This window comes from Rattus norvegicus, chromosome 3 (genome assembly GCF_021556685.1).
Source record: "Rattus norvegicus strain SHRSP/BbbUtx chromosome 3, alternate assembly SHRSP_T2T, whole genome shotgun sequence".
NCBI lineage: Eukaryota > Metazoa > Chordata > Mammalia > Rodentia > Muridae > Rattus > Rattus norvegicus.
Window position 1 is genome coordinate 159,751,416 of NC_141536.1, and position 72,089 is coordinate 159,823,504.

At 42.9% G+C, this 72,089-nt stretch overlaps 2 long non-coding RNA genes across 15 annotated transcripts in view; one reads left to right on the plus strand and one right to left on the minus strand.

The window, feature by feature from the left end:
- LOC134486496 (uncharacterized) overlaps positions 1-4,116 on the minus strand; it is a 9,478-nt gene extending 5,362 nt beyond the window's left edge. Inside the window, exon 1 of the long non-coding RNA XR_015684025.1 lies at positions 4,019-4,116. This is a non-coding gene — a long non-coding RNA (uncharacterized LOC134486496). The remainder of the gene's footprint in view (positions 1-4,018) is intronic.
- Positions 4,117-21,433: 17,317 nt separating this feature from the next.
- Positions 21,434-46,826, plus strand: LOC102552372 (uncharacterized). Of its 14 annotated transcripts, XR_015684032.1 has the most exons (7): positions 21,465-21,552; positions 22,123-22,295; positions 22,375-22,464; positions 26,587-26,701; positions 31,166-31,235; positions 31,626-31,920; positions 44,446-44,608. It is a non-coding gene; the product is annotated as an uncharacterized LOC102552372 (long non-coding RNA). The 14 variants fall into 14 exon arrangements; XR_015684030.1 differs by lacking the exons at positions 22,123-22,295; positions 26,587-26,701 and adding an exon at positions 46,443-46,826 and having other exon boundaries at positions 21,434-21,552; positions 31,090-31,235; positions 44,446-44,589; XR_015684029.1 differs by lacking the exons at positions 22,375-22,464; positions 26,587-26,701 and adding an exon at positions 46,443-46,826 and having other exon boundaries at positions 21,437-21,552; positions 22,123-22,374; positions 31,090-31,235; positions 44,446-44,589.
- The last annotated feature ends 25,263 nt before the right edge of the window (positions 46,827-72,089 follow it).

The window sequence follows — 72,089 nt, forward strand, 5'->3', positions numbered from 1 at the left end:
AGAGTCACCTTTTGATTACCCAAATATTTATGTCTCTTTCTCCTCGGCAGGGCTGAGCTGTTGAAAATTAGTCTCAGGAGGAAAGAGAGACAGGAGGTGTGTATTTCTATAAGCCACACCAGGGAACTGCTCTAAAATGCAGAAAGATACCCATTCTTGTTGATACTTGGTAGTTTGTAAGCATAACTCATGTCTCTGGAGTTTCAAACAGCTCTAGGAGCAGGGGTAGCCATCATGAACATCCATGATTTATTGTATGGATGTCTCCTAGTAAGCTCTTTTTAGTATTTTCAGGAAAGAAAAAGTCTCATTGTTTTCTTAAAATACACTTTAATGAAAAGATATTAACTTTATTTTGTCCGTAAGGGGTGCAACATGCCACACAGCGGACATTCGGAAGTCAGAGAACAACTTACAGGAGTCCGTTCTCTACTTACAGCTCTGGAGTCCCAGGAATTGAACTTATGCCCTCGGGTTTACCGGCAAGCACCCTTACCTGCTGGGCCGTCTCACCATCCCAAGTCTCTCTGCATGGCTTTGCCAAACTGAATCAAGAATCTGACAATTTAGTCCCAGCATTCTTGGGCATAGAACCCCAAACTGACTCTTTGGATGGGAATCCTTGAGTAAGTTTGCCAATGCCTCTGGGCCTCAGTTGTCCGCCTGGTAACAGAGAAGGCTGTGAGGATTACAATTTCAGGCAGAGAGAACTGGGTCCATTCCCCAGCAAAGATCCAATCAACGTGGGTTTCTGTGGCTCTTTGTTTTTGGAAACCAAGCGCCGTGTTGAGTGTCATCAACAAACACCTTCAAAGGACTTGTCTTCCAGACCAGGATCCAATGGCAGAATTGAGATTTCCTAATGGAAGAGTAAGTATTATTCCAGGGAATGGTGACATGGCTCAGTGTATGACAGAGCTTGGCACAAAGCCTGACCACCTAGAACCTACTCAACTACAAAGATGAACATGATTCCTGCAAATGGTTCTCTGACCCCAACTCTCAATCCCTACACAAATGAATGAGCAAATGAAGGCATGTATAAACAAACACCAAATAATAGATAGATAGATAGATAGATAGATAGATAGATAGATAGATGATAGATGATAGATAGATGATAGAGTGGATAGATGAGAGAGATAGATGATAGATGATAGATAGATGATAGATGATAGATAGAGTGGATAGATAGATAGATAGATGATAAAGTGGATAGATAGATAGATATAGATGATGATAGAGTGGATAGATAGATAGATAGATAGATAGATAGATAGATAGATAGATGATAGATAAAGTGGATAGATAGATAGATGATAGATAAAGTGAATAGATAGATATAGATAGATAGATGATAGAGTGGATAGATAGATAAATGATAGAGTGAACAGATAGATAGATAGATAGATAGATGATAAAGTGGATAGATAGAGTGGATAGATAGATAGATAGATAGATAGATAGATAGATAGATAGATAGATGATAGTGTGGATAGAGTGGGTAGATAGATAGATAGGTAGATAGAGTGAATAGATAGAGTGGATAGATAGATAGATAGATAGATAGATAGATAGATAGATAGATAAATAGATAGATAGGATAGATAGATGATAGAGTGGATAGATAGAGTGGATAGATAGATGATAGATAGATAGATAGATAGATAGATAGATAGATAGAGTGGATAGGTAGACAGTAGATAGATAGATGATAGAGTGGATAGAGTGGATAGATAGATAGATAGATAGATAGATAGATAGATAGATAGGATAGATAGTAGATAGATAGTAGATAGATAGATAGATAGATAGATAAATAGATAAATGCAATTTTTATTTAGCACTTACCACTGTATACTTGGTGTCCATTTCAATACAGATTGATACACCTCTACCATTTTCTGTAATAGTGATTACAGATTATGGCAGTGTCTCAACTCCTCTTTCCCTTCTGCTTTTAAAAATACTGACCCCCAAATGTAATGATATTCTTTATGTTTCTGTTCCTAAATCATTTTCCTCTCTCTCCCCTCTTATATTGCCCTTTTTTTTTTCAGTAACGTATTTCTTGCCAGAATACTCGAGGGCATTTTCGTTTGACTGCCAGCCATACCTGTGCCAAACACAGATCCTGTTCCCGGCGTGGCTCCACTACTGCGTGCTATCGGTTCACAGTGAGCTTCTTTGGAGTAATTTAATATCTGGTTAACTTAAAAATCCCTTTAAGGAAAGTCGATCTGTCTGTAGTACAAGTTCTGGTCTTTGTTTGGGGAAACCCAATGCTATTTATTTTACTCTAGAACCACAGGGTCCCTAGTGACAGTCTCTGCTTTGGGTCTCTGGTCCTGGTGATAGCCTCTGTCCTCGGGTTTTGACTCCTGGTGACAGCCTCTGTCTTGGATCCCTGGCCCCTGGTGACAGCCTCTTTCTTGAATGTCTGGTCCTGGTGACAGCCTCTGTCCTGGGTCTCTGGTCTCTGGTGACAGCCTCTGTCCTGGGTCTCTGGTCTCTGGTGACAGCCTCTGTCCTGGGTCTCTGGTCTCTGGTGACAGCCTCTGTCCTGGGTCTCTGGTCTCTGGTGACAGCCTCTGTCCTGGGTCTCTGGTCTCTGGTGACAGCCTCTGTCCTGGGTCTCTGGTCTCTGGTGACAGCCTCTGCTGCCCTGGGTCTTTGAAGACTAGCCCTGCAGGGGATTCCTTGCAAGTCCTTCTTCCCTTGTTCATTGCCTTCCTGCAGTGGCTGCCACTCAGGTCCTCCTTGCATCTCTTGGCTACTCACTGTCCCCGGACATTTATTTCACTTTCTCTGACTTTCATTAATTCCACCCCAGAATCGTTAGGTCCCACCAGGGTTCTCCACGGGAACTTCCATCTCTGCTCTGACAGGACTCAGTGGCCCAGCATGAGACACTCCTCTCTCCTCTCTCCACCTCCTTTTCCTAACTGCCAGCGCTGGCCAGCATTTGGGATATCTCAGATGTCCCTACTGACTAATCACTATTTGTCCTCAAATGTCTTATCTGGTATTTAACTGTCCATGTATCTTTAAATTACAGCTATTTTAGAAATAATTGTATTTTCTCCCTTTATATTTCCTCACAGCTAGGTCTTCTCTTTGTGGAGTGTTTGTCTCTGTTCTTCTGTGCCGTTAGACCTCTTGGGCAAATAGTTATTTTTATTACATATTAGATAATTCTTTGATGACAAGTTCCTGGAACCCCACTCTGCTGTTTACTATGCGTCGTGGCATTTTCATTGTGACATTTTCTCTTGGGCTTTGCTCCCTTCTACGTTTCGTGATCTTTGATTCTAAACTCATACATATTTGATCTTAAACTGGAAACTTTGAGCTTAAATCAAAGGCAGGTTATAGGTTCCTTTTTCAACATAAGAGCTTACATTTGTTCTTAATTCCTAACTGTAGGCTTGAGCTGGTAAGATGGCCCAGCAGGCAAAGGCAGGGTGCTTAGAGCTTCAGACGAGCGGTCTGAGTTTCCTCCCCAGGATCTACACAGTGGCAGAACAACCAGTTCCCACATGTCATCCTCTGATGATCACACACACACACACCAAACACAGCATGTGTTGTGTACTCACAGCTGAAAGTGTTACTTACGTGGATCATTCAAACCCCAACAAACCAAAGAGAACCAACATAACGAAATCGGGAAACTCTGCTTGATTCTGGAATTTTGTGTAGATCCCAATTTTTCACTGTGGGTCAAAGGCCTTAAAATCCCAGTCCTGGGGCAGGTATATTCAGTTTTTTTCCCCCCCTCTGCCCTTTGTAACCGTTCTTTGTGATTTTCCCTATTCCCACCTATGGGGGGCGCCACAATCTTTTTTGGTCAGAATTTTACTCGTTTCATCTCCCCGTGTTCTATTTTCATTTTCATGACCTGAAAACCAAAGAGACCACCGTGGCAGAGCAGAAGTGGATGTACCCATTGTACAGACGAAGGGTGGTGACAAGCAGTATGCCCAAAGGAGTGTCTGGGAGCGGAAGTCGAACTTACAGTCATAGTGTCTAAGAAATAGGTGCTACGTTTGTAGCTAATGATCGCATCCGCGGTGCGGATGGGCATGGTGTAGAGAAGGGCGCCAGTTGCAGAGAACCGTTTGCATGTACGAGAATTCTGCAGACCAACGGCTGGGGCTATGCAGACCAACGGCTGGGGCTAACCCACCGCCAGCATTCAGGACTGATGAAGGCAAAGCTGCCATGTTTTCAGTGTCGGGGACCTAGCAACCCTGTATTCTTAATTCCAGAACAATCTGATCTACTCAAAGTTGCAGGGCAAATAAGACGAAGAGCTTGGGAAACTGGGTGGCTGTAGTTGCAGAAAACTCATACTCTTTTTTTCTTTTTTTCCGGAGCTGGGGACCGAACCCAGGGCCTTGCGCTTCCTAGGCAAGCGCTCTACCACTGAGCTAAATCCCCAACCCCGAAAACTCATACTCTTGTTGGAGCTGGGATTTCAGCGCGTCCAGTCTTCATTCATCCCGCTCACCCACCCACCCAGTGTCCGTGACCCAGGGGAAGACAAAACCCAACAGAGACAAAACAGGGACACAAAACAGGAAAACAAGGCTGAGGAGAAGACTAGAAGAAGAAATGTATACATAAGTAAGGCCCAGGTGTAGTTTTAACATTTTCAAAACCTATTTTTAATATGGGTTCTTACTCGCTTTAATCTACTTCTGGTCCACCTCCCGCCAGAGGTAGTGTAAAGGAAAGGTTCTTAGGGTGCAGGGGGAGTGCACCTGTTTAGAAATGGTTCTTTGGAGCAAATCCCATCTGCGTTGTCCGGAAGTCAGCAGTTCAGCTCATAGGAGTCCCCAGAGGGAGCCATCCCCTTGCAAATACTTCACGGTTACTTCACGGGTACAGCAGCAGTCCGGCTCAGTGTGCCAGGATAGCAAACAGGAATCAGCTGCAGGGCCACGACCTGTCAGAGACAGCCAGGCCTCCACCAAATCGTCGTGAATCAGCCAGGATCTCCAGGCGAAGTTCTTGGCTGTGCCTCTCTCAGCGAAGATGTGAAACCAACCAACTGTTGCAAAGCTAGCTATCCAAGCCCCCGCCACTGTCCACTGAGTCCTATTGATCCGCCCTCCAAACATCACGTGTCCTCCATGGGTCTTGCCTCACCACGTGTCTTGCCTCAGCCTTAGCAAAACTCCACATGACTCCCACAATGTAAGGCGAACCAGTGCATGCCTGTTGTTAGCGAACAATCCTTCATCACGTGTCCTTTCGCGTGTTGTACTTAGCAAAACATCCTTTCACCTGCGTCTGCTTCAGGAATACACTCCTTCATGGGTCTGCCCCCAGCTAAACAGCATCTGATACAACTGATTTTGCAAAGAAACCAAAACTTCCACCTCACCCAGGGTCTTGTTAATTTCTAAGGTTTTGTTTAGGGGGCTGGCTCATCAGATTCACCCAGCATATGCTTGTCGAACAGGTATAAAGCAGGCGGTGGCCCATCCCCCTGGGTATCCTTGATCTTACTCTACTGTTATAACTTGAAGAAACTGATATAGTTTACAGCGCTGTTAAGCGTCTGGGCTTTGGCTTTCAAACATACTTTGATGAAACTGGTTGGATGAATTAGTGCAAGCGAATTTGTCTATGCTTCAGCTCCAATCCTCTTTATTCGGTGTCGCAAGGACTAGCATCCTTTCCCAGGCTGCAGCATTGAAGGGAGATGGTTCCTTTGTAACGTCTCAGCGTTGCACCCCAAGCTCCGTGGTTACCCATGTGTACCATTCTATGGGAAGGCTGGCTTTCCTCTCCTCACAGATGTAAAGCCAGGGATGTGATGGTGACTGTGTCTTCTGTTTCATGGTCAAGTACTTATAAAAAAGGGAAAAGAAACCAGAATACACTTTATTTATGAGGAAAAGAGAGAATGAGACACGACTCTGAGCCTTCCTGACTTGGTTGGGGCCACCGGTCATTATGCGTGATGTGATTTCAGCCAACTACTGACCCTTGATCTTTATGAAGATGCAAAGAGCTGGGGTCACTATATGAATTTCCTCCCCCAGCCATGGTCGACGGAAAGGAAAAATCTGAACGTGCTGATAAGAAACAGATCTTCAAGAAACATCACATTTTAAAAGCTCTGTTTATTTTATGTATATGTCTGTGTATGTGTATGTGTGTATATTTGTGTGTACGTATGTGTGCATGTGTGGATGCATGTGTGTCCATGTATGCATCTGTATGGACCTGTGTATGTGTATATATGTGTGTGCATGTGTGCATGCATGTTTGAGTGCATGTGTGTGTGCATGTGTGTATGCACCACACATGTGTGGGTGCCCTTGGATGCTGGAAGTGGTGGTCAGATCCCCTAGAGCTAGAGTTACAGGTGATCCTGAATCTCTTCATATGGGTTCTGGGAGCAAGCATGGGTCCTCTCAAAGAGCAGGAAACAACTAACCACTGAGTCATCTCTCCATCTCCAGAAAGAAATATTTCTTTAAATGATTCATTTTTTTAAAGGATTCAATACTCTTCTTGTAGATTATTTTAGTCATTTTTCTGTCTTTTGTAAAATACTTGTTTCTGGCACCTTGTAGATTTTTGAACACTTTGATCCATTAATGCCTTTTTCTTTCCCGTGATATATAAATAAGAAGCAGAATCTGACAACATTTTCAAATCACAGCAATTTGGAAGGATATTAACATCGAGACTGTAGTGAACTTGAAAGGAAGTCACACCACTCAGTGTACAGAGAAACCCTTCACTTAACAGAAGTTAAGTTGTGAAGCCAAGACCTTAATAACGTAGTAAAATTTCCACGTTCAGCCCGAGACATCAGCAATAAATGTTTATTTGTATTATACTACCTCCAAAGCTCCAAAAGAGAAAACCATTTTTGAAACATTAAGTAGAATTTGTTATAATAATTATGACTATAATCAAACCCACCCCTTAGTAGATGCCAGGAAATGTTTCCTTTCACACAGAACATCCTGTTCTTTATTTAAGGTGATGGCTAGACTTATGCTATAGTAGGAACTGGAGCTGAGGCTCCCGGAAGGGAAGCCATTCTGGATGCAATGTAGAGCTGGGATGGAAGCCGGATCCCTCTTCTCTAACTGCCCTTAAACCCAGTGGTTAGTGTTTCTTCCTCTGGCCATTGAAAAACAGGAGGAAAGGATGGCTTTTTGAAAAGCAAACATGAGAGGGGGGTTTTAAGTGAATGTGTGTGGTAAAGGGGTCGTCATAAATGTTTGACGGGTTTATGGTGTGGCTTTGTGGAAATGGATATAATTTGAAATGCAATTATAAGAATCTGTGAGTAAAATCACGAAGAGATATGGAAATGCAGCCCTCCACAGAAACCCCAGTTGTGCATAACCATGTCATGGGTAAATGCCCATCTGATAAAGAGGTTTTAATTAAACTCTGTAATTTATTATCCATTATACTTCGAGGAATTGAGAAGGATATAATCTGAGATGCCGTCTTTCTGTGAAAGAGGATTGTGTGTCATAAATTCGAAGCACCGTGTGTTTTCAAGCGAGAAACTGTCCCCACTAATAAAGTGTAGGGGGAGACAATAATTAATTTTCATAATCTTTAAACACTTAGTACACTCGTCTAGATACTTCCTTCTGTGAAAAGTTTGGCCTCGTTTTGTGTTGAAAGAGAACCTCATGTAAAAATAACTTTTATTTGCCTGAATTAATTGTCATCTCTGAGGCTTATTGCCTCTGTCTGCTAACCTAGGCCTAGTCCTGGAAGCTTCAAGCCTCCACACAATCTAGGCCTAGAATGTTGTCAGCCTCTGAACCTGAAGAGAATAAATTTGAATGGAATGAACTTGGAGCTGAATACAACCATCCTTGCTAGCTCTTTCTGAACTCTGGCTGGCTGGTCAACTCAGCTGCTCTGCCTCAAAACTCCTCTCCACACTGATTCAATCTGTCTTCTCTCTGTCTTCTGAATTTCTCTGCTTGGCCTCAAACTAACTTTGGCGCTATGTTCTGATCTTCTGCCTCCTTCTCATTCTCTGGTTCATTCCGACTTCACCTGTGTCTAGCTTGGCCTTTCTTCACCCTGCCGCTGTAAAACTCTCCTGATAAAACTGCCTCCCCTCTCTCTGCACAGCCCCTCAAGTAACTTCGGAAACTCTCTTCTCATGAGCATTGGGCAGACCCTGTGTCTGATACATTCTGTCAAATCTTTCTCTGATTCATCACTTTGTCTGCCCCTCAATTAGACAGCCCTTTCAAACGTGGGCGCTTCCTTCTACAAACTAACTTTACCTTCATTGTTTGGTATTAAAGGTGTGTGCTAAGAGCCTATCTGTATTCCAGCCAGAATATTCCAGCCAGAGTGCTTGGGCTGAGCTACACCACAACTAGAAACTGGTTTTTCCAATGAACAGATCGAATATCCTGCAACAAACTCATGGCAACAATTTACTCAAAGGGAAAAGTTTTGAATTAAATATAAACTGGGGACAGATTCAATGATAGATGGTCATCCTGTATTTTAGACAGCCATACATTCTTCATGAGTAGTGGTGTGTTTATAAATGCTTTTCCTACAATGTATGGTTCACATACCTCACAGATAGAACTGTGTATTCATGGGGCTGAAGAGGTGAGTCAGCAGGTAAGAGCATTGTGCAGGTCTTGTAGAAAGTCTAGGTGTATGCTAGGTGTTCCTGGTACCCCAAACCTTGTGGCTTACAACTGCCTATAGCTCTGGCTTATGGGGATTCAGCACTCTCCTTTAGTCTTTCCAGGTGTCTGTCTTATGTGCACAAAGCACTGTATATGCCTACCTGTGTCCCTGTAATTAAAAATGTAGAAAAATTATTAGGAAATATATATTTATATACACTCATTAAAGCCTTATTGGTTGCCTCAGCTCCAACCACAGTTATATAGTTTTTAAGTTTTAACTGTCTTTAGTTATTAGATTAAACACCAGGCAGCTCAAAACAAAACAAAACAAAAAACCAAATAAACTATATAAAGCTTCTCTGGAAGAAGACAAATCTGGAAACCCATTCTTCTCATTGTTCCTTCTAACCCTCTCCATAAAGAAAAATTCTGGCAGTCATTTGTTGAGATTAACTTCATGATGAAAGTCTCAGAACTATGTGCCATTAGGTGTGGGCTTAGAGTGATCTGTTTCATTACTTTTTAATATGTGTAACTACGCCCCAATCACATATTATTTCTAACTTTGCTCTTTTCACTTACACAATTCACACATAAATGAGCTTGCTTCTTGAAATTCTGTTAAGGTGTTAGCAGAATAAACTCCATCTCACATATCTTTTGATAATGAACATTCTATTTTAAATAATTGTATTTGCTATCAAAACAATACCGTAATTAATAATTTCAAGCAGTGAATTGTTGAGTGATAAGAAATGGGCATTTGGAATTTTAATCACTGTGCCAACAGCTTGTCCTTCTGAAGAGGTGGACTTAGTACATCACCTTTCTAAGAATGTGTCCCCAAACCAAAACAAATGCAGGGAGGGCAACACTGGTTTAATGACTCAATTATTTCACCAAATTAAGTGCTTGTGTTACAAATCCTTTAAATATTCAGAGGAGCTCTTTCCCAAACAACTAGGTGTTTTTATTTTTTCTATTTATTCGTGCACCTGCACACACACACACACACACACACGCACACACACACACACACACACACACACACACGCACACACACACACACACACAGAGGGTTGTGCATCTTTGATTTCCACACTAGTTTTCTCTTTCTACCATGTCAGTCTCAGGGGTCGAACTCAGGTCCTCAGGCTTGTGGCAAGCACTTTTATCCAGTAAGCCAACTTGTCAACCCCCAAAAGGTAGTTTCAAGTATACAAATGAAATAAAATTATGAGGTGGTGTTTTTGATGCCTCTTTTGTCCCTTTTAGGGCTCATGAATAATGAACATAGATAATAAGCATGATTAATTAGCTTCCTATATTTTTTAAAAGTAGCTAATTAGAGAAAAGGTGTTTTTAAAACTATTTTAAACATGTTCTTAAGATAATAAAAACACATCAGCTCATTAAATGAGGAACATGCTAAAATCTATGTAAACTGTTCATACTCCTGTTTTTTTTTTCCAGCTTATATTTTTTAAGAAGGAATTGCTATTTCACAATTCCATATATATTTCTCTTTCAGGGGTCACACTCCCTACACAGCCAACCGGACACAGATTAGAAACATGTATACATGAATGACCGTACTAGCATACATGTGAACACACACTATAAACTTTCTGTTTACACATATTAAAGGTTCTATCAAAGGCACAATCTGGGTTCTGTTTTGCATAGTGATTTTGAAGTACATTTACTTATTCTTTTCCCTTTGGTTGATACAAACACCCAAATCCCTTCCAGAGCGTCTTAGGATTGTAAATCCAGTTCATGTGCAATGTGGAGGAAAACCGTATAGCTCCTGAGGGCTCTCTGTGGACTTGTATGTCTTCTTTGCAGCACTGCTTTGGGAAAATCCCTTTTTTTCTTCCCCTGTTGCTGTTGAAAGCTCATCAGAAGTCTTAGGGGGTTTCTACAGGGAAAGGATGTTTGTGAAGGCTGATTTCTGGAAGGTTTGACTTGTCAGTTACTGTGCTGTTGACTGCCCTCCAAAGCAACAGTAATCCTCATAGTAGGCGTCTCCTGACTCTCAGTTCTCATCCCTTCTCGCTGCTCGCATGAAGGTATACACCATAAAAGGAATTCCAAACCCTTTTATGTAGGGGTTGGTTCTGATGCTAAGGTCCTGTTCTCTAATTGGTTCTTGATTGATCAATGACGATGTCAGGGGCTAGTTACTGGGCAGAAGGACAGAGGTGGGACGGGCAGGCTAGAGATGCAGGAGGAGAAGAAGTGAGAGATTCACCATGCTCAGGAAGAAAAAGCCACCAGCCAAATGAGATCTAGGGTGGAGTGGCCATTGGCCCGTTCCCTGACTGGGCCTGGGTAGAAGGTGGGATATTAGAAACGTAATTAAGCCGAGGGCAGATTTAGGGGGCTGAACAAGGAGAAGGCAACCAGGCAACTAAATTTGAGGGCAGATTTAGGGTGTTGAGCTGGGAATGCAAAGAAGGGTGTGATATAGCTGAGGAAGGCTCAGAAGAGTCCAGCAGTTGCGCCAATAAGGCAGGTTGAAACTGAGCTATGTGTGTGTGTGTGTGTTTTTCATCCATGGATCTAGTATTCTCTGGATGGGGTTGGTAGCATGATCCTCCCAGAGCTTAAGTCAGGGTCATAGGAAATATACACCACATCTTTATGTTTATTTCTCCACTGTTCTGTACAGCTGGGAGTTTGCTGTAATAGCTTCACAATTGCATGCACCTTCCCATAATGAAACTATTTAGTTTCTGTGAAAGCCCTTTGTTTTCTTTCCTGTAGAACATTCTGTCAGGCAGAAACAGACTCCACAAACTCCTCTGTGCTTTCCATTGCAAGCTCCTGGTTGATCAACTGCATTTCTTAACGTCCGTGCTATTACATCATCCTCCAACGAGAGAAGGAAATGAACACCGATTATATTATTTTTAGTGCAAAGTTGCTATCTGAAATTTGTGATTCGAGACCATGCTTAGACCATGGTCAGGGCCTCGTGATTAATAGTAAAATGTTGTTGTGAGTGGAGAAGAATCTGTGTGCATATGAAGACTGGAAAGGGAATTTACATACTCAGGGAGATGGTATGGGGACTGTGGGACTTGGATAGAAGATATGGGTCAACTGCTATGCTACGCTCTGTAACCTCCAGAAGTTGTCAAAGAAAGAGACAGAAAAGAGAAACAAAGTAAATAATTCTCATGAAGTCTCCTCTCCCCTAGCAAACATTCACTGCTTTGTAACCTCAGGGGAGGTCCCTGTGAGTCTTATAACTTTCTTGTGTGCTTTTGTAATGTGAGTGATTTTTAAATTTTACCTTGTCATTCCAAGTCTCTCTGGTTCCCTGCAGGAAATGGCTGCACAGAAACAATAGAATGCTGTCACTGCTGTCTAGCAGGAAGTCCAGTCACAGCAGGTGGAGCAAAGGAGCCCCTCTGTGGTTCTTATCTAACCTACCATCACACTGGACAAAGCAAGCAGCCATCTTTTCCTGTGGTTGTCTCTCAGCAGTGCACCAATGCAGATGGATGAAGAAGGTTAATAATGGCCATCAAATAATATCTCCCTTTAATTGATTTATAATCTGATTGGAAATCCAAAAAAAAAAACAAAAAAAAAAACCTTCCAAAGGAATTTTTGGTACTCAGGAAAATTACTTTAGTTTTTCTAGATTTCTGTACCTGAAAGAAGAGAGAGATCTGAGAGCACCCGAGTGTGAGAAATGAGAGCCTGGGAGTGTTCCGCACAATTTGCACTCAGGTTACTTCCGGTTGCATTTACAAAGCTGAATTTTCACACAAAAGGCGAAGGGTTTGAGTACATAAAACATGAAAAGCTTCCAATTTCAAGATGCATCATTAATCATGGCCTACATTAAGTAGTTCGTTCAACATATATATTGAATGAATAACTCCAAGTGTGCTATAATGTTTTATTCTATTTATTTGCTGCAGACAGTTTTAATACAGTCTACTTTGCCAATGGGCATTTTTAAGGTTTACATCATGAAGTTTTGATGGAGGTTTATTGATATATACATTCAAACTAGTGTCCCACCACTGAGTATCAAACACACCATGACTTTGGAGTCTAATGAGAGAACTGAAGCTCAACTCTCTGAGCAAATTTGAACCATATAATATGGCATTGTGATATTAATTATTGTATTAATTATTACTATTCTTGTGTATTAATCCTACAGTATTTTTTATTCTTCAGATGGACGTTTTAACTTTTGATACCAACTCTTATTCCGTCTACCTCATGCCCGGTAGATGATAGTATATAATATTTGTCTTTCTGGGTTCAGCTATTTTCACTTAACATTTAGTTTCCTAGGGACAACTGTGTATTTTCAAATATACACGACACGTTTACTTACCCACTTATGAAAAGTCAAGCTTCCTACCACCTCATACATGTTAGAATGACTCTTCTCAAAAAGAAAAGGAAGGATGACAGATGTTATTAAGGACGCATGGAGAAAGGGAGAGTCTAGGATCATATTGATGGGAAGGTAAATGGGCGTGGCCCTGTAGACATTTAAGAAAAAGGCAATTCCTAAAAAAACTAAACTTGAGTTGCCATGTAACCCAGTAATCCCATTCTTTGAGTACAAAGGGCTCCTTGGTTGTGATGTTCAGCCTAGGGGTTTTTGACTTTGCAACAATGTGGAAGCGGGTGGTATTTAGTACAAATTATCTTGACCCTTGTCCTGGTTAAATGACACTGGGACTATGCACAATTTCTGCCATTGCCCCTGGCCAGACAGGCTACCACGAACACAGATAGCCAACATCCTGCTATCATGGTGCTGGGTCATTTAGGTTCTGATTTGCAATCTTTTAAAATTGTAACAGGTTTGCTAGATTATCTCACCACAAATCAAGGAGCACTTGTGTGTGTGCCAAGACTTCCAGTGGAAATGTAGCCAGTATCTCAAAGGGATGTTATCTCCTGCCTCAAGTAGAGTAACCTTCATAAGTGGAAATAACAAAAACATCATTTAGTGGATGAATGTGATATCTTGACCTCAGTCTTAAGGCACTGGATAGAGGTTCCCAATTTCCCCCTATTTCCTTTTGTTTTTTAAAATTATTTTGTAAGTTTTTAATTTATTTTACATCCCCCATCACAGCTTCCCCACCCTTCTCTTCTCACATTTCCTCCCTCTCACCTCCCTCGTCCCAATCCACTATGTCTGTCTCCTCTCCTCAGCAAAGGGAAGGCCTCTCATGGATAGAGAGCAGCCTTGGCATATCAAGTTGTAGTAAGACCAGGATCACCTTCTTCTCTTGAGGCTAGACAAGGCAACCCAGTTAGGAGAAAGGGATTCAAAGGTAGGGAACAGAGTCAGAGACAGCCCCTGCTCCTACTTGATGAGTCCCACATGAAGACCCAGTTGCACAACTGTTACGTGTGTGCAGAGGGCCTAGCTCTGTCTTATGCATACTCTCTAGCTGGCAGTTCAGTCTCTATGAGCCCCTATCGGCCCAAGTTAGTTGATTCTGTAGATTTTTATGTGGTGTCCTTGATTTCTTTGTCTTCTTCAATCCTTCCTCTGCTCTTCTCCAAGCTCCATTTAATGTTTAGCTTTGGGTCTCTGCCTCGTTTTCTATCAGTTGCTGGTGATGCCTCTCAGTTAAACTAGGTTCCTATCTTCAAGTACAGTGAAATATCATTACTAGTGTCAGGGCTCCCTCTCAGGGCATGAACCTCACCTGGGCCAGGCATTGGTTTTCCCTTCACTCAAATTCTGTTCCATCTCATCTTTTACCCCTGCACATCCTGTAGGCAGGATAAGTCATGGTTCGAAGGCTTTGTGACTGGGCTGGTGTCCCAATTCCTCCATTGGAAGTCTTCCCTGGTTCCTGGAGATAATGGTTTCAGTCTCCAAATCTCCCATTGCTAAGAGTCTTAGCTACTAGGGTCACTTTCCTAGAATCCTGGGAGTTTCCATTGTCCTAGCTTTCTAGCTTGTCCCAGGAATCACCCCCCCCCCGCCCCTGCCAATCCAGTTGTCTCTCCCAGTACTCTCTCCTTCTGTCCTCCCCCACCTCTTCCCTCCAGTTCCCATCTCCACCTCTTCCTCAACCAGTTCCCTTTGTGGGTCCACTCAGATGCCTAATCTATCTCCCCTTCTCAGTGAGATTCCAGTGTCTCCCTTTGGACTCTCTTTGTTGTTGCTTAGCTTTCTTCGGGTCTGTGCTTTGCAGCATGATCATCCCGCACTTGCTCAAGGATGTTCATAGCAGCTTCGTTGGTAATAGCCAGAAACTTAAAACAACCTAGATGTTCTTCATTTACACATACATGCATTCACACAAACATACACTCACATACAGACACACACACAGACACACACAAACACACACAGACACACAAACATACACTCCACATACAGACACACACAAACATACACTCACATACAGACACACACAAACACGCAGACATACACACAAACAAACACACAGACACACACACAAACATACACTCTCATACAGACACACACAGAGACACACACAGACACACACAAACACACACAGACACAGACACACAAACACACACAGACACACACAAACACACACAGACACAGACACACAAACACACATAGACACACACAAATACACACAAGCATACACTCACACATACATGCATATACATATGCACACATACATACACATATGCAGGCACATACATGTGGTACATTTACACAGCAGAGTATTACTCAGCCATTAGAAGCAATAATGTCATGAAATTTGCAGGCAAATGGATGGAACTAGAAAAGATCATTGTGAGTAGGTAACCCAGACCCAGAAACACACACATGGTATACACTCACAAGTGGATATTTGCCATAAAGTACAGTTCCCCTCCTTATAGAGAGCCCACTGAGACCACATTACACAAACATCTCTGACTGAGCTCTCACAATGGAGCCATTAGCTGGGGTGGGGATGGAGGGTCAGGGGTGGTGGGGTGGTGGTAGTTGCTGGAGGATAGGCCTAGACAGGAGGCAACAGTCTCTGTGCTCCTAACCATTTACATCACAAGGTGCTCACACCCCAGGGATCCTGCAAAGCCCAGCAAGTGCTCCCCATAAATAAGTTGCTCTTAGGGAGCTGTTGGGGTTGAGACTCCAGGCCCTGGCAGCCCTAAAGAGGTAAATCTGACTAACTGTCTTTTATCAGTCAATTAGAGAAACAAAGGATGGTGACAGTGGGGGATTGATCTCCTGTGGCCACATTGGGAACAGGCTCCAAGGACTCGAGGAATCAGCCTTTCTGTTTTCCAGGTCCTGAAATGAGGGTGGGTTTCAAGTAGAGGGCTAAGAGCATGCATAGCTAAGCAGGCACTCTTCCCTCCCGGTCACTGTCAGTCATGGAGTCTGCTTCTCATCCGTCCCTGTGTTCCACCAAAAGAGCCTTGAAATCTCATGAGGCTCCTCCCTAGAGATTGCTTACGTGATCCACAGATGGACCAAGCAAGGGGAAACCCCTTCCTTCTGCCTACAGCTTTACCCCTCATGGAGTTCAGGCTGGACCAGAACTAAGGATATTTAGGCCATTTCTTATGGAAAATATTTTTTGTCTTAATATAGACACAGATATAGATATAGATATGATATGTATATATGTATGTGTGTAGATATGTATATATCATATCTATATCTATATATATATACATATGAAAACTAACAAAAATTCCACAAATACTCTAAAAGATAACTGAAATCAGCAAAGAATGTTAGTGGACAGAGTAAAATATGAAAAATTAAAAATCACAGAAATGTGAAGATAATATTATAAATAGAAATGTTTACATTTAACTTTTTATTTCTTGAACTGCCCATGATAATAACACACACATATGCATAACTACACACACACAAACATACACACACATACATGCATACACACTTACATACATATACATGCACACCCATACACTCACATACACACACAGACACACACACTCATACACACAAACATATACTCATACACACACATTCACATACACAAACATACACTCACACATACATGCATATGTACATATAAACACATGCATATACATACACATGCATGCACACATACACATACTAATGGTATAACAGGGTTTATTGTTATTATTGTTCATTTAAAAAATATCAAAATTACAGAGGCAAATTTTATACCAACTGCCCTTCCTTCATTTTACTCAAAACAAACAGAATAAAAAATAATTTAAAAAAAATGTGGATTTCCAGTTCATAAAGTTAACACACACAGGACAGTGCTCTGCCTGTACTTTCCTGACATTTGAATGCATGTAGCCCTGAGCACTGTGGTACAGCATAAAACTCAACAGGAATTCATATTTACCAAGAGATATTGTTTTTCACTGCTCATTGCCCTGGTAATTACACTATTGACTGAAAGCTTAGTTTAATTTGTATCAATTATTCCCCCCACCAGTCCCCGGCCACAACCATTTCAATATACCTCTCTTAGCCTTCTGAATCAAAGCTCGTTTGAGAACACGTTAAGTGTGATTCTACCCTTGGGCTTTGTCTGCTAAGCCCGTTGAAGTTGTGAGCTGTGTGTGAAGTAAGTGTTGCTGATGGGTCCTGGCTCTGTGTACAAGGAATTCAGTTCCCAAGGCTCTCCTGATTTTCCCCCTTTGCTGAGAACAAAATTTAACAAATGTCGGGAATACAAATTAATATTAATTAATATTATGGTAGCTATGCTTAGAATTAGAAACTACTTTTTTTTCTAGTAGGAGCTGTGGATCTTTAAAACCGTCTCTTTAAGTTGTCTAAGTCTCCAGAAGCAAGGCTTAAGGCAGTAAAAACATTTGTCTTGGAATCATGGACAATTGAGTTGTTTGACAATCTCTTAAAGCCTTACATTGTGAAGGGATGCCTGACTGCCACTTTATAAATGCAGAAAGGAAGGATTCGATTAGTTGGCTAATATGCCTCTCATGCTGTATAAGTCAGTGATAGATGAAGAATTTTATCTGTCCGCAAACTCAAAAATCATCCGGTCTTCTCGTATTAGGCAAGATCTTTTCATTCATTGTACTTTAAAAATATTTATTTTCATTTTCATGTAGATGGATGTTTTGCTGCATATATGTAACGTGTGTGCATACAATGTCTGTGGAGGCCAAAAGAAGGTTTGGATGCTCTGGTAATGGTGCTACAAGCAGTTGTGAGCCACATAGGTGCAGGAATCGAACCCAGGTTTCCTGGAAGAGCAGCCACTGCTCTTGCCCACTGAACCATCTTGGCAGCCGTAGCTTGGAACATACTTTCAAGCATCTATTCACAAAGCAGGATAAAAATCGAGCGTTTCAGACGACGGAGCAGACCAGTAAGAATTTGTTTAACCTCGTTCACAATCTGGAGAGCTCTGCACTGCGGTCATGCAGTAAGAGGCAGCCCTGGAGGTCACATGTGTCTGAGACTTTAGTTACAACGGGATGCCTGTGCATTTCCCTTAGACAATATAGCCTTGGTTGAGCCTAGACTCGTGGTTGACTCTCATTTCATGGATAGAGCCGACCCCTCCTCCCCCCACCCCGCCTGTGGGAGGAGAGAAGATACACCAAGGAGAGAGATTATAGACTGGAGTCCGAGAAGGACATAATGACCACTCTGCAGTCAAGGCATGAGTTCCATGGTGAACGAGAATAATTCCAAGCAATCTCTCGCTCGTTTTACGCTCTTGCCTGTCAACCCTGTTCACTCACAGTGAAGATGTATCTCTTAAACCAGAACCTCCATGTCCCATCCAGAGGCCCCATGTGACACACATTTGTACTTAAACCTTTCATCCTTGCCTCAGGATCTGATCCACTCTCCTCAGTTTTCCAACCTAGAATTTCTTTCACCACCTAAATATGCCTTTAATTTTCTAAATCCATCCCTAACTCTGAACACCCATCCGTATCCCTCATAGAGATCGTTTAGTGCATTTTATTGTGTGTCTTACAAGTTCCTTGAAGACAGACTGGTATCAGTAACTGATTTCTTCTAGTTGAGCACTATGTGAAATTCATTAGTGCCCAGTGCTGCTCATTTGTGTGTAAATGAAAGAACGGCCATCCTGTGGAGGCCAGTCTCCTGGCTTTTGATGAATGTGTTTAAATCCCTCTTCCCCCCACAGTTGTATGAACTACCCTAGAGAGTCAGCAAGCATGACCGCTTCACTGGCATAGACAACACTGTCTCCCTGCAAGACTCGGGGCTGTAATCTTCAGCGCATGCGCTGAGCTTCCAGGAGGCGTGGCTGCGCTGCTCCCCTTTGGTAGTTTTGTCTCCAGTTCAGCACTGCCTGCCTTTACTCAAGGCTGCTACAAAGCCTTGCATTTCTGTGACTGTAAAAGACACCCAACTGTTATAGTTTTGGTTGTAAGCCCAACCTCTAATGGCTGAGAAAAGACAATTCATTATCGTACAGTCCACAGACCCAGAGAGGCTGAGTAATACTGAGGGCTTGGGTGAGGGGCAGTGCACAGGGATCTCCTTGGGAAGGGGAAATAAATTAGATTCTGCCGGTGGACTGGGGGCAGGTAGGGTTGAGAACAGGAAGTATCCGGTAATGAGGAGGGAGGGGGAAAATCCTGGGAGAATCCAGCAGAGTCATCATCAAGGAAACCAGAGAAACTTCATCCAGCAACCGGTGGGAGCTGATGTAGAGGTCCGCAGCCGAACGTTAGGCAGAGTTTGGGGAGTCCTGTGGAGGTTGGGGAGAAAGGATTGAAGGAAGCAGAGGGGTCAGGGAAGCACTAAGAGAACATGGCTCACAGAATCAACTCACGGGGTCTCCTGGGAATTTTCAGAGATCGGGGAGCCTGTAGAGGTCTGAGCTCATTCCTCTGTATACATAATGGCCCAACTTGGTGTTCTTATAGGAATCCTAATAGTGGGATCAGGGGCTGTCCCTGACCCTTTTGCCTACTTATGGGAGGGATCCTTTTCCTCCTGGTTGGCTTGCCCAGCCTTGATGTAATGGTACATGCTCGGTCTTACTTAGCTTGTCTTGCTGTGTTTGGTTGATGTCTCCAGGTCTGCTTTTTTCTGAGGGGAGGGAGAGATGGGTTAGATCTAGGATAGAGGAGTGGTGGAGGGGAGACTGGGGTGAGAGGAGGAAGGGGGAACTGTGATCAGGATGAGAGGAGGAGGAGGAGGATGATGATGATGGTAATACTTATAATAATGCACCCTCTTTGGGAGATGTCATAGGTGATTAGATGGTGTCTTTTCTTTCTTACTTCCGCTCTGATTGAGGTCACCAAATAAGAGATTCTTGGAAGAGTTCTCCAGATTTCTTTTTCCCCATTTTCTGCAGAGTTTAGACATTTGTCCACAGGGAGCTGGGCCAGAGAACAGATCTGAGAAGAGCTATCCCTTTCTCATAGTCGCCCCTCTTTTGGAAACTGTGTTCTCCTTGGAGCTCCCTGATTGTGCCTTGCCACTTCTGCCCGGGGGGTCGATTCTTTCCATGGGGGTCTGTATGTGTCCCACTCTTCCACCTCCCTCAATATAATGGACCCAGACTTAGGAAGGGTCTCTGACCTTTATTTCACTGGAATTATCCATTTAAGTAAAGTGCAGGGTGGAGCAGGGGTCCTGGGCAGGTTAAGGTCTGGCCAGAGGCATCAATCTGTACAGTTTCAGGCCCTGTCGGACCTTCTAGAACAGAAACTGGACTGCAGATTGGGTTCAACCTCGAGGCTATCTAAAGCTGAGCAGGTATTCACCTGATGGGCTTTAACTACGCTACAGTTCAGAGCAGTTTGCAACAAGGCTTCAGTCTTACTGACAAGCACCCGCCTTTCTACTTCGCTCCTGAGACTTGACCCTGATATTCAATCTTTCCCAATTGCCTCTCCTCCCATGTAAGACGATGACGGCAAAAGCTTCCGTTCAATGTGACACAGCATTCAGCACTGCGGTCAGCCCGTGCCAATTGTGCGTGATCTCCCGGGGCACTAGACGCCCCCCCCCCACACACGTGTCTGTGCCAGATGCTGGTGACAGAATGGATGTCCTCATTGCTGTCCATCAGGGACATACAGAGAGAAATCATTGTTCCTCCATAAGGAATAGAGCTGCCCCTTTCTTCTTCTCGGCTCTAATCATAGCGCCAAAGAGCACTGTAACTTTTTGGTAAGGTAAAGGATTATAAGAATGAGTAATTATTTGTCATAAAAGTGCAGGAAAGTTGATATTAAAGGCCTTGAAAGGAACATCTCTCAGCACGTCATACTTTTATATATGAAAGGGACGGACGGGTCCAGCGCTAGAAAGAGCAATGGTCCGTGAGGCTTGGACTTTGATTAGAGGAAGGGCTCCTGGAATCTAGTTAGGCAACCATCCCTTTTTTTCTTTCAATTTCACTCTTAAAAGTTGTCCAGATCAGGCCAGCCCTGTTCACCAGCTCTCAAGTACAAAGAGCTGGTGGTAGTACTTCAAGACAGCCCATCTTCTTCAATCGCTTTGAAGGAAACTTTGGTGTTCAAAGAGGAGCTCCGAGCAGGTGGATTTTAATTCATAGTTAACAAAAGCCAAATGCCAGGCCATTAAAAAAAATCCTGTCAGTGTGATGATAGGGGATGCTGAGTATGGCCGCATGCGTGAGAAAAGACCCGAATGGTTTTTTTAAAAAAAAAAAAGGCAAATTGAACATGAAAACACTAATGCTTTGCAAAAGTGGAACGGAAATGAGCAAAGAATGTAAAGTGCTGGAGATAATGGTTGCCATGGCGATTGTTTGTCCATAGCTCCAACTGGAGAAACTCGGGTGAGAGTAATTGACGAAGCCCTTTGTGGGGGCTATCCCATGATGCTCTGCCTGCCACAGGCTTCCTTAGCCTGCCTCAGTATCCATCTTGCTATCCTGGGGGCCTCATCACAGTTGCGGTTTGTTAAATAAGAGATATCCTGTTCTCCCAGCAGGAACTGAGGGCAGTTTCAGAACCCCTTACTGTTTGCTGTGGGGTTTGAATGAGAAATACCCACCCGGCCCCCACAGTCTTGGGTATTTAAACCCTCGGTCACCAGTTGGTAGTGCTGTTTAGAGATATTTAAGGTGCTCCTCTCTAGAGGAAGCTTGTCGCTGGAGGTGGGCTTTGAAATTTGACACTTTGTATTACTTCCGGGGTCATTCTCTCTGCCTTGTGCTTAAGGTCCAGGGTGCAAACTCTCTTGGCTTTCTCCTCAGCAGCTATGCTTGCCGCTATAACATCTAGTCCTGATGGATTCATGCCCCGGGCATCATAAACCCACAAGAAACCCTTCTTTCTCTAAGTTGTCTTGATCATGGTATTTTATCTCAAGACCAGAAAAGTAATTAAATAAAAACATTAGCTAAACAGCCTTTCAGTGTGGGCTGGTGGGATCTGACATAATGCATGGGTGCCCCACTCCACCATAACGAGTGGTTTTCTTCCACTAAAAGCACATGATAGTGAGATGTTTTTTTTAAAAAAGCCAGGACTACAAAATACTGGATCCGAATTGACAGCACACCGGCAGCCCAGCAGCTCCGTCTTCTTCCCCACGTGTGGCTGTCGATTGGCGGTTTTTTTCTCCCTAATTACCCATCTGCTAGAGAGGAAAGTAACACCACATCATTTAGAAGAAATGCACCTGTTTATCGAAAGGCAAGAATAACCTAGTTTGCAAGGATCCTTGGCTCTCCAACTTGCCTCCACAGACTCAATATCACTGCTGTTTTTCCAGGTGATCAAATGACTCTGACTCCAGACTTTCCAAATCCGTCGTTCAACCTTCATCTATCATTCCCTGCACGTGCTTTACAGCACGAGAGAGGTATTTGGGACAGGGACGCTAAAGAAAAATACAGGGATCGTGTGGGTAGGGAGAGATTTTTAGAGAAGAGAGGACTGGAATGTAAAGATGTCCACCATCCTAAAATCTTACAAGCCTCTTTTAAGGGCTTCTCATCTTGCCCAGTAGGTTGGCGAGAGGTATCAACATTTGCATTTCAAGGTTAAACAAAGGCCATTCTGCGATGGCCAGTAACCAGTACAATTTAATGAGAAGTTATAGGGGCTGGATACACAACTTGTTTTCTGTGGTAGCCAGGCAGCAGACGGCTCTGATACAAAGTGTTCTGCTTGTTAGGTGCGGCTTCTAATTAGATGGGACCAAAAAAAAAAAAAAAAAAAAAAACAACCCAAAAAACAAACAAAAAAGTGTGCTAATGATATTTTTCATGCCAGGAGAGTTTGAGAAGTTCCATAACCAGTTGGTTTATTTCTTTTTTTAATATAGCCAAAAGTTATGCACACGAATAGAATAGATAACAGGGGCCCAAACCCAAGAGCTGTATGTTTTGTGACATGCCTAGATTCTCAGCACAAAACTATGAAATGGTCCATTCATTATGCATGATTGCCCAATACATTACCACAAACTTTGGCTCAAGGCAACACTCATTTAGTCTCAGTGTCTGAAGTCCAGCACTACAGGGCTCTTGCTGGATTAGAATGTCAAAGCTGGGGGTTTGTCTTTCCTAACTGGGTGGGGTAGAATCAGGTGTGGTTCTATGCTTTCACGATGTTTACGGAATCTAGCACCTTCTGGTTATGGGACTGGACTGCAGGTCCCGTCCCGCCTCTCAGGGAGGATGGTTTCACTTCAGGAAGCATCTCTGGTGCCTTCAGAGCCCACACCCCACCACTGAGCTCCCGACAGTCAACACTTAACTTCTGCTCAGAATCTCTTCTCCACCTCCAGAGAGTTTTTGATTTTAAAGACCAGATTACTTCAGAGACCTTTACTTATTAGAGGCAGAATCTTACTACTCAGTCCAGTTTGGCATGAGACCCAGTATCTAGCTACACTGGCTTCAACTCATGAGCCATTCTGCATCTGCCTCCCTATTAGTGCTGGCAAAATGGCCACGCACCCCCACACCCATTAACCTCACTACTTTAACATGATTAGTGAGTTAAATGTATGATTTCTATGAAGCCCCGTTTTGATACTTGGAATAACACATTTGCAGTTTCCAGGAATTAGAAAGTAGACTTCTTTGAAGGGCTGTTATTCTTCCCACAAAAGGTAGGTAATATTTTCTTTTAGTTTTTCTCCATTTTGCAGAAGGCCATAGTGAGGGGTGCTTTATTAGCCCGTTAGACCCAGCACAGCTAATCAATGGTCAAGCCTAGATTGAAAAGATGTTTGATTTCAGAAGCCAAGTTTTCAAGTACTCTGCCGTACTGTATATCAGAGTACGTGACTGATGCTGTTGACCAGTGTGCTCTCTTGCCTGTCTGGTCTTTCTCTATGGGCAGTTCAGACTGTGATTTGCTGGATGCAATATTGTTAAAAGTATTCACTGAAGAATTGATGTTGTGTCAAGCACTAGAGATGCCACTTAGACCTTCGGCAGCTCTCAGTCTGGCTACATTGGTTGAATTGTTTTGGAAATGCATGGCTGTTTTCAACATATCTTTCTGGGCTTACATTGGCAGGTTTTACTGTTCTTCCCAATGTGATACTCTTGCTTTATAAACTTATATTTCCTTGCCATGACTTTTTGGTAATGGGCATCTTTTCATGCTATTTAACACTGGGTATAGCCAAGTAGCCTCCAGTGGTTGTGGTAGTAAAATTAGCAGTTCTGGTGATTTAAATATGCTTGCATAATTTGCATTTTTCTCCCATGTTATTATAATCTCTCATGAAAAGATCTTATAGCTACTAGACCTTAAATGATGAAGACATACAAATTAGTGTGACTGCAACCCACAGACAAGAGCTCAGCGAATGACAAGCCAGGCAAACGAGCCAATCCAGACAGACCTAAAAAATAAATGAGGGAGAAAACTATACTAATGTTGATTTTCGCAAACCAGTAAAACTTTAGATGTATATAGTCTGGAAAATTGCAGGAATCAAAACTCTCAAAATATCCCTTTCACTAATAATTTCAATGGTATAAAAAGTATTGTTACTTAAAAGAAACCATCACTATTGCTTTATTCACAATTTTACACTGTCTAAGAATCTTTCTATAATAATAATAATAATAATAATAATGATGATGATGATGATAATAGTCTGTAGGGTTGATTTAAATATTTTGGTGACTAAAAAGTTCGGTCAACTTCTGTGGAGGTCAGTGGTGGAAAGCAGGAAGCATTATTACAGAATAGAGCTCTAGCCAATTGTCACACAGTAGGCAGAGAAAGTAGAAAGGCAAGCCATTGCCATAGAGAAATATACTGCATTTGAGAAGCTATATAACAAAATGGAGGACTCTACCACAAAGTTTAACTTGCAAGGAAGCTATTTATATAGGAATGACTTAAATAGGTAGTTGACTGATGTTCCCTAGCCAGTGTGTGTGTTTTCTTAAAGTGGGTAGACCAGATGGATATAACCAACACTCACCCTTTACCCACTCAGGACATGATCTTCTATTCTGTAAGTTATAAGAACAAAGACCATTATTTCCTTAGGCTCTTCTAATTAGGCTGCTTGTGTACAATTTCTGATATTCCAAAATGGAGAAGATAGAGTGGATGACAACATGAAGGATTTTTAAAGGCCATGGTAATGGCAAAGGACATCTTAATACTTGTCTTCTATAGTAATATCAAGCTCAGATCAGAAATACACCTTTATCAATCTCTTATAAAACATGCATTTGAATTATCATCTGCTAGTTACATATTTAGGCAAGTTCTTACTATGAATTTCAAGCTGTGTGAGGACTTGTCATACTCCTGCCTCAGCCTACTAAGTGCTGGGATGTAAATGTGAGCTAATAAGGCTGGCTTAATTTTACTCCTTAACAAGTAAGTTAATCTCTCTAACCTGAAGAACGCTAAGACTCATCTAGTTTGACTATTATGAAGATTAAATTATAACATGCACCACAGTTCGTAGAACATAGTAAGAGCCTGAGAAATGTTGGTTGTTAGCCTTTGCCTTGGTGAACTCCTTCAGCTGCTCATTAACTCCTGACAAAGGTGCCATAGGGCATATTTGTTTAAAGAAAAGAATACTTGAAAAATTAAAATATTAAGGTGCTGTGGCCATGTCTTTAGTCTCAGCACTCTGGAGTTGGGAGCAGAGTCAGAGTTAGGCAGATCGCTGTGAGTCTGAGGCCAGCACAGTCTATGGAGTGAAGTTCCAGGACAGTCAGGACTAAATAACGTGACCTTGTCTCACAAAAACAAAATGGAAAATTAATTAAAATTAAATAATATATGAAACGACCTCAGTGAGAGGTATAGCTATTTCAACATCAAAATAGAAATGATTTTATGTAATAAAACTGTATCTGTATGTAAAAATCTCAAAAAATAATGAAAATATGAATAATTAGCAAAAACACCCAGAATATTTGACTTAAGGAATGACCATTAAGGATTGTTGGATACATCAATTAATAGAAACCTGAATATTATTAGATTTAGGAAGCAACAGCTTAGACTTCCTGGATAGCAGAATTGTTAAAATCTGGAACAACATTTTAGGATTTGCAGTAGTCCATCTAACTTGCTAAACCAATGAGGTGAGCTCAACATTTGCACCCACAAACGCATACCACTTAAGAGAAAAACTTACTGAGAAAGGAAAGATAGATCCATTAGCTAACACTGAATCACAAGTCGCTGTGAAACTGCACTTGAAATAAACATTTAGCCATGGAGAACCAGTGGTGGGTGGACTGGAAGAGGTCCATCCCACCCTCCCCCTGTAGGTTAGCTGCAGGGAGCTTCGCTCAGCTTTGCTGGGGTTAGGCTGCAGCTGTGGTTAGGAGGAATCATCAATCCTGTCTGTTTCCACTGGACTCTCATTCCCAGCAGGTCATGAGGCATTATGCCCACATGATAATCTCAGATATACAAACCACAGCTGGTATGTTCAAGATTCTTGGGAATCAAACTCACCCTGGCGTGCTTCCTCCCACAGGTTGTGCTGTCTAATCAAAGCTCTCCCCACTGACAGTAGTCACAGGACAGGGACAGAAGAGAGGAGGATTGGAGACATTTCTGAGAGAAAGCACTAAAGATGTTGCTACAATGCTGTAGGTGCCAATTGTTGACTGATTGAGGTGGCATAGTTCGTCCTTCTTCCTAAAGGACAGTTTTAGTTTTAGCTTTGGAAGATGCCCCATCGGTGAATACAAACACTTTCTTTAGATTAACTCACGTTCTTGTGGAGGTTTCCTATCTGTATGAGAAAAATGTGTCCAAAAGGGTGTAGAAAGTCTAGGTGGAGATGAACATCACAAGGCTTTGAGTATGGAGGCTGGGGGACACACCCGGATGTAGAACTCAGCATACAGGGGTGGAGGCACTGGGATGGGGGCTGAGGTGCAGGCAGTTGCAAGATGCCGTGGCTCGCATGTGGGCTCCACAGCAGAGGGACTCCAAGGTCAGTCATCTGAGGTGGGATGTGAGGGTTTGTTGGTTTAGGAGTGTGATTCTGGCCACAACTAATGGGGCATTTTTATATAAACATATGCTAGAAATCTTCCTTAACACCCAAAACACCTTAAAGGAAATTCACCAAAAGTTAAAACAGAATTTGAAACAGTTGATAATGCAGTGAGGGATGGTAATAGCGAGGAGATTGCTAGAAGCTGGATCTCCCTGCAAACCCTTTTCCGTCTTCCGCCTTTCTTCCCTCCATCTCTTATTTATTACTTTCTCCCTTTCTTTAACACCTTTGCATTGAGAATTTAAAATAATTGCGAAGCACAAAGATAAGCCATGACTATGTAAACCAAGGTGAGATCAAGGATCAGATAAGTTTAATACTTTAAATAGAGGAACAATGGGACAAAATCACATTTTTTTTTAACGTGTGAAAGTGAATATACATCTCCGCATGTAACTCTTGATGACCTTGAACTGGCTAAGTAGAGCAAGGTGGCCTTGAACTAGCAGAGATCTGTTTGCCTCTGCTTGGACTGGAGAGCTGGGATTAAAGATATGCATCCCCACACTCAGGCAAGATGCTACTTCTTATAACTCCATGATAGGCTGATGAACAATGAGAGACTGCAAGGAGGAGTTAATGTCAATGGCATATTCATGGGCAGTTCTTAATCACAACCCAAGAAATCAGGGAGTCTAATAAACTGGCCCCAGGCGTCCATTTTGTTTCTTATTTTTATTATTCATTTATTCATTATTTTTCCTCTCTTAAATGTATGTGGTATGTGTCCATGTGTGTGTTCCTGCCCATGTGCTTGTGTGTGTACATACGCATGAAGACAGTCTTCCTTGATCTTTCTCCACCTCATTAAGGCAGACTTTCTCACTTGAACCCGTAGTTGGCCCATAGAACTAGTCTGGCGAGTTGGCTTGATTTGAAGATCCCCTGCCTTTATCTCCTGAGCACTGGAATCATAGGTGGGCATTTCCATGGGTTCTGGAGATCTGAATTCAGGCCCTCAGGTGGATGCGGTCAGCATTTACCCACTGAGTCATCTTTTCATCCTTGTATTCAATCTTAAACAGATGTCCAAACACTGGGTAGCATATCTGTAAATCTTAGTATGTTTTCAGTCATCTCAATTGATATTCAACTTCAGCAGATGATGTTCTCGCTTTAGGAAAAATAATTAGAGGCCCACTACCGGCATCTTCACTGACAACCCGCTATGGGATACTCTATCAGCCACATGATCTTTCCATATCTTGGTCTGCACAACTCGGTAATGGGGTCGTAAGCATGAATAAATGATGAGATGGAAAACACAGAAAAAATAGATAAAATTTAAGCTACCGAGAAAAGTCTCCGGAGACTTCTACTTTTCCATAGCATGATCAGGCAGCCTAGGTTTAAGTGCACGTCAATCTCCATGTCTACCCCTTTAAGTGTTAATAAGGTTTCAACACAGAACATTCGCATCCCAGCAAGCCCGCGGTTCATGCTTCTGTAATGCTCAATGACCACTGTGTGATTTTATTCCTCCCTACTGGGTCTTTTAAAAACTAGAAAGGAAAACATCCTGGGCTAAAGTCTTTTTTTTTTTAATCGTAGCTTAAGCCTAATGGAGCAAGAGTCACCTGATTCTTGCATGGGATTGTTGACACAGAGATAATAAGTTTCCACCTGACGACTCAATTATTTTTAATGATTTGCACAAAATAATTACTGTTGACAACTGTCCAGCTTCTCAGAAGGAAACGACTTGTCCGTGTCCAGTTTTGTGTCTCCTATCCATCATAGCTTTGCAAATGGTTGGACATCAGTGACCGAGGACTGTGAGGAACGAGCTGCAAACACCAAGGAGATAAGGCCTCTCTCACAGAAGTGGGTCTTGGAGAGTGATGGCCAAGATGGTAGAAAGTCAAATAATCTGAGTGCAGAAAGCCTTAGGTAAGGAAGGATTGAGTCACTCACATGCACAAATGTCCAGTGTGGTCCATTTCAGGTAGGGATGGTTCTGAGGGCTTAGCCTTGCCTCTCTGTCTGTTGATCTCTTCCACACACTGATCTCTCCACATACTGATGCCCGGGCCACCACATATCTATATTATATTGTAGTTCAGAATGCAGATAAAGAGCTCTTTTGTTGGGGGGACGGGTGCTGCTGCTTTCTTTGAAGTCCTAAGCTTATCTCCCACTCCTGACCGATGCACTACATTCATAGAGGACTCTACCTGGGCCTAGCAGGATGGCTCAGCAGGTAAAGTTACCGGCAGTTAAGCTGGATAATCAGAATTTTATATCCAGGACCCACATAGTAGAGGGAAACAAAGGATTCTCCTGGGTTGTCTTTGACCTCCACACATGTAGTTTGGGCATATGTGCCTCTCTTCCACAACACATGAATAAGAAAAAAAATATTTTAAAAAGAACCCAACAAAGCTCTCATTCTTCATAAGAGGTGTACTGCCTGAGAGATAAGAAGCCATTTGTGTACCTATCACTGTGCAGGGTGGTGTCCAGTAGGACAGCAAAGGTGGAGGAAGAAACTGAGGGTGAGAAACTTCTAGAAGCATAGCTGTTATATCTTATTGCCAAGGGCTTTGCTCGTCCTGCCTTCCTTCCTTGCCCTGACCTGCGTGGGGTGGGGTTGGTTCAATGGAGACCTGAGGAGGGGGTGAAAGAATGGGGGACAAGAGGCGCAAAGAAGGAGAGCAAGTCATTGTCTGATCAAGCTCTCAAAACTTTATTTCAGGGCAGTGGCTTATAAAGGCAAGCAATCGGGAAGGTTACACAGGGCCCAAGGCCAACTCATTACTGTCACCATCCTCCCAGTGTTCTTTCAAGGAAGAACGTTTCGGAAACGTTCCTGAAACAGAGGGTGTATAAGTGGGCTTGGCTCCTGGCACTTCCTCCCTTCCTTCCTCCTTCCCTTCCTCCTTCCCTTCCTCCCTTCTTTTCTTCTTTCTTTCACTCATCTGCTTACTCCATTCAGCTTGCAGTCCCTAGAGAACTTCCTGAGGCAACTGTTCCATTGCTGTGAGGAGACCCCGGGACCAAGGCAGTTTATAAGAGGAAGCATTTAAGTGGATGCTTACAGTTTCAGAAGGTGACTCCATGGCCGTCTAGTGGTGATCAGGCAGGCTGACATGCTCCGAAGCAGGAGTTGAGAGCTCCCTTCTGATCTTCCAGCTGACTCTCTAACTCCTTCCTGCTTGTGGGTCAGAGGAAGCTCTCGGCTGTGCTCCAGTGCCATGGCTGCCTACCTGCTGCAATGCTCTCCGCTGTGCCGACCATGGACTCACCCTCTGAAACAACAGGCGGGCCCTCAGTTGAAGAGTTGCCTTGGTCGTGCTATTTCATGCCAGCAGTGGACCAATAACTGTGATGTACAGGCTGAGGAAGATGAGGGGGCCGCTGCTTTGGTTATGTGGTATTTTCTCTCTCCCTTCTTCCTTCTCGCTTCCTCCTCCTCGATTCCTCCACTCCCTTCTTTGCTTCTTTCCTTCCTCCTTGGGTCTCGCATAGCCCAGGCTTGCCTTGAATTAAGGATGGCCTTGAACTTTTGATCCTTCTGCTCCTAAGGTTGGGATGCTGGTTATCAAACACCCAAGCAAACATTCTTCATAATGTTTGCCCAACACTAGCCCTTTGCTTGCTAGAAAAACACTCTACCAGTGGAACTATACCCGGCCTGTGGTTGTATCATCTTCCCTAAATACTTCTGTGTCTGGCCGTGCACATGGCCCTAGATTCACCCATTTCTTTGGATTAATCGGCACGAATAGAGAATGTATTTAAATTTTAAAGAGACAAGAATAACAGAAATGAACTGTTGAAATCTATAGCAGCTCTCCGTATGCCAAAGTGGTCATTTGGGAACGCTCCACAATACTTAGTTTTTGGGGACTTCCACAAGGTAAAATGTTAAATAAGCCTCAATCTGCCTTCTTCATTCTAGTTGAAGGTCTTGTTTGATTTATATTTCAGTTGTATGCTGGTTTTTCTTCTTCCTTTTTTTTTTCTGACTAGGGTTATATCACTGAGCAGGCCAGTTCTTCCTTTGAAGTTCTGAGTGTGAACCAGAGCCATCTTTGTATTTACTTAGAGAACCGAGGGAGGCCGAAACCCACAGAAGCTGGAGAAACTTTTGATATGCGCTGTCATCAGGAAAGAAAGTAAGTTTTAAACAGGAACATGGTTCTTTCTGGAAACTTCTCTTGGGAAACAAATTTCTGGCCCACGGGTTCCAAGATTCTCCAATCATGTATCAAAATACATGGAGCTCATCAGCACTCGAGGCTGATTGGCAGACACTCACCGTCCTGTTTGGATGCTTTAAGGGGAAAATGAAAGCCATATCGATGCAAACACCTAGAACGCTCATCAGCTGAAAATTGCTCATCAGAAGCATTGTTCGTTAGGATGAAATTGTGGAGCCGGACCCGTAATCGGGAAGGGAGATCACCACTGAGATAGGAAAGCCCAGCCCTTGGCTGAGAAGTTTAAGGGGAGATTCAGGGGAGACCCTGACGTCTCACCCTATTCCTAATACCTGGCATTTTAAGCTCTTTCAGGTCTGGTTCCACCACATCCTGCAAAGTTCAAAACGACATCGTGCGAAGTTCAAAACGAATTCTACTTCAGTCTTATCTCTAGCCTAAGATACGTAATTGTAATTCATCAAAAAATATCAACGGAGTTCTTGATTGCCAGAAAGCCGTGACTCCTCTGCTGGGGAAGTGTAGGAATTTTTGCACTTTGCATCCTACTGAAATTCTAAGCAGCTTTTGCTGCCACCGTTAAGTGAGGGTCACTTCCTACCTGGAGAACCAGAAAGATTGGAAACGTCTTGAGGCAGCCGTAAGTTTCTTCGGTCAGCTATCGTAGCATGGGAAACAGAGTCCTCCAGCCTTCTCTTAATGGATATGTGCTTCCTTTAAGAATTATTTTTTGTCTTGATGTAGGTGTGTATGTCTGCATGGTAGGTGTGTTCAGGTGGCCACGGAAGTGAGAAGGCGGCACTGGTCCCCTGGAACTCTAACAGCTGTGAGCTGCTGTGTGACTACAGGAATAGAACCTAGTTCTTCCGCTAGGAAGCCAGCGCTCTTAACTACTGAGCCATCTCTGCAGCCACATGTGTATATGTTTTAATGACCATGTGTTCATGCTAAAACATGCTACTGATCATGTTGTAACATGCTATTTATACTACCACTGAGCCATCTCTGCAGCCACATATGTATATGTTTCAATGACCATGTGTTCATGCTAAAACATGGTACAGATCATGTTGTAACATGCTATTTATGCTACCACGCACTCTAAATTTTATTAACATTTTTGGCAAGTACTTTTGTCAATAATGGTATTTTTGTTTGGTTGATTACTGGCTGATGACTTAATTATCTAGTTAGAATTATGTATTATGAGGCTGGAGAGCTAGCTCATTAGTTAAGACAATTAGCTTCTCTCCTAGAGGATCCTAGCTCAGTTCCCGGCACCGAGACAACCTGTATGTCTAGCTCTAGGGCTTTAATGACCTCCTCTGGTCTCCTCTGACCTCTGTGGGCTCTGCATCCATGCAGTACACAGACACTCGAGAACATTTCTATACATACAATTTAAAATAGAATTCTTTTTAACTTTTAATGTTTTCTATTTTTCAACATGGGGTATAACATTGTAGAAGTAGGTACTATTTTTCCCCAGAGGAGGTACGTCCTTGCAGGGAATATTAGGTATATACTTAGAACCTTTGTGAATGAAAATCCAGTTGTTTGGCAAGACTATTGATAAGAAAGAAATAGTTACAAACAAGACACAAATGAGCTAAGAACACGATTCTGTTATTTCTGTTGGTTTGGTTAATCTTCAATTTAGTTATAGGTCAATGAATGCATTTTTTTCCTTAAGATTTTGTGTTTCCTCTTCTGACTGAAGTGAGTAGTTGGGCCTTCCGAGTAGGAGTCTCACTTTCTCCCTTCGTCTGTGACCCGTGTCATTGGTATTCAGGCTTATGTCTAGCAGGCTACCAGAGCCAACCTCCTGCCTGAGCAGTAGTGAGAGCAGACATGTTGCTGGTGGCAGGACAGTGTTCCAGGCTTTCTAATTAAGTGTAGCATTACAGATGTTTTAACTGCCTGTTAGCAAGTTGAGCATTTTCAATTTCCTCAGATTTCCTAACCGCTTTTATTAGAAATAACTGTTAAACATTACCAAATTCTTTTTGTGCTTGGCTATAGCCACATATACTCTTTTTCATAGTCTGCTTATCGTGAATTCCATCCATTAACTCTTTAACATTATGACACTTATGATGCACATATGTATCTATATGTATCTTATTTCGCAAATTGCCTAAGTGTTTGTATAGAATTTTATGTCTGAGCATATTGTTTATATACAATTTCATATCTGAACACCTTTTTCATCACATGGAAAAACAGAATTATTATGAATATTGATTTTTAAAAAAGCCATGAAGATAAAATGTCAAAAAAAAAACCAAGAAAGCTCCAGTGTGACTGCTCCTGTGGTGAGGCTCTCGGAGAGGCAGAGTCCTCCCAGCAGGACCATATTTTCTAAGACAGAAATTTGTGTTGTGGTAAAAATAAAATCATCAAGTAGTTAGGCATATGTGCTGTGGACATTCATGAATGATTAAATTAGAAAATATGACAGTCCCTGCTATTTAATGGGAACTGAATATAATTGGAAAGAAAACCACATTCTTTAGTCATTGTATCAACTGATATTTTGTTTACCAAATGGCTTTGGCGAGAATATGCTCTAATACTGACATTTGTTACCCTCCACGGCTCTTGCATAGGGAGAAATGCTTGTGGAATTTCTTTTTTTTTTACTGGCTGGGGGAAAGGCTACCTACTGCAGTCTTAAAAATGACCAAGTTCTTTCAGAAAAAAAGAATTTAGGTATAAATTGGCACTGAATTTTAAAATGTTCCTGGGATATAAAACATTTTCATAAAAATGAATAACTGTGTTAGGAACCTCAGGATTTAATTAAAATGTCCTGAATTACAACTGTCTTCACTGGCCATAAATATCTACAACCCTCACCACCCCCCTTCTGCAATATCTGGCTATCTCTCTGTCCTATTTCGTCTCCTGAATTTAAATGTTCATTGTACTTCTTGGAAATCAGAGTAACACATATTTATCAGATACGTGTTGGGCTTAGTTGTTGGGGCATTTGCGTACGTGATGGCATGGACGCCCAAGCACACGAGAATAAGCTCTGTAGCATAGTCTCATATGCCTGTCGCTGTCTATGCTACCGCCATATGCTGTTCCCCTCAGATTTGCTGAACATTCCTCTGCACACACAGGGCCATTTCAGGAAGCCTGCTGCAGACTGTTTTGAGCCATGTCCACTGACATTAGTGCTACTTTGAGAGCTGCCCCCGAGGTACTGCCTAGAAATTTCAGAGACCCTCCTTTCTGCCAGAACAATTTCATCGAGATGAAATCGAAATCTGGCTTGATACTGAGAAGGACATTTGCGCTTAATGCCCGTGGAAAATTCTGTGTTCGCGCACCTAACGGAGCATAAGAGTTTATTTTCCGATCAGCTGCAGAAGTGACATGGCACTGCCAGCCAAGATCAGCAGAGACGTGACATTTACGGGTGGACTGGGAGCATCTGACAAGGTGGCGCACACCTGCAATCTCAGAACCTTGGAGGAGGAAGCAACTACATCCCTGAGAGTCGGTGGACAGTCTGATCTCCGGGCCAAATTAGCTTCCCACATGCTTTTTGCTTGGGAACTGAAACCAGTTTTTCTAATTAATGATTAATTAATTTTGTGCTGTGAAGGATTAGATACAAGGTCTCAGACTACCACAAAAGCATTCTACTGCTGGTCTATATCCTCTGCCCTTGATTATTTTTTATTTTAAAACATTTATTTACTTTATTGTGTGTGTATGTGTTGGCCTGCATGTATGTATAGCATTGAACTTGTTTCTTCCTCAGCCATCCCAAGTACTGGGTATACAGACATGTACCGTCATGAACATGTTTTTTAATGTTATGAACCCTTCTGTGTACACTTGATAAAGGCTTGGCATAGGAGGGAGAAGAGGAGGAAAACCAGTAGTTTTAAGGACAGACATGTGGGCATGGGATGGTTCAGTTCACTCATGAGATGCCATCTTGTGGATATGGCATGGTCATGAACTCACAGTAGCTGTTATTTCTGCACAAGATATCAACAAGTCCAAGCTGTTCAGAATTTCAACATGGATGTGGTGGGGCATGATCCCTGCCCTTGTCAGAGAAGCTATTAGCATGGGTAGCCATGTGGGAAGGAAAATCAGTCTTCTCTGAAAGTATGGGCACTGGTACTTTGCCGGTGCTCCAGAGGATGGGCTCACACCCGTGTACACACGAGCATCACTAATTGAGTTTATGAGTTTTTAACAAAAAAAAAAAAAAAAGAAAAAAGAAAAAAGAGGACATGAAGTTGGAAAGGGGTCTGTTGGGAGAAATCTGGGGGAAGCTTGAGGGAAGAATGAGGGGGTGGATATGATTGTATTTATTTGCATATAGGCATGATATTCTTAATAAATTTTAAGAAATAAAGTAACCAAATGTCTAACATTATTATGACATCCATGTACTAGAAGGGGATGTAGTTGATGATGAAATCCTTTACAGATGTTGCTGAATGGTGTGGAATTGGCAGGCTGATGCCATCACACCATCTTCAACTAATTCAGTGATTGAATCCTTTCTCCTCATTAAACTTTTGCCTCAGATATCACCTGAATGGCTGTTCCCTGAAGACGAAGTCATGTCCTAACCAAATGACTACTCTACCTTGTGACTCTGTTTTATTGTAAATAGATATGTATTTATGTCATAGTATGTTCGTTTGGTTACTATTTCTCTGTCTGTGCTTATGTGAGTTTATGTGACCCATGTGTATGCAGTGCCTAGAGATGCCAGAAGAGGGCATCAGATCTCAGGTCACTGGAGTTATATCAGCTGGGAGTCAATGTATGGATCCTGGGAACTGAACCTGGGTCCTGTGCAAGAACCTCAATTAATTGTTCTTGACAATTTAGTCATCTCCTAAAATCCTTATGGTTTTTTTTCATTTTTTTGTGTGTTTCATTTATTTATGGAATATAATCACCTACTGATGAAGAAGCTGTCTTGCCCACTGTCTTTTAGCACCTTTGATGATGCCTGAAATGTATTATGTATAACAAACAGTTGTGGAGTAAGTTGTAGAACCCATGGATGTTTGAACACATTTCTGAGTTAAAGAGTGGTACAGAGTTTTATGAATAGGATACTGACATCTATGTGACATGTGTGTTTATCCCTATGCTTCACAAATGAGAGTCAAGGGCTCGTGTCCCTTGTTTCCTATGATCTCACTAGTCCTAGGAATATGCCAGACACTTAGTAATGCTTAGTAAAGCAAGACCCATTATTAAAGTATGGTTCAAAATAACCTGGCCCATAGATGGGCTTGAGCTTTGATAGTGACCCTCTTTAGCAAAGGGTAAGTGGTATGAACCCGCTAATCCTTTATAGTCATCATCATATTGGAATTTAGAAGAATATTTCCATCAACTATAAAGCAGCTCTGAGACATAGTTTATACTTATATTTGATTTCTTCTTATGGGACTAGGGAATCTACCACAGGTCTTTGCTAGGGTTTTTGCCCTTGGTTCCCTTACCTGTTTTAATCACTCCCCAAATTCAATCCCTCATCAGCTGTGAACACATGTGCTGTGTTTCTGATAGAAAATGTAACCTTTGCATCTCGTTCCCTTGATCTGCCTTAATTGTGTTTGTAAACCCTGTCCTCCCTAGGATCAGTGAGCTGCCTCTTTATCTCTATGCACGAGTTTGTTTACCTGCTTTCAGGTCGCAGGACATTGAGGTGGTTTCTACTGTTATGAGATCACATGACACTGCTGCCATGAGCATTTGCGTGGAAGCTATGCGCGTAGGCCTTCCTTCTTCCTTCTCTACATGGGGTGTGCAGAGTGGGGTGGAGTGGGGAAACATTTGCGGTTGAGATGGATATTTCAACCATTTCCTGGATCTTATCACAAAATGAAATGTTAGGAATAGACAAAATAGAGAAGTCTGTGTTTGCTTTTAGCCCAACCTACTTAGAAATCAAAACAGTTGTAGGGGAACTTAGAGGCAAAGGTGGGACACAAAGTGGGCTTGGTTGACACTCTGCAGTAACCGACGATGAAGGAATCCTATTGGCTTGGTCAAGAAATAAGAGTGGAGAGAGATTTGCTGCACTTAACAGGCAAAGCAAGCATGAGTCACGAGGACCTGAGATTCTATAGAGCGAGTATAGACACACATTCTAAGAGCAGACTTATACTCTGACTCTGCTAGGGAGACTAATCCCAATCATGCCCAGGGAAGGTCATAGCTCAAGAAAGAAAGACGATGGACATATATTTAGACTGTGAAACTCAAGGTCAGACATTTAGGAAATTAAAATGGTGGACATTAATACTCCTGGTAATGCTCATCTTTCTTTAAAACACTGCCGCTAAATAAAAGACAAGAACCCATTTTGAAGGTGTATGGACAAAGCAGTCATTTCACTAAAGTTACCTACCTGGCTTGATGGCTAGCATTACCACAATTTCAGAAGTTGATTTCAGCATTTAACATGATAACGTTGGTCTCTCCAACTTACTTGTCCTAGCCAGTAACATCTTTCCCACAGATTATGACAGAAAATTGGCCCGTGGATAGCGGTCTCTATTCCTATGACATCTCAAGCTCTTACAAAGCATAAATCAGGACAGGGGCAGACCAGTCAGTGAAGCACTTGCCTTGTATTGATGAAAACCTGAATCAACCCTACAGCCTATGGGTCCGGGGATGCGAGCCCAGTGCTCACCAGGCAGGCCAGCCTGGTTGGTGTGTTCCAGGCCAGTGAGAGATCTCTCATGTCTCATGACAAATACAAGGATACATGATACATAAGGGTTGACCCTTGAAGTAGTCCTCTGACTTCCACATCTCCATATTAACTTATACATGTATACATGTATCCATTCATGAACACATACTCATATATGCGCGCGCGTGCGCGCGCACACACACACACACACACACACACACACACACACACACACCACACAGCTGATATACATGAAAATGCCCCAAAATACTAAGTTTAAAAACCTAAATTAGCTTATTCTTCACACAACAGCTTGTGTATCCTAATGATTTCCCAATACATTGATGTAAACTCCCAACTTCTTACACTTTCTGTGAGGCTTTGTGTGGTGTGGGTGTTAATTTTGGCAGTAACCTTTCTGGGTACCGGCCTCCTTTGTGACCTTGGCATAGGTCATCGTGGTAGTCTTACCTGATTCTGCTTGTTCACACTGAAATGGCCTCTGCCTCAAATGTTCCATTTTCTAATCCTCTTAATAGACCCCCTTTCAATGCACGCCTCTCTTCCTCTGCCCATGCTTACCTACTCCAGAGAATTCTGCTCTGTCGTTTCCTCATGGCCCTCAGCACGATCAGCCACAGTTGATTCACATTTCTTTTTAGTGTCATCCTTACTGTATGTAGGCTTCAATCTTTATAAAACGAAGGACCTTGTTCAGCTCATGCCTGCTTATGTTCCTGGTGCCTAGAACTGTGTTGGAAATTCAATACTTATTTTCAGGTTAAATAGTTCTCTGCCTGGTGACAGGAACCTCGGGGTTGGCAGCCAAGGCTGAGCTGCTGGCCCGTGTCTGATTGGATTTCTTTTGTCAATACAGACTGAGGGTAATTGTGCCTGTCACAAGCTTCCTATTGACATAACCAGCTTCCCTGCTTTACCCTGGTATCCCCACCAGGTCGCTATGATGAGAATTCTACAAGACGCCGGTGACATCAGCATTCGGTCTCAAAAATGCTTCATTAGGTTGTACTGGACTAATGGCTTCCGATCTGGCATATTATTATATTAATCACTCCTAGGTGTGAATTAATCCATCCAATTAATGGGTTGTTCTTTTTAAAAATCCATTTTTTAGGCTTTTCTTTGTTACAGAAATCCATACCATCGGAATATTCAGGTATGAATGTCTGTCTGCCCACACATGTATTTATCTTTTGTCTGTCTGTCAGGAGGGCTGGATATTGAACCCAGAACCTCCTGCATGCTATACCGGTACGCTGCCAACAAGCTGCAGCCCTGGCTTACTCACCCCTGTTCCTGTGGGTGTCAGCTTCTGTGGTTTCGAGGCATCTCAGTGGTCCCAGTGGCCTTGTCTCTTTGCTGGTATCCTCTGTGATTATGTCACGTGATCAAAGAAGTTCACCAATGTCACCAATGTGATCGGGCGAGTTTAAAACAGTTTCAATGGTGCCATCCAAGATTCATGGACGCAGAGCCATTTTCTCTAGCTGGCAACAGAAGAGAAAACGAGAGATAGCTAGAACACTAGGAGGGGAGATTATGTGATTTCTGAGATGGATAATGCTGGAGGATGAGAACTGAGCAGAGTACACCTGGCTGACATCAGCTAGAACGCAAGCCCTACGGCCCAGAGGAACTAAATTCTGCAGGCAAACTGAAGGAGCACAGAGGCAGAAGCTACTCCTGAAAAAAAAAAGTCCTTTGGTGTTGGGAGACCCTGTAGAGAAACTTGTCAAGGTTACCTATAGTTCTTTGAAACATGACAAATGGGATTGAAGTTCACGGTGACCTTTTATGCCTCAATAGCCAACCAATGCAAACATGAGCTTAAGCCATCACCTTACACACGCAATCGTTTTTTATTTCTTCAAGTATTTTTGAAATAAAGGTATTTCCCAGGGGTTACTTTTCATCGTCAACTTATCACAGCCTAGAATCACCTGGGAAAACAGTTTCAAGGAGGGACTGTCTAGCTGAGGTTGCCCTGCGCGCATGGCTGTGGGAGATGGTCTGATTGCCTTAATCTGTGTGGAAGGATCCAACCTAGAAGTGGTCAGTGCCATTCCCTGAATCATGGAAGAGTAGGGAAAGCAAGCCTAGGGAATGTGCAAGCATCCATTTCTCGATGCTGACTGGCTGGGATGAGCCTAGCTGCTTCCCGTGTGTCTGCCTTGACTTCTGCAACAAGAGACTTTACCCCAGAATTGTGAGCTAAAATAACTCCTTGATTATGGCTGGAGGGAGGGGCTGGTGGTGACCAGAGGCAGGGACGCAGGTCGGGGTATCTTATCACAGCAAAAGAAATAAAAGCAGCATATCTGCTTTAATGTCCTGACGTTTTAAACAGCTTTTGCTATGGTTTGCCGAGGGGCACTATGATGTGTTGTTGGAGTGAGTTGTGGTCATAAGAACTGATGGGGTTGGGGGTGGGGATGAGAGGGATGGGGATCTGTTGCTGACTTGTGAATCTCCATGCTTTCCTGAACTCGGCCTCACTGTGCCTTTGTTTCAAGCTGTAGCTTCACGTTTGGTGTCTCTCTACGGCTCCCCTTTCGTTGTTCATTTGGGTCATTTCTGACACAATGGCCTTTGGGTCCTGCTGTTGTTGTAAAACTATAAAAAATGATTATTGGGGGGATGGCAGCAATGGGGGGAGGATGGGGAGGGGAACACCCATAAAGAAGGGGAGGGGGAGGGGTTAAGGGGATATTGGCCCGTAAACCGGGAAAGGGAATAACACTCGAAATGTAAATAAGAAATACTCAAGTTAAAAAAAAATAAAATAAAAAAATAAAAAAAAACAAAGCAAACCAAACCAATTCAGTCAAATAGCAATATATATATGTACATATATATATATATATATATATATATATATATATATATATATATATATATAGTATTGTTGTCTTTTTGTTGTCTTTTACCTCACTTAGTCCAGCACCGTGGTGCCCCAAGATATTTGCTAGATATCTTGGCGGAAACACATCCCAACTCTGTGGCGGCCCAGTGTCTCCTGCCGCCGCACACTTTCCTACACTCAAACCGTCACATAAACGAACACACAACACAATAACCTATGACCCAATTGATAAGATATAATTGCCCACTTAATCATACAAAGCCCGGTGCCATCCATCCCTTAAGAACATTGATAACAATCTGTAAATACACAGAGCGGAATCTAAACGTCAGCCTCCATCGTCCTGCCACGGCTTCTCCCTCTCCTCTCCTCTCCCTTCGTTCCAGTCTCCTCCTCTTCCTTCAAAGGTCCTTCCCGCCCATCCTTCCTTCTCCTCCAATGACAGGCCTCCTTCTATCCTGTACCTGCCCCTCACCTGTATTTTACAAATTCAATGGGGAGAAGGTTCTGGTGAAGTCACCGGAGTCCTGAGTACTTGACTAGGCAGCTGTCCTTGGAGCAGTGGAATTAGCATCAAAATACAGATAACTCCAGGGCAAACCACAACATCCTGCTCCTGCTCCTTTTGGTTCTCTTAACAGGCCTGAAACCAGCTCCTAGAAGATGCTTTCCTTCCCATGTGACAGCGTGTGACAGCGAGTTATTGAGCCACAGTTGCTTTAAGGTCTACGGGAAGAAGGGAAGTTCATCAGGTGTCTCATGGTCCCATGGCAGAGTAGAAAGCTGGTTCACAAATCTTTTACTATGAAAAACATTCTAGACTCCATTTAGTTCCTGAAAGACTGAAAGCAAGGCAAGGTGTATAGGACCAGGTGTATAGGACCAGGTGTATAGGACCAGGTGCACAGGACCAGGTGTATAGGACCAGGTGTATAGGACCAGGTGTATAGGACCAGGTGTATAGGACCATTCACTAGACATGCCTGTGAGTGAATCCTTTGTCTTCCTGTGGTTTGGCTGCTTCTTCTATGCTGGGATGCAACCCAGAGTTACTTGGAAATCTAATTCTTGATAGAGTTTTCATTCAAGGACTGGTTTTCAAAGTGTATTCCTTGGACCAGCTGTGACCCCAGCTGGCAAGGGAATGAGAATTCTAAACTAGAAACTCCGAGGTGGGTGGGGTCTACATTCTTGTCTCAGAGAGACATCCAGTTTGAGGGTCATTTATAATGCCTGGCATAGTACTAGCATTGGGTCTGATGCGAAGTTACACATTAGTTGACTTGAAAGATGCATATATGAATAAAAGAATATGTTATGAATGGCAGAGTGTTGGGCCCTACCTTGGGGTGTTTCCTTTCCCCCTCGCTGAGCCTTTCAGCTTGCTATGACAAGAAGTTATTTATACCCTTGGCAGCTGCTCTCGGCCCCTGATTTGGGGCCAGGACTTTCCATGATGCAGATTTTTCCTGTTTTCCTGTTTTCCTGTTTGGGGATTTTCACCTGCTTTATTATTTTTCCACAGCTTTTGCCTCTGGTATATAAGGAGATCTCAGTAAAGCCTGGACGGCATTCTTTTAACATGAGTGACCCAAGTGTGTGTTTCTTCTTAAATCTCACAGGCCTACGCCCAGTTCTCAGTGTTGTGATGATGCAGGCATCGTCAGCAGAGATCACATGAGGATTCAGGCACCAAAGGGTTTGAGATACTCACATCAATTTACTGGAGCTTTGTTTTGTTCTTTAACTCATAAAAATTTATTTTGCACCTTGGTTTGTTTCAATAGAGAAATACTTCTAAAATTACTTTGAAAATGAACACATAGTAGATGTGTTAATTAAGTTATGTTAAATGATCCAGGGAGAAGGTATTATATTACCCCTATGGCTTTGATGAACTCTGGCCAATGGAGGGCTCTCCTCAGAGTGATACTGATTTGGGGTGCCTTCCTGTGATAAGTGTGACTGGTGAGTCAGTCAACTGGCTGGTTAAAGGGAGTCTTTCTTCTGGATGTATTATTCTCTGTCCCATATGCCTAATGTGTGTTATTTTATTACAAACCCTTTCTTTGTCTTCCCAGACAGTGCTGTTGGTATTTCGGTGGGATCTGTAAGGGTAGTCACATGTTTCTCTCATGCTGTTCTGTCTGTGGGAGCTCATCGTGCTGCGCCGTGGCCTGTTTAGTCTGTGTTCAGGGGAGGAATTCAGACAACACATTGGTAGAAATACTTTTTCTTCTGGAATCTGAGTGAAAACTCAGAAGTGGTTCTCAGTCCCTTTTTTATATGCCATAATATAATTTAATACATTCTACTGAATATAATAATGCAATAGAAACCCATGCATATGTGTCAGCACTTATATCTGTCTGTATGTACTCATATACACATTTACATATCTTTTCTATATATGATGTATTGTCTCCTACAGGTATGACATATAGATTGTCCATTCATAGAATTTCCTCATGTTTTTGTTTGGTTTGTTCTAATAACTAATGTCTAGTGAGCCACTGGGATATTGTTGAAGAAACTAAACAGATTGAGCTTTTTTATTTTTTTCCACGATAGAGCATCACATGTAGCGTAGGCTCGCTTCAAATTCTGTAAGTGGCTAGGATTCGCCTTGAACTCCTGACCGTCCTGAGCAATATGGATGTGTAACATTACACATGCCTAAGTTAAGCTTTTGTTTCTTCATCTTTTTCTTACTGCATTTGTTCTTTGACAGTTTCATACATGTGCAGTGTGTTCTGTCTGCATTCACTCCCACACTCTCATCTGCTGCCCAACCTGCTCTGTCTGCCCCGAACCCCAGGTACCTTATAGTTCTAAAGTCACAGTCAAACAGGTGGCGCTGTTTAAAATCAGTGGATAGCAAAGCAAACCAACAAACAAGCCATAAAGACTTGGATATAGGACAGGAAAGTAGGTTGAATCTTTGAAGCAGGAGCAGAGCTCTTTTTCCCTTGACCAAGAGAGAGAGTAGTAGACTGTTAACCACTTGGTGGAGAGTTTCAAGGGAAGAAGTCACACCTCACCTATTTCCATATTCTAAACACGTTCCCCTAGGGATCTACAAAGGGTCAGAGATTTGAACTTAGGCCCACTCACTAGCTAGCTCACAGAGCAAAGGCTTCATCCTCCACAGAAAACAATGAGGAATCCTTGTCATCACTTGCCAAAGAAGCCTGACCCCTTTAGTTTCGCTAAATTATAGCTACTGTTTTTGAACGTTAGACATCAGAATCAAAACCTTTGTTGACAGAGGGATGTGGCTATTCAGATACAACAAGGCAAGGCAAGAAGTTCACTCTGCCCAGCTGTATTGCTCTCTGTTATTTATCAGACATGCCAAACCTTGCTGTGCCCTGCCTCTGCCTGACAAAGCTCTGTGCTTAGTGCAGTTTTGATGCTTCACTAAGATCTTTGTTTAATTGCTACCTGAGCCAAAGCCCTTCTGACCAGTGCCTGCACAGTAGCCCTCCTACACAATTTCCCTCAGTATTTTGCTTTATTTTTATTACAGCAATTATCCACAGACAGATTTGTCTATTGATGTGTTTACTCACTTCTTCCTCCAGTGTCTGGTTTTGATTCTCCTGGGATGAGCTCACATGTGTCATGAGGGCAAAGAAGACTTTATCATTTTCATATGTCACCATCATCAACCGAAACAGGGTCCAGCAGAGGACAGAAGTCCAACTAAATTTGTTAAGTAAATAAAAGTATGTAACAATGAAATGAACGGCCAAGTTTGAATTTTAAAAATGTGTGGCTCTAGTCTTAATGTAGCTGTAATCTTTGACAAGTTTTGACATTGGGAAAAAATCACTCAAAATTGTTCAGGGCCCACAATTCTTTCCCTGTAAAGTGAAGACAGTGTCATCTACTGTGGTAATTAAAGAAGTAAGGCATGCCGACCATTTAGAAAAGCATGCACCTGCTCCATGCGTCCAGCTACTTGTGGACTGCTCAATAAACATTGTCAGTGGTTTGAAATAACTGCATTCATACAATTGCATGGAGGCTAAGAGTTCAGAATGGGTTCAGGTAGATTGTTTTGTTTCATGATTACTCAAAGTGTCTCAGACATGACATTAGATGGAGCTGTGTCAGCTGACATTTAATGAGGGGTGGGGCATCTCATTTTCAACATGGGTGACAAGTTGGGGTGACCGTTAAAGGAGATCTAGGTTCTTTTTATGTAGATCCTTACACAGGACTCCAAAGTCTTCCCTGTTTCCAGTTTCCCCTGAATAATATATATAAGAATGTAGGGGTAAAGTGGAAATGGTATCTACACCCTAGATCTAGATTATTTCTTTGCTTCCACCATAATTCTTCTGCTCATTTAGACCCAGTCTAATGTAGTGTTTTATGGGGAGTATTAAACTGGGTCTGTGGGACTCAATGATGGGTAGGAGATCAGTGGGCAACAGTATTCACTGGGCAAATATAAGGACTAGAGTTGAGAACTCCAGCAATCATTAAATACTCAGTGGGTATACAGGTCTACCAGTAATCCCAGAGGTCTGGCAGCAGAGATAATGTTCCAGAAGCAAGTGGGCTAGCAAGATTGGCCAAATCAGTGACCTCTGCAGTCAAGTGAGAGATTCTGACTCAGTAGATAAGGTGGAGATTAATAGAAGATGACATGAGTTAGCATCCTCTGGAATCCACACACATAGACACACATGTGCACTCACCACACAGGAGAACATGCATGCTTACATTCATGAATACCACATGCACATACAAAGAATGAAAAAGAGTCAATCTGAAATCCTTGTTGGGGTAAAGTACATGAAGTCCAACAGACAAGGAGATTTGAGGGCCATCTTTAAGAAGTGCTGTATATAATAATATAGTTTTTTCTAGAGTTGATAATAATTAGTCTATCCCAGTTAGAATTTAAAGAAATAGTGATAGATTGAGGTTAGACAAAAATCCCATCCATGATAATCTTGTGAACTGTGTTATAATGAATTTAGACACTTGTCCATAGGCAATCAGAAATCACTGAGGTGATTTTAGCTGGAGGGTAAAGGTCAGATTTAGTTAGGATTAAATCATTCTGATGAGTAGAGGACAAACTTAGAAACAAACAAACCAATTACCACAGTTAACACTGCCTTTTGGACTAGACAGAAATGCAAGCAATAGAGAAACTTTCATTTTGATTGAATTGGGGGAAGGGGATGAATTTTCTAGATTTTCTAGAACAATGATTTTTCTAGAATTCTTGCTGGTAGTTGGGAATAGAAGATCGTGAGCCAGAAATTAAAACAAGATTGAAATTATAACAACAATGTTTTATCTTGGCTCCCGTTACGTTTTGGGAAATGAAGAAAGCTCTAACTGACAGCTATGTGTCCACAGACATAATCATGTTTACAGTCATAGCCCTTTCAGAGCTTTCCTATTTCAGGCAGAGAGGGAACCACCAAGGTTAACTGATAAAACTGAACTTGCCAATGACACCAATGTCTTTGCATAAGTGATATATGATTCCTTTGCTCATCAGCTTTGGAAAGCATTCTGAATATATGGTTTCTTTACGGTTTCCGATTCCTTTTAGGCAGAGAATCCATCTGGTTCCTAAATCTAGAGGTGACTTCCCTACCCTTGAGACCTTCATTAAATGGAGCATTCCTTGCCTTCAATCTTATGACCAACAGGGCAAGGTCAAGAGCCTCAGCATGAGGAGCCAAGAAGGGAAGGTCACACTTGGAGACATTTTTCTGTGTTGGGGAGGTCACAGAGGTGTGGCAGGTTGCCCCCCACCATCTGGCAGTAGCCTCAGCAAGACAGAAGAGAGTCTCTGTCACAGATGGAGCTGTGAGGCAGCAAAGCAGACCATCTGCTGTGTGGACAAAACCTGTGAAGGATTTCTGTAAGGTATCTCTCTGACAACGCTGGTCATTAAAAGACAGGATTCTCTATACTCAGCTGTTTTAAACTTCTATTTCAGTTGTCAGTGTTGTTATTTTTCCCCAACAGGCACCGTTGCCCTGCTGTAGAGGTGGAAAAAATGTCTTCTCTTTTCCGTCTCTTCTCTTCTCTTCTCTTCTCTTCTCTTCTCTTCTCTTCTCTTCTCTTCTCTCCTCTCCTCTCCTCTCCTCTCCTCTCCTCTCCTCTCCTCTCCTCTCCCCTCCCCTCCCCTCCCCTCCCCTCCTCTCCCCTCCCCTTCCCTTTCTTTCTTTCCTTAGCCAGACACCATAAATCCTCTCTGGGTCTACAGACATGAATAGAAGAGAACATGTTTGCTAATGGCATTCTAGGGACAAGCGACTGATGGTACAAACAATTCTTGGCATGCTATGTGCTCAGCTTTGCCCTATGGACACCTGACACAGCGACGGGAAACATGAAAACCACTAGAATTTGAAAAGTGCTTTGTAACACTAGCTGCACCACTCTGCATCGTTCAGCTTATTTGGCCCTTTCATCATTGGGGCTCTTGTGACTCTCATACCCGCTGCTCTCCCAATCAACCATCGACACCATCTGTCTGCTTGTGTAGGCACAGAAGGAGTGTGGGACCAGGAGACAGATCATGTTTAGTTCTTGGACTTAATCACTTTGGTTCTATGTGTGAACACAACTTCCAAAGGAAATATTTTATGCAGAAAAATCGATTAATCAGTCAATCAATCCTTCACCCAACTGTACCCAAGACAGTGAATATGGTTTTTATACTACTGAAGAACTAGAGAAAATTTACCAATTGATTTTTTTAACCCCAAATCTTACACATCAGCAGATTTTCCTAAACAACATGGCAGATCTTAAGCCAACATTGTTTCATAGACAATTAATTTGGTCTTCACAAACTTTTTTAATGACAATTAAGGGATATCAATTTCAATGGAGGAGAACTCAAAGATCAGACATATATAGTGCGGATTTCTGGAAAGACACTGTAGAAAACAAATAAACAAACAAACCAAAATGGCCACCTTGTCTCATATTTTGACCTAGAAATAACTTCCTGGTTCTGGGAATCAGCACAGGACACCCAGACTGTTTATTCAGTCTACCAAATCTGCTCAGAGCCTGTGTGCACTTCAGCTTGTGGCCTGAAGAAATGCATCACAGTTGTGCATCAGTCAGCTTCAGAGTTAATGAGCTTGAGGGCTCAGATGTGTCAGGCTGGGGCAAGCAGACAAGGGTGGGAGGGAGGTAGCCATGTGATTCTACAACCCTGACAATAAGTGATGGGAGTCTAGGTCTGAGACAGAGGGATGCTCTAGGTGCGGGCAGATTGCATGGTATGTGCTGAACTTGAGGGTGATTGAAGACTGTAGACCACGGGTCAAGTCTGATATGATCAAATGACAATTATCTCATATGTCTGCTAGTGACAGGCTGACTACAGAACATAGTCTCAAGTGAGAAGTGAAGCAACGTTCGGCAAAGGCACTGCTCTGGGGAATCAGTAGTCACCAAAATTATGTTGATCCTGGGACTTACAATGGCCTAAGGGTCTGTTAGTGAAAGTCAGCTAACTTGAGACCTTGAGATGTCCCATAACTAATTAACACCACCAAGGCATGGGAGAAAACCCCTGTGGAGCCACCTGCAGCCCCATTGGGATGGATTCTACTGCTTGGTGCAGAATTCCCCCCTCTCTTCTGATTTCTGATGCTCCTAGTGGGAGGCAGGCTACAGAATAAATATTGGCAATCCCAAAGGCTCTACCAATTGCAACCAGTTCCATAAATACCTCAGGCAGGCATATGAAGTTTCTCACATATCCTACCTGGTCACTACCTTAGGCTAATGGAAGAAATAGTGTCAAGAAATAGACAATGTTACTTAGTGCCAACGTCCTAAGATTAAATTTTCAATAGCATTAGCCACAGGTGCTCTGTCTGTTTTCAGTTTGTCACCTTCAGCCAGAATGACTGTCTCCTTTCTACTGCCCCACAATAAAAAACAGAGTGCTGAGTGAAATATTTGGGGCCCTCTATTATTTGAGTCCTTTGTGTGATCTGGCACTTGGTTGTATGGGGGGAGGGGTCATTGCAGGTGCACATGTATGAATGTGTATGTCATGGCCGGATGTCAACCCTGAGTTGCTCCCCAGTGTGCCATCCATCTTGATTCTGGAGACAAACTGTCTCACTTGCCTGGAATTCACCAATTCAGTTAGGCGGGCTGGCCAGGGAGCCCCTGTCTCTGCCTTTGGAATCCTGGGATTGCAAGTATGCACGGCCCTGCCTTGCTTTTTTTTTTTTTTTATTTTTTTTTATTTTAGGGGAATGAGGGATGGAATTCAGGTCTTCATTCTTGCATGATAAGGGAGTGCCTTACCAACTGAGTCCCTCTGGAGTCCCTGGGGCTTGATTCCTAAACCAATCACCCTTGATTTTCTTCTCTGTATCATGAGGAAAGAAGCTGGTTGAGAGATTGAGTAGGGCCAGGCTCTAAGGCATTCAGAGGAGGGTCCAGCGCACAGAGCGTATTCTCAACTGACTAGGACACTGTTCTCCCTCGCTGTCATCATGTGCAGAAGAATCAAAGGGCAAGCAAAACCCAGAGAGCAGCGTGGGAGTTTCAGCAGAAGTTGCCTGAGGACTATATCTGTAGGGTATCATTATAATCTAGTCGTATAGGGGAGAGAAGTGTAAGGAGAGTTGCAGGCGTGTCACTCCAGAAACGCAAGGGGAAGCATTCCTCTCTGGGCTTCAGCAAGTCAGAGGTAACAATGTTCTTGACAAGTGTGAATGGTTTGCTCAGCACCTGGAAAGCAGGAGGGTGAACTCACTCCACAGTGAGTGAGGTGAAGTGCCCAGGGGTGAGCACAGGTGCGAATGGAACAAGAGACCCATTAATTCCCACCTAATTCACGGCAGGAGGAGCAAAGCCAGGCTAATTGCCTTTCTGGAGGAGTCACCATCCGGCCACCTTCTTCTCTCTGCTTGTCCACATGTATAGCATCAAGCCGCTTCCTGTGACCTCCTGCAAAGGGTCTCGGTGGCAGGTAGCACTCTAAATCACATGTGATGCTTCTATCAGCCTGATAATCATTCCAACACAGCTCACATCAGCCTGCCAGGATGCGTCGAATCACAGTTATTCACTGCAACACCAAGTGCTTGGGACTGTCCATCGAAGGGGGCTTCATTAACAAACACTGAAAACAGAAGACAACTTCTAGGCTCTCCTCCTCAGCAATCAAGGACTGGAACCACCACCAATTCGTTGGCAGTCGGCCTGGGTTACACTCCGGAGAAGGGCCTTGTGTTTGTTTTGTCAGTAATTGCTGGACTGGACCGTTGGCTTGTGGGGAAGGGGAGTGGAGTGAAGAGCTTAGGGATGTTCTTTTCTTGCCTGTATCTGGGAGATTCAATGCCCTCCCTCCCTGCCTTTGACAGTATGCAGTTGTACCCAAAGTCAACGGTTTTCATGATGACAGTTGATGGGTGTAGGCTCCATCAATAGACAGATTATTGCCAACTGAATGGCTTGTTTTCTTCATTCTAGCATTAGAGAAATGGGAGTCCAGAGAGTCAGGTGGCACATGGGAAGCCTCAAAGTCCTGATGGCATATGACTGCCCTGCCCTCTCTCTGATCAGGTTGTAGCATTCTCTTAGTTTTGAGAAAGAAAGAGCCCTCTCAGAACCCAGGGTTCAGAAAACGTGCTGGGGCCCTGGGAGCAAGTCTTAGGTTCAGTGTTAGAGCAAGAGTCAGGCTTGACAAAGGATAACAAGACTCAACATGTTCAAGCAACAGCACTGAGAGGTAGCTTTTGAACCCCCAGCTGTCAGGAGGGAGTGCTAGATGCAATGGAGCCCATGAAGGGGCTAAGGTAACCGGAGTTCACACATCAAGAGTCAACAGAGAAATCAGCAGAGACAACCAAGCACAACAGATGAGTGGCTTAAATCACGAGCGATTTACTTTCTCCCCTTGCTAAGTTTGAGAATTGACTGAGCTCAAACTGCCTCACATGACTCCTCCCAGACGTTGGCTGAGACCGAGGTCACCTCAAGAGGTTCACACTGAGATACTTGGGATTCTTGGTACCAGGTTTGAGAAGAACTCAGCCTCTGGACTGGAACAACTGAGGCAACATCTCCTCCTCCATAGGGAGTTCTTGGGTGAGTTCAGGGGGCCGGTGGCTCCTCCCGACTTGGCTGCTGAGAGCATCAAGTTCTAGAAAGCAATCGGCAGAAGCTTCAGAGCCATTTCTAAATCTCAGAGATGAGGGACCTCAGCTCTGCCACGTCCTGTTCATTCCAGCAGTCAGAAAGACCCACGGGGTCAAAGGTTAAGGCAAAGACACTTTGTGCTGTGGGAACCACTGATAGTTCTTTTTAGATAGGTCTTCACTACATTATCAACTCAAGAAACTTCAAAACAACAACAGAAACAAAAGCAGCACAGTGCCCCAAGCACCCTTTATTCTCTCACCCCAAATATGGTGTCTTATATAACTTCAGAGTAACGTGAAAAGCAGGAAGTTGGTATTTAAGATGATTGTTAACTCTATCAAAAACCTCTTTAGTTTTTAACTCTTCTTTCAAACCTGAATTCATTTGGAGTTCGCACGAATGTTTCTACAACATCTTATCCCATGTGTAGATCCATGCAGTCACCGTCATAACCATTATGTAAAATGATATGATCCATGAACAAAGAACCTCCCCCATTCTCCTTCTTCACACTCGCATCAACATTTCCTGCAACTCTCTGTGTCTGTGTGCTGTAGCTGTCCTTTCCCACGCCCTATCACTTTTAGAGTGTTTCTGACGTCATACAGAATGGAGAAGTCTTCAGGCTGAGTTGGCTAGGAAATGCCTTACCATCAAAGTCCATTGAGTTTTGGGGCTGGCTCAGTGGTAAAGAGCACTGACTGCTCTTCCAGAGGTCCTGAGGTCAAATCCCAGCAACCACATGGTGGCTCACAACCATCTGTAATGGGATCTGATGCCCTCTTCTGGTGTATCTGAAGACAGCTACAATGTACTCACATATAATAACCCCCCCCCCAAAAAAAAGCAAAGTCCATTGAACTTTCATTTATAAGAAGTTCATTCTTCCTTTTGCATTTTCACAGATATTATTTGTGCGTGTGTGTGTGTGTGTGTGTGTGTGTGTGTGTGTGTGTGTATGACACATAAATGCAGTGCCCAAGGAGGGCAGCAGAGGGCAGTAGAGATCAGTAGAAGACAGCAGAGGGCCAGTAGAGGGCAGTGAATGCCCTGCAACTTGAGTTACAGCAGGTGTGATCCACCCAACATGAGCTCTGGAAACTTATCCCCTGTCCTGTGTAGGAGGAGTATGTGGTCCTTGCCAGGAAGCCATCTATCCAGCTCCAGTTAAATCCTTTCTTCTGCTGACTTTCAGTCTATGGGTCTCTAATCCTATTGTGGTATTTGAAACAGCCTTGTAGACAGGAATACTCGGGTCATGCTCTGTTTTTAAATCCAAGTCTGACAAACTTCAGTCTTATCATTGGTGTTCTTAACTATGTTTTAGGGTCTAAGCCTGATGTATTATTACTTATACTGAGTTTGTTCTTATTCCTCAACTTTATTTTCTTGTCATTTTATATCTCACTTGAGTGTGTTTTAGTATTTGATTTTTATTTGTCTCTCTTTGTAAACTATAGCTCTTTGTATAGGTTTTGTAAGCTTACATTTGTTTCAGAACTTATCATGTTTTTACAAATTGAAGTTTGGCTTGTCAAGTTTTAAATAAGCTATAGTACTCTGGTTCACTGGGTCTGTGGTGAAGAGCAGACTCAAATCTCATTTCATTCTACATAGCTATGGACTAAAATCAAAATGGTTCACACCGTATGAATGGCAAGTTATTTGCATTCTGAATTCTAAGTTAAAATCCCAACTCTTAAGTATCTGGAGTTTGGACTTAGTGATTGAGCATGTATTTAACATATATGAGGGGCTTGGTTTTAGCCCAAACCCCACAAAGGAACCAAAAGTCAAAGGGAGATTGAAAAATACAAAAGGGAGATTGAAAAATCTATTAACAATGATGTGTTGATTTGAAAATGCTTGGTCTAGGGAGTGGTACTATTAGGAGGTGTGGCCCTGTAGGAGTAGGTGTGGCCTTGTTGGAGGAAGTGTGTCACTGTGGGGGTTGACTTGGAGACCCTCCTTTTAGTTGTCTGGAAGCCAGTCTCCCTTTGGCAGCCTTCAGATGAAGCTGTAGAACTCTCAGCTCCTCCTGCACCATGCCTGCCTGGACGCTGCCACACTCCCACCTTGATGATAATGGACTGAACCTCTGAACCTGTAAGCCAGCCCCGGCCTCTGAACCTGTAAGCCAGCCCCGGTTAAACGCTGTCCTTATAAGAGTTTCCTTGGTCATGGTGTCTGTTCGCAGCAGTAAAACCCTCAAACAAACAATAAAATAGATTTATGGCCCAAGTGTCTGAGTGTGACACCTGGCCCTGGGGCTCATTTCAATGCTGCTCTCCAAAGGGAAAGCGTGAGATATCTACAGAGAACAAGTGTGTGTAAATACAGCAAAACAGGTTCACGTTCAACTGTAGAATGCGTGATGAGGGAGCTGGGGATTTAGCTCAGTGGTAGAGTGCTTGCCTAGCAAGCACAAGGCCCTGGATTCGGTCCCCAGCTCCTAAAAAAAAAAAAAAAAAAAAAGAATGCGTGATGAATTCCCACTGCGTTCTAGGCTCTGTGCTTTCAACCAAATGGTCGTTTTTGATCTGTGAAAATAGATAGAAAATCTATTAACCCAAACTGACACCATATAGATTTAGCAGCAATCCACAGTGGAATAAGACTCCATATCAGACAGGAAGCTATTGGAAGGGATTACTCTACCAGATTCACTTCTGTGGACTGTGAGAGCACCCAAACCATACAGACCGGTCACTGATGATGTTTATTTTGCTCAGCCCTTAGAGTAGAGGTTCTCAATCTGTGAGTTGCAACCCCCTTGAGGGTCGAACAACCCTTTCACAGGGGTTGCCTGAGACCATCGGAAAACACAGATATTTACATTATGATTCACAATGCTGAGGAAATGATTGGACTACACGTGCACCTTTGTGTATATACACGTACTGCCCTTAATGGTCCACAAAATGCTTTTAATATCGGAGGCCCAGGGTTAGGCACACACAGGTATATGTGTCCCACACATATGATGAAGCCGTGGACACTGTTCTAGAATCAGAGCCGTCACAGGATAAGGGTCTGAGTTGCTCAGCATTCCTTAACAGGGATGGATGGACACAGAAACATAGACCAGGACAAAGCTATCCACAGGCAGGGCTACCACAGATAGTGATGGGGTTGGGGGCCAGCCAGGGATACGCTGAAGTTATCTTTGATTGTTACTGTCATTGAAGATATTAGCGAACTCCAGAGGCACTGGTTGCCAGTCTGACAGCAGAAGACACCTCAAACTTTCCATGATGTAACCCCTGAATGTGGCACACCCCTCAACTGAAAGAAGGAAGGTGGCTGGATCTTTTCCTCAGGCTCTTCTCCATTTCCATCCCCGCATTTCTTTCAGACAAGAAGAATTGTGGGCCAGAGCTTTGACTGTGGGATAGCAACCCCATCCCTCACTTGGTGCCCTGTCTTTCTGCTGGAGGTGGGCTTAATAAGTTTGCTCTCCCCACTGTAGGGCAGTTCAACTAGGAATCCCCCTTTCAGTCCTGAGAGTCTCTCACTTCCACAGTCTCTGGTACATTCTAGAGGGTCCTCCCAACCTCCTTCCTCCTGAGGTCGCTTGTTTACATTCTTTCTGCTGTCCCTCAGGGCTTCAGTCCCTTTTCCCAATCAATACCAGATCATGTCCCACCCCCATTCCCTTTCCATCCCCTGTCCCTGCATTTCTCTCCCCTTGTGGTTGCTTTCTTCTCCCTCCCAAGTGGAACTGAGGCATCCTCACTTGGGCCCTTCAGCTTATTAGCCTTTTTGAGTTCTATGGAGTGCATCTTGGGTATTCTGTACTTTTTTTTTTGGCTAATATCCACTTATTAGTGAGAACGTACCGTGCAAGTCCTTTTGGGTCTGAGTTACCTCAGTTGGGATGATATTTTCTAGTTCCATTCATTTACCTGAAAAACTTGGGATGTCCACGTTCTTAATAGCCGAGTAGTATTCCATTGTGTAAATGAACCACATTTTCTGTATCCATTCTTCTGTCTTGGGACATCTGGGTTGGTTCCAGCTTCCGGCTGGAAATAAGGCCGTGCCCCTGTGGCATGGTGCGGCATCTTTTGGGGTATATTCCCAAGAGTGGTATTTCTGGGTCTTTAGGTAGGTCTCTTTCCAATTTTCTGAGGAACATCCAAATTGATTTCCAGAGTGGTTGTACCAGTTTGGTGGGCAGATATGTGCACCCAACCAATGACCCCTCTGGTTGACTTAGGGAAAAGCTAGAGGAAGCTGAGGAGGAGGGCAACCCTGTAGAAGGACCAGCAGTCTCAATTAACCTGGAACCCTGAGATCTCTCAGACAGTGGGTCACCAACCAGGCAGCATACAGGCCGAGATGAGGCCTCCAACACATATATAGCAGAGAACTTCCAGGTCTGGGTTCAGTCAGAGATGATGCACCTAACCCTCAAGAGACTGGAGGCCCCAGGGAGTTTAGAGGTCTGGTGGGGTGGGTGGGCTGGGGAGGGACATCCTTGTGGAGACATGGGGAGGCAGGGAGGAGGTATGGGATGTGGAACTGTCTTGGGGGGCGGGTGGACCAGAAAGGGAACAAAATCTGGAGTGTAAAAATCAATCAATCAATCAATCAATCATCAATCAATCAATCAATAGAACAGATTTACAGGGGGAAAAAAGAAAGAAAAAAGGTGACGTGAGTTTTCAAAAGGAAGTAAGACTCAACCAAGAAACTAACTTCAAATGCACAGGAACAAGCATGAACAGATGCAAAACAAAAACCAAGATAGCATGCCTTCTCCAAAACCTACTAAGCCGTAGTAAGTAACCCAGTAGTAAAGACGTTGAAGAACTCCCAGACAAGGAATGCATATATGTCTACACTAACCAATATGTCGCTGGAGCTCTTGCGTAAGGAATTGGTAAGAGTAATTATAACTATGTTCAAATAACTCAAAGAGAACAAGACCAGAGATGAATGAAGTAGGGAAATCAATCTAACATATGAAAATAGAACTCAATAGAGAAGTAAAGCCACCTTGAAATGATGATGTTAACTCAGTAAGCCAGATAAAAAGCTCAGCAGAGAACTTAACCGATAGATATGACCACGTGAGAAACAGAATAGAAGCTGGAAGAGAAGACGAAGGAATTGGGTCATCGTTAAAGATCGATTGGTAAATTAAAAATACATACAGACAGAACACAAGCGAGCTTTGGATACCAAAGAAAAGACCTAATCCTTGAATTATGGGCATGGGAGAGTACCAAACCGAAAGCACAGAAAACACTTTTGCTATAACCATGCAATGGAATTTCCCAAACCTAGAAAAGGAGATGGCAGTCGAGATTGAACAGTAGTAGAGAATAGTAGATAGACAGGAAGAGACGAGAAGCTCCGCATGGCACGTCTTGGTTAAAACTAATGACAAAGAATAAAGAAAGGGTGCCACAAGCTGCAAGAGAGGGGGCTGAGCCTCTTGTAAAGGCAGAGCCATCAGAGTAATAGCAAACTATTCAGTAAAAAGCCTCACACACCGAGGAACCTGGAAAGACACACCTCGTACTCAGAAACACAACTGCCAACTGAAAACTATCTATTATAATTGGAGGAGAAATAAACATTTCGATGGTTAGAAAGGACTATGAGCTCCAGTAAAACGACAGGAATTAGTGTTTAAAATAGTAACTCTGGAGAATAAAACTCTTAAAGCTAATAAACACTTCTGGCAAAGTGACAGAGTACAAAATTAACACAGGCTAATCAGTAATGTGTTTAATATAACCTGTGTCTCTGGGGCATCGCTGCTCCACCCGTGCAAGGCACCTCCACTTCAATGCTTCAAAATAATCAACATTATATCTTATAATTAGCACCGGAGGTGTTCAGACCTAAGTGGAACATCTATACTAAGCCCCTGCCAAGGTTCAAGGACCAGCACCCTGGACAGGAAGCAGAAAGCATGTATCTGGACATGGAATAGCTGCTGCACATGTGAACGTAAACAGCTATGGGTACATACACAAGATCTGCACAAAACCCACGCCAATGAAAATTCCATCATGGAGGTAGGAGGAGATCGCTTGATCCCGCCCCTAGGGGAGGAGCTATGAGCAGCCAATGAATGCTTGAAAGGGAATTATTTTTCTTCAGAGGCGTGTCCAGCAGTGGGCTACTCAAGCTGTGGTGGATGGTCCCACATCCAAGTAGTACCTGAGGTGAGCATCAACGGGATGCGTTAGACTATAAAAATGTGGAGAAATGAAATGTGGAGAAATGAATTTGGAAGAGGGAGGTATAAGGGAGCCTACGGGGGCGCTTAAGGCAGGAAGAAAGGTGGATATGATTAAAATACATTGAATGCAGGTATGGAATTTTCAAAGAAGCCATCAAATTCTATTACGATATTAAACATATTTTTAATGTAAACATTCTAGCATTGATAAAGGGTACTTTTTCTCCTAGTGTCAGTTATCCCTGATCACATCTATGAAGATTTATAATAAACCCTTTATGCCATCTTGCATTAAGAGGCTTAATGGTTGCAATTATCCACAGCTTTCATTTCTTCTTCGGTAATAGCCTTGCATAGCGCTCCATTTTATAAGGGGTGAGCGGAATCTAATAAGGAAAATATGGACAACGTGAATATAGGAAATTCTAGGGAAAAAATGTCGCCGTTGAGCATTGGCTGTGAGGCTGTGGTAGACTAGAGGCTTCTGAAGTGTCCAGAACAGTGCGCCACCTGGGTGGCTGTCCTGGTGTGGAAGGAAGAGTCCTCTCCTCTGTCAACCTGTCACACAGCTCGCTCTGGACCTGCATCCGGTTTGCAATGACGGCATCCTCTGTAGAATCCCACCAAATGATGCTCCCTCTTCCCTCGGGAGACAGACGGTACGTTATAGATGAAGCAAGATGCTGCCAAAGAAAACAGGATTTTCGCCTCTAATTGTAACAACTTAGTAACATAAGGGACAGTGCAGAAAACTTTTTAAAATTCTGAGGCTCTCGCAAACTTGCTCCTGGGCCTCTGCCAGCTCAGTGCACCTGCAGTAATTCCTTGCTAATATTGCAAAGTGTCAGCCTAAGTGGCCCACGAGCTGCCTGCACGACTATGCTAATTGCTGGGATGTGTCTAGGCCAGCTGAGATAATGGGGCTCCAAGATGCAGGGGAAATGTCAAGATCTTGAGTTCCGGCTACTCATGTTGTTTCCTTTAAACTTCATGGGGTGACGAATTCTGGGAAGAGCTAGTACAGAATCACAATTACTCTTCATTCTTGACTCTTTGAACCCACTCAGGAAATGCATGGAAAAGAGACTTTTAAAAACCTTAGTATCAGGGCCAGAGCGATGGCTCAGGGGTTAAGGGCACCGGCTGCTCTCGCAGAGGAAATGGTTCAGGTGGCTGGCAACTATGTGTAATTCCAGTTCCAGGGGATCTAGTGGCCCTATTGTGTGTGCACTGGACACACATAGTACACATATGTGCATGCAGTCAAACCCTTAGACACATAAAAGAAGAATAAATCTAATACGTCTGAGAAAAATTTATATTTATTTATTTTCATATAATATATAACTTATATATTATAAATATATATTTTGTATGTTTATATATTTATATTTATGCAATATACTATAGTGGGCATCATGGGTCAGTCTCCAGCACAAAACTGTCACCACTGAATTCTTTCCATACTAAGCTTTCCTTATATTATATATAATTTATATAAATATGTAATATAATATTTATATTAATTATCATCTATCGCATGTTATATATAATATGCCATATGCCATATGTTACATGTCATTTATATATTATATATGTTAGATTTGCAGTAGAGGGGTATTAACATGCTAGGAAAGCATTTGCAGTGAGCTCACCCTTAGCCCATCGTTCTGTTTTTAGAACAAAGTATGATGGCGTGAAGAAGGAATGTGCCCATTAGTGTAAGGTTGTGATGGACGGTTGAACCACAGACACTTCACTCATGCTGTCTGAATGCAGGAATCTGTGTTCACAGAGGGAATCTCCAAAAGAACCAGCAATAACAGTGGTGACGCTCAACAACATGGCGATCGCATATTTACTTAATTTTTTATACAGGCTGCCTGGCCTCAGGTATATTTTTGGACACTTCTGACTACAGCATTCTGTTATTGGTTCCCCATTACCAATGGGGAAACTGAGTCTTAAAGAAGTTAAGAAAGCTCCCTGAGGTTCTGGTAGGCAGTCTGAGCCCACTGCTTGTGCTCCTGTTCTGCCCATAAAGACGGATTCATCTCAATGTAGTGAGGTTGGCCATTCTTAAATGACTGTTACCCTCTCTGCACATCTTTGTAAGATACAGCACGCATGGTCATTTCCTTCTATGATAATATATGATGTGACATCACTCCTTGTACTTCCAATTCAGGGGCTGGAGAGAAAACCAACATCAGAAGATACTGTAAGGATGTCAACAGATGGGTACCAGGAGGAAACCTCGGAGAACCCAGGATCCACAAGGAAAAGCAAGGCACTCTGGGAAATGATGTACCTTGGAGTCACTTCGCAAGCCAAAGCCCAAATAGAATCCCGAGAGAGAAAGTAATCATTCCCTAGTGGATGTGCAAAGGATCACGGATTGTTAGTGCTATAAAGAGCGAGCTTCCGGAAGACTCACTCAATGACAGCAGAGCCTTATCAAACGGCTTTTCCTTCAAGAGTTAGGGAGCATGCGCATTCCCAACCAGTCACAAATCAGCAATCTACGTCTGTTTAGGAAGTCAGATGAGGCCCGGATTTTGAACTGAAGATGATCCTGGAATTTCAAATGTTCTAGTAAATGTACTTAAGTAGTTTGAAACACTTGTAGATTTCTTCTCTGTATTCTATATTAGAAAACAGGTATATGTTACATATTTGTATATATAAGTATGTAACATACATGCATGTGTTTCTGTGAACACTATGTATGTATAGCATGTTACACAGTGTATGTGTTATATAGGTGCTTAATACATTATTAATAATTAATTATGTAATAGTGTTTGTTAATATATTTTCTTGGGTAATACCTAGCTATACTAAGAAGAGGAAAAAGTCTTCTGAGACTAGAAGATACTGAGCAGCTTCTGCGTTAAGCAGTAGGTGCTGGGAAGATGGCTTTAGTGGAATAAACACTTGTGCTGTGGAACCTGAGGGCTGGAGATCAAATACCTAGAACCCATGAACTAAGCCTGGGCAGGTGTTGTAGTCACAGATATTCTCTGTGCTCAGAGGGAGACACAGTGTGTCCGTAAGCAAGCTGGACAGTTTGACGATCCGGAATCAGTGAGAATTTGCTCCCTGTTCAGTGAAAGACCCTGAGCACACAACATATAGGACAGTGTAGAAAGACATGAGATATCAGCTTTGGGCTTTCGCAATGCCCTTGTTCATACATGCACACCAGTACATACATGGGTGCATGTAGATATGAACCTGCATGCAATCACTCATGTATACATACACATGCGAAAAAAGAAGGAGGAGGAGGAGGAGGAGGAGAAAGGAAGGAAGGAAGGAAGGGAGATCAACATTGAAAATCCTGTGGCAATCAAGTCTGCTCCTTCTTTCTCAAGAGATCGCTTTGTATGAAGAATACAATTGAGACCCCAGAGCCTTCCTTTGTGAACTTGCTGTTGGTCAACCTCTGTCCCTTGCCATGGATGACTAAATACTCAACATGAATGAGTGAGAAACGTCAGCATATCAATGGAGGCTAAATGGGAAACATCTATCTGAGTCTAATTCTAGAGGTTCCTCTCTCTCTCCCTCCCTCTCTCCCTCCTTCCCTCTCTCCCTCCTTCCCTCCCTCCCTCCTTCCCTCTCTCCCTCTCTCCCTCCCTCCCTCCCTCCCTCCTTCCCTCTCTCCCTCTCTCCCTCCCTCCCTCCCTCCTTCCCTCTCTCCCTCTCTCCCTCCTTCCCTCCCTCCCTCACCTCTCTCCCTCTCTCTCTCTCTCTCTCTCTCTCTCTCTCTCTCTCTCTCTCTCTCTCCCCCCAGAGTCTTAAAACCTTGGTGTTGCCTTAGTCACACAGTTAAGTTGAAGTGGTTGTAGAAAGATGGTATTATTTCTTTTTTTTTTCTGAGAAAGTTCACCAGTGAGATCTTGGGCCTGATACCTTCTCCTTTGTAAAGTTATCCTTTTTCTTGTTCAAATTTTTAATAGAACAGAGGCCTATTCAGATTCTCTAATATTTTTTTTATGTCCTAAAGAAACCAGCTTAGTTCACACAGATTATCAAATTTGTGACATAAAACTACCATGGGGTCTATGGGGGAAATCCTGCATATTGTATTTTAAAAGGATTTACCTTATTTTTATTTATGTGTGTCTATATATGTTCAGATGCTTATAGTTACAAGAAGGGACATTTGGTCCCCTGCAGCTGGAGTTACAGGCACTTGCAAGCTGCCAGCCATGGGTGCTCAGAACCAAACTCCTGTGCACTGAAAGAGCGATTAGTGCTCTTAGCTGCTGAGAGCCACCTGCCTTAGTTTGGGTTTTACTGCTGTGAAGGGACACCATGACCAAGGCAACTCTCTTTATAAAGGACAACATGTATTTGGGGCTGGCTTACAGTCTTTGGGGTTTAGTCCATCATCATCACTACCATTTATTTCATTAATCTATAAGTTGTGATCATGCAACTGATTGCTGTTATCACCGTCTCTTTGTCTATCAATAAACCCTTTCAACAAGAGTGGACTAACTATTCCTATTAAATACTTTAAGAGGGGATGGATAAATAAGGCACAACCATCATGGCATTGTGCTACAAGAGCCCCGAGTTCTACATCTTGATCTGCAGGAAGCGGAGGGGAAATGTCTTCCACATGGAGCTAGGAGGAGGCTCTGATTCCACACTGGGTGGAGTCTGAGAATACGAGACATCAAAGCCCCACCCACACCTACTCCAACAAGGCCACACCTACTCCAACAAGGCCACACCTACTCCAACAAGGCCACACCTACTCCAACAAGGCCACACCTACTCCAACAAGGCCACACCTACTCCAACAAGGCCACACCTCCTAATAGTGCCACTTCCTATGTCCAAGCGATCACACACATGAGTCTCTGGGGGCCAAACCTACTCAAACCACCACACTACCCTTATTTCTAAGATTATTAAATTATGTCTTCTCTCCTTTTCTCTGTGCTAGCATAATTAAAGGTTTATAAATTTTATTTATTTTTTCAAAAAAAAACCACAATTTTTGGCTCCCTTGGTTGTCTCTGTTGCCATCCTGTTTTCCATGGATTTCTGGTGCAACTGTGTGAGTTTTTCTCTCCTGCTTGCTTCGGGTTGCTAGCCCTGCCTTTCTTTACCACCGCAGGTTGGAAGGTCAGAGGTTGACCTTGCTCTGTCTCCTCCCGTGTGTCTCATGTCACGCATTCCCCTCAATTGTCTTGCTTATCTGTTTTAGGTTTTCAATGCAAAATTTCTCTAAGGCTCCTCCTCTCTGACTCGTGCATAATTTGGTAGGTTAATCTCCTTGATGCTTTATCCTTTCCGTGTATATTGGGTTTATTGACTCAGAGTTTAAACCCAATATGGTCTAAGTCCTATGTTATAGAATTTCTATTCTTTTAAGTTTGGGAGTGTGTCTGTCTCATGGTCCTGGGTCTGGTACATTTTGGAAAGAGTTCTAAGTTAGCCTCAGCGCAGGTTTCCTGGTTGCAGTCTTCTATAGACCATGGCTCTGGCTGATGAGTCCAACCAGACTCTACTGCCACTGATTGTCCATCGTATTACTGACAGGGTCAGGGGACATTGTTGACATCTCCAACATGAACAGTTCTTTCTCCTCGCAGGTCACTACTGTTCCCTTAGATACCACAGTGTTCCCAAAGTTCATAAATGTTAAGGACGAGTATGCCTGGGATAATTGACTCCTTTTGTTGCTATGTAATTCCCTTCTACCCCTTATAATTTCTTGCGCTCCGAACCCTCTATTGTCTAAAATCAATATAGCAACTCGAGGTTCCCTTTGATTAGCACCTGCATATTTCCTCCCTTTTTCAGCTCTTCACTTTTAATCTATATTTAATCTTTGTGGTTAAAGTGGATTTTTAATAGACGGATTATTGTTTTGCCTTATTTATCCATTCTCTTAAAGTATTAAATAAGAGTAGCTAGGCCATTCTTGTTGCAAGGGTTTATTGATAGACAAAGGGATGGCTCTTTATTCCAGGTGATAACAGAAACATTTTGCATGATCACAGCTTATAGGTTAATGAAATAAATGGTGAGTGTCACAGGGGAGTGACATTAGATTGGTGTCCTCCATGTTTACAAACATTTTCGGTGTGTTATCCCATTCTTTATCTTTAATTATCCTCTTCTGTGCTGCTTTCTCAGATCCTGAGTATTTTACAGGACCTGTTTTCATTTTATTTGTGAGTGTATCAATTATGCTTTAAAAAAAAATGAGTGGTTTCCTTATAGCTCAGAACATATACTTATATTTGATTTAAGTCTTTATGCTAAGTGAAATCCCTGTTTTTGGGAATTATGCGAGTACCTCTTAAGGGAAGAGCCTTTGTCCGAGATTTGCCATTTATTTCGTTTGTCCATAAACAATTAGCACCTGGTCAATCCTGCTATCATTAATTTGAATGAAAGCATTCTATCGATTATAAGAAAAATTATTTTATTTTGACTCTACTTTTTCCTTATCATTTTTACATTCTGTTGAAGGATCTAGTTGGCCTATATAATTTTCCTTTGCCCTGAGGAAATTCCTTAAACACCTCCCCCATGCCCCACCCCAGGCCACAAAACTTCTGTGCTGAGAACGTATTTCAGGTTTGAGGAGCAATTCTTCCAGATCTAACATTCTAGACTGGATCATGCCCTATACCTGCTTCACTCAAATCTGTGAATATTTTGTTACCTGCTTCTTTTTGGGTACAGTACTAACACGGATCCCACGTTTGTGTTCTTGTTCTAACAGAAAGATGATTTCCCCCCCTCTGACTCCTTTTTTTAGAATTCTCTTTGTTTCTCTGAAGTCTGGATGAGTTAAGCCTGGGTAGAGTTATCTGGGGATTCAACGTTACTACCTAGGGATGTGTCCTGGGGTCTGGAATTAATTTGAGAAGAAAACTCCATCACCACTGCTTCAAATGCTTGTGTTGTGTCTTTCTGCACTTGCTGCTACCTCCAGTGTTCTTGTGCTTCCTTATTTTGGAATTTGCCCAGATCATGGATATGTGGCTCTCATTACTGTTTGTTTCCTTATTACTTTTTTTTGTGTGTGTTACCTTTCTTTTGCAGCTGAAGAGGTTCCTAACATATGCCCCCGAGTCCACAGGTTTCAGTCTGAGGTGTATGAAGCCCAGTAATGGACACATCGGGGCCATTGCTCAGCTCAGGTTGATTGAGCGTCCTTTCCATTCTACGTCGGGATTCCACCTCTCTGTTTGCACCACTGACTTTCCTTACCCATGACTCACTTCTTCCGTCAGAACTCTTGACAACACTGTAATCGTTTTGAATTTCATATTACTGAAATCTCCAAATCAGTGCCACACATAGGACTGATTTCCATGCCTTGCTCATTTATTTCTTGTTTTAAAATTCATCCTTCCTTCGTTATCGTTTTGGTCCTTCCGTCTGCCCGAATCACTGGGGTGTTTGTGTGGTCTGCCCCTCTTCATGGTTCCTGGAGGGAGCTGAGGAAAAATAAAGGGTTCGCCTATGGCTGGGTCCTCAGGACTCACTAGTCCTCAGACCTGTCTTACTCATCCAGTAAGGATGAGCCAGTTGCCTTCCCAGTGACTCCACATTGTTATATATGGGGCTTCTTCCTGGTGTCATCTTGTCACTAAGTTTAATCTCGGTGTATTCATTATATATTCTTCAGGGGTCCATAAATATAATTTCTATGAAGTCTTTAATACATTATGCTATTAATTCTCCTGTTCTCCATTTTTAGCACCCTACTTTTTCTTCTTCCTTCTAGCCTCCCCCTCTTTTTCATTCTGCATTCAATTTTACATACATTTATGCACACAGGTGTTGCAGTAAAAATTTTAAAAGGATCATTTGCTATCACTTCCTGCAAGCCCAATCCTGCTACTTTGCCACGTTGCCCTCTCCCGGCTGCCTCCCTTTTAGCTGTCCTCTCTACGCAGTTCCCCTAGGCAGTAGTCACCGTGACTCACACACACACAGACACACAGACACACACAGACACACACACACACACACACACACCCCTAGTTCTGCAGGTCCTGCCTGTTCTCACTCCGCGGGCAACAGAATCAGATCCACACGCTCCAACTGCCTCTCAGCCATTTCTTCCACACACTGTCCTCTTTAGTCCGGTAAAATCAAGGTTCCAGAAACTTTTAATTTAGTGATTAGATTTATATGTTAAATTCTCAACCTACAATTCATCCACATGATAAATTCACTGCCAATTGATAAAGAGATAAACCTCCCCACCTAGACAAGATAAAATCGATCTAGTTCACCTAAATCTGAACCAGCCTCCTCCGTAGACTCCCTCTTGAACAGGATCCTTCCTTCCTTCTCTCTCCTGCCCTACAAAAACTTTGTCCCTGTCCCTCTCTCTATTGTCCAATAATGCATCGCCTTGACATCCACCTACCCACAGGTGTAGGGTATGTGCATATATAAAACCCAGGTCTCACAAGTTAGAGGACAACGTGATATTTGCCTTTCTCTGGGTTGCGTGTTATTTCTCTTACTATGCTAAGCTCAGGCTGAATCTATTTCCCAGATAGTGGCGCCGCTTCATTTTCCCTTAAAGCTCAATAGAATTCAAGTGTGTTCTTTCTCCGTCTGTTTTTGATGGGCAGCCGGCCTGACAGTGAAGCTCGGCTGTTGTAGAGCTCACAGCAGTGACCATGGATGTGCAAGCCTGTGGCACAGTGACCCGGAATTCTTTGCTCACTGTCAGTAGAGCAGAGTCACGACATACCTCTAATTTTATGTCTTTTGTTATGTTGTTGATATTGAGGGGACTTTGTACTCATCCCCACGGCAGCAGGGCTAATTTCTATTCCCAGTGATAGCGAAGGCATTTTTCTTGCACTACACCATCGTTCTATGGGCTGGTTCATGGGCCACTCACAGGTTTATACTGTGGCTCAAAGGTAGGTCTGTAGACACGGCGGTATGGAGGCTCTGAGTTCTTTTTTTTTTTTTTTTTAATTAACTTGAGTATTTCTTATATACATTTCGAGTGTTATTCCCTTTCCCGGTTTCCGGGCAAACATCCCCCTCCCCCCTTCCCCTTCTTTATGGGTGTTCCCCTCCCCACCCTCCCCCCATTGCCGCCCTCCCCCCATAGTCTAGTTCACTGGGGGTTCAGTCTTAGCAGGACCCAGGGCTTCCCCTTCCACTAGTGCTCTTACTAGGATATTCATTGCTACCTATGGGGTCAGAGTCCAGGGTCAGTCCATGTATAGTCTTTAGGTAGTGCTTAGTCCCTGGAAGCTCTGGTTGCTTGGCATTGTTGTACATATGGGGTCTCGAGCCCCTTCAAGCTCTTCCAGTTCTTTCTCTGATTCCTTCAACGGGGGTCCTGTTCTCAGTTCAGTGGTTTGCTGCTTGCATTCGCCTCTGTATTTGCTGTATTCTGGCTGTGTCTCTCAGGAGCGATCTACATCCGGCTCCTGTCGGTCTGCACTTCTTTGCTTCATCCATCTTGTCTATATGGGTGGCTGTATATGTATGGGCCACATGTGGGGCAGGCTCTGAATGGGTGTTCCTTCAGTCTCTGTTTTAATCTTTGCCTCTCTATTCCCTGCCAAGGGTATTCTTGTTCCCCTTTTAAAGAAGGAGTGAAGCATTCACATTTTGATCATCCGTCTTGAGTTTCATTTGTTCTAGGCATCTAGGGTAATTCAAGCATTTGGGCTAATAGCCACTTATCAATGAGTGCATACCATGTGTGTTTTTCTGTGATTGGGTTACCTCACTCAGGATGATATTTCCCAGTTCCGACCATTTGCCTACGAATTTCATAAAGTCATTGTTTTTGATAGCTGAGTAATATTCCATTGTGTAGATGTACCACATTTTCTGTATCCATTCCTCTGTTGAAGGTCATCTGGGTTCTTTCCAGCTTCTGGCTATTATAAATAAGGCTGCGATGAACATAGTGGAGCACGTGTCTTTTTTATATGTTGGGGCATCTTTTGGGTATATGCCCAAGAGAGGTATAGCTGGATCCTCAGGCAGTTCAATGTCCAAATTTCTGAGGAACCTCCAGACTGATTTCCAGAATGGTTGTACCAGTCTGCAATCCCACCAACAATGGAGGAGTGTTCCTCTTTCTTCGCATCCTCGCCAACATCTGCTGTCACCTGAGTTTTTGATCTTAGCCATTCTCACTGGTGTGAGGTGAAATCTCAGGGTTGTTTTGATTTGCATTTCCCTTATGACTAAAGATGTTGAACATTTCTTTAGGTGTTTCTCAGCCATTCGGCATTCCTCAGCTGTGAATTGTTTGTTTAGCTCTGAACCCCATTTTTTAATAGGGTTATTTGTCTCCCTGCGGTCTAACTTCTTGAGTTCTTTGTATATTTTGGATAGGCTCTGAGTTCTTTACGAATACATTTTAGATCTCTTTGTCCTGTTTATATTTTTTTATAAGTTTTTGATCCAAGCATGGAGTTTTTTAATCTTCTCCTTTGGAAAGAAAGCAAAGAGAAGAAAAGAAAGATAAAAGGAAGGAAGGAAGGAAAGAAGGAAAGAAGGAAAGAAGGAAAGAAGGAAAGAAGGAAAGAAGGAAAGAAGGAAAGAAGGAAAGAAGGAAGGAAGGGGCAGACAAATTTGAGATTTACCTGCTGGAATGTGGTTAGTTATTGTTCTATCGTTGTGAAGACATTATTATGAAAGTAACTCTTATAAAAGAGAGCATTTAATTGGGGCCTTGTTTACAGTTTCAGAGGTTAATCCATTATCATCCTGACAGGAGGTAGACAGTTAGAGTACTTAAGCAGTAGCTGAGAGCTTTACATCCTGATACAGGGCAACAGACAGAGACAGAGAGAGAGAAGGGGGGACAGAGAGAGAGAGGGGAGAGAGAGAGAGAGAGAGAGAGAGAGAGAGAGAGAGTTATAGAGTCAGGGGTGGGATTCTCGAGTGGGCTTCTCAAAGCCCACTGCAGTAACAAACCTTCTCCCACAATCCTTTCAAACAGTTCTTCAACTTGGGACTAAGCAGGTAAATCAGTGAGCCTGCGGGGGCCATTGTTATTCATACCACCACATCAGAAAATCACACGGAAATTCTGGCGTACATTCTTAATGGCTAACAGAGATGTACACTAAGATGAAAGTCAAGATTGTTGAAATGGAAAGGAACACAGGAAATTCTGGTTTGGCTGTTAAAAGTCTTCAAATCAGTGGAGTGGAGGGGCACGGCAGATCATAAACGTCAGAAGCTGAAAGACAAAAGCTAAAGCAGACCGAGAGAGAGCGAGATATGTAAGGGTGAATTCGAGAGTTGTAAAACATTCTGAAATTTGTAGTAAAGAAGGGGAAGTTGATGGAGAAACATTATTGAGTGAGAAGTGGGGGAGGGGTCTTCAAAAGCACTGGAGGATGAACTCATATGTGAATCCATAAGTAATTGGGGAAATTTTACTGTGTATTTTATGAAACTAATACAGGATCTCTTTCCTTATCTTTTGCAAGGACCAGGGAGTATTTTAAAGTTTAATATTTTAAATTCAAAAGAAACCTCAATAAATCCACGCACTCAGGTATTCTGTAGATGACAGTCACAAGTAACGTGCAATATAACTCAAGTCAAGAATAAATACATACATAAAACATCCCACCGTGAGGCTGGGGACGTAGCTCGGATGATGTGTATGTGGTCCTGAGTCTGAACCCCAGAACCCTATAACTGGGCATGCTAGAACAAGCCTGTGCCTGCAGCACTTGGGAGAAGGAGACGGTAGGATCAGAAGTTCAAGGCCATCCTGGACTACATAGTGTGTTCTAGGCCAGCCTGAGCTACATGAGACCGCCATCTCAAGTAAAAAAAAAAAAAAAAAGAATCTAATCATACAACAATTCTCAAACAAATCTTAAGATTGAAATATAGTAATAAACCATTTTGAAACGTATGAGAACCATAAGTATTTAAAAAGTTAAATGTCGTTAGCACTGTAAGTATAAGACTACAACCTTGAGTATCTGTATTACTTCATGAGAAATGATTAAAATAAACAGGCAAACAATAAGGAGACCATTACATAGCTGGAGGTAGGCATGATTTAAAGTAAGGCAGAGCAGCAAGGGCTGAGTGTGACCAATGCCCTTGTGCGACACAATGCAAAAATGAGGGTGCACATGAAATTGGGTAAATTAGCTTTTAAAGAATTTCGCCTTGGAGAGGATGTCACTATTCCACCCACACTGCCCTCCAACTGACCATGTCGCCTTTTGGAACCCCGATCCTCCATCTGCTTCTGCTTTCCAAGTTCTGGATTGAAACATAGGAGCCCGTGCGCCTTTCTTACAAAATCGTCTTTAAATAGGTGAACCAATGACCCAGTACACATGAAATTATGACCACCTTCAAACAACCTCATAGAGAAAGGTAAAAGTATCTACGTAATATTACTAAAAATGATTCAAATAGTAGAAAATCAAACAAACGTTTATGAAAGACATTAAAATGCTCACCTTTCAATCACTCCCCAGGCCCACGCGATTTTATGTTGCATTTCAGAAAGCATCTCTCACAGATCCTGTAATCCATGTAAAATTCTATGTATCAGAGATAAAAGAAGAAGCATTCGTTGTAGTTTTTATTCAAGTCAAGGCATTGGGAGGAAAGTGAATAGTCATATTCCAAATAAAAGACTTTATGTAAAACACAGCAATTTCCCAATAATCAGCTTTCAAAGTAGGGTTGTGAGTTCATCTTTATTTGTTTCTGATTCCGGTGCAGCGGGATTTAAGATATTAATCTTCTTGGCAGAGTTTCAGGACGTTTGGAAACCTGGCAGGATACCATGTGCCTGCCTTTTCCTTTAGAACTTAATCGGTTATCCTTCCGTAACTGCCCACCGTTCTCACCGCTCACTTCTGGATCTGACTCTGTAACTCAAACGTTCCTCACTTCGGTCTTCAAAATGGTTTAATAGTTAACCAGATAATCATTGAGATAAATCAGTGTCTTAAAATCATGTTGAACAGTTACACAAAATACTTTTAAGGACCACTTTCCTGACTGCTACTGGGGAAAGTTTCATTGCCGGTTTATGCCAACACCCACCAATGTTTCCTGATCCCCTGGTTCCCTGCTCACCCACCATGGGTAGGAGAAACTGTAGTCTTGTCTGAGTCTGTGCCTTGACAAACAGGACCAGGCCTATAGCACCTGAAACTAAGATGATTCTAGCACCTCTTTCTGGAAGCAGCACAAGCTGCGCCAAGTCCAAATGTCTGAAGGTAGAGGCAGGAAGGTTGGTACATGCTCTAGGCCTGTCTGGTCCACTTAGGGGGACTTCTTAAAAACTGGCAGCAGCAGCAGCAGCAGCAGCAGCAGCAGCAGCAGCAGCAGCAGCAGCAACAACATCAACAACCCTAAACTGCAAAACACAATAACAAAAAGGAAGCACGCCAGGATTGGCGTGCAGGCATGTGGTGCCTGCTGCTGTAAGGCCAGGGCGTTGATGTAGGAGGATCAAGTTCAAGGTTTGCCTAGGAAGCTTAGCAAGAAAAAGACAGAATGGGGAGGACTGTAAGTTCACAGACAGGGGTTTAAAACAAACAAACAAAAACATTAAACATATATATATATATATATATATATATATATATACACATGCATGTGTGCACACACACATGCACACACACACATGCACACACACATGCACACAAACACATGCACACACACATGCACACACACATGCACACAAACACACATGCACACACATGCACACACATGCACACACACATGCACACAAACACACATGCACACACATGCACACACATGCACACACATGCACACACACATGTGCACACAAACACACAAACTCTGACAGAGTAATATTTATTAATGATAGTATCAGAAATCATTCCAAATTATTAAAGGCAGACAAACCCTATAATGGAGCGAAGAGCTCTTGGCTGGGAGGAAATCCTTTCCCCGAAGAGACCCCCAGGCTAGCTTTTCCCTGTCATGCTTAAATAAGGAAATGCTCACAGAAGACGACAAAGCCAAGACTTGGTGAATTTCCAGAAAAGTCCCAGAGCCTAGTGGCTGATCTCAGAGGCACTCTGACCGAGAACCTTGGGAACTTGGATCTTAAACACCCAGACCACTCAGGAGCTGGCTGAGTCTCTAGCCCAAGCAGACCCGGCCTTCCCCACCAGGGAGTCAACGCAGTATGGTAACATGGAATCTAAAGGGACCAAGGGGCTGTGACCTCATCCACACAGCGAATGGGTGACAAGAAAGGATGGTACTTACAGATGTTCACACAACTATGACTTAGTAACGCTTTTGACACGCATGAGGGCAAGATCCAAGGTGTCTGTGTACCTGCCTGGCTTTAAATAGCTTCCATGGTACTTAAAGTGGGGAAGCAAACATTAACCACACATAGCAACTCTCTAGTTGTTAAGAGATGCTGGAGGTCTCCAGTGTTTGTGGTGGTAGGGATTCCAGAGGCCGGGCAATGGGAGAAAGTCCTGTGGTTTTTCTCCAGTGTCTCCATGAGTGGCTTTAGGAAGAATTCCTGACAGATGAAGAATTCTAGGTTGATTGAAGGCCATTCTTGAAGTCCCCTGAGCTCCTAAGAAAACAGTCACCATTAGCTCCTGGCCGGGTGCTGAATTTCCTCCTAGCCTCATTTGTGGAAGACTGGTCTCACCCTGCCAATTTGACTATGCCCATCTTTAGCATTTACCAGAGTTTAAATGAGGGTGATCCATCCAGTCTCAGCTTGTGTACCTTCAGAATCATGAGTTAAGTACACGTATCTTCTTTTAAAATCTTGTTTATTCCCACTCGATGTGTATGGGTGTTTTACCTGCATGTGTGTCTGCAGAGGCCATTGGACTC